General features: G+C 36.8%; 2 protein-coding genes and 1 pseudogene across 5 annotated transcripts; all 3 read right to left on the reverse strand.

Moving 5' to 3' along the window:
* Nucleotides 1-16162: 16162 nt before the first annotated feature.
* On the reverse strand, nt 16163-17732 carry LOC122305187 (annotated as a pseudogene).
* Nucleotides 17733-20865: 3133 nt separating this feature from the next.
* Nucleotides 20866-23933, reverse strand: LOC122305186 (heptahelical transmembrane protein 1-like). Its single transcript, XM_043117540.1, has 4 exons — nt 23503-23933; nt 23296-23388; nt 21925-21982; nt 20866-21797 (listed from the first exon to the last, which is right to left on the reverse strand). The coding sequence occupies exons 1-4, from the start codon at nt 23796-23798 to the stop codon at nt 21117-21119; spliced, it is 1128 nt and encodes a 375-aa protein (XP_042973474.1). The 5' UTR covers nt 23799-23933; the 3' UTR covers nt 20866-21116.
* A 1506-nt stretch (nt 23934-25439) lies between these two features.
* On the reverse strand, nt 25440-34166 carry LOC122305185 (probable sucrose-phosphate synthase 1). 4 transcript variants are annotated; one of them, XM_043117536.1, is made up of 13 exons: nt 33779-34166; nt 33570-33659; nt 31397-31638; nt 31032-31095; nt 30214-30912; nt 29348-29464; nt 29059-29190; nt 28800-28976; nt 28156-28209; nt 28007-28069; nt 26943-27887; nt 26603-26730; nt 25440-25986 (listed from the first exon to the last, which is right to left on the reverse strand). In XM_043117536.1, exons 1-13 carry the CDS (start codon nt 33959-33961, stop codon nt 25713-25715), a joined length of 3168 nt encoding a protein of 1055 aa, XP_042973470.1. In that variant the 5' UTR covers nt 33962-34166; the 3' UTR covers nt 25440-25712. The 4 variants fall into 4 exon arrangements, with proteins under 4 accessions (XP_042973470.1, XP_042973472.1, XP_042973473.1 ...); XM_043117538.1 differs by having other exon boundaries at nt 33570-33701; nt 33779-33921; XM_043117539.1 differs by having other exon boundaries at nt 31408-31638; nt 33779-33828.
* Between the last annotated feature and the right edge of the window lie 22648 nt (nt 34167-56814).

Here is a 56814-nt window from a genome sequence, read left to right on the forward strand (position 1 = left end):
AAAATATAAAATCATCAGAATATTACAAAATCTCTTAATAAAATCTGACGATCCTCAAAAATCTTCTGTGAGTAATCCACTATACTTAAGTAATCACCTTACCCATGCTCTATAATTCTAATCCTTAGTTGAAACATTCAAAATCATCTGACAAATATTGTAGAGATAAGTGGTGAGTTATCAACAACTCAATGAATATAAAACATATACTAGTATGTAACATAAGCATTTATAGAGTTTAGAATGTAGAACAAAATAGTTTTACTTTAAGAAGACAGAATCAAAACATGTTATCAAAAATATTAAAACGAAAATTTCAGAAAATATTCTCATTCAAAGTTCTTTTGGCACAACATAACTGAAACATCATATCAAAACATAATTCTATGTTTAACTCTCGTGGTAGGATTGTGCAAACCCCAGCAGCCAACCAAGCAAAAAAAGAATGTAAATCTTCCTCTTATTATTCTCAGAGCCCCAAGTGTACACACAGCAAAAACCATGCAAAAAACCACTTTGCTTCCTAAGTGGTTGCACCGAAAATAAAAAAGTAAGTACCAACCCAAACAGAGGCCATAGTTTTACACCTGTGGTAAGGTCAGAACGAAACAAAAACATAATGTTATGCTAGAGGTTTTCAAAAATCACATTATATCATATCAGAATACAGAATATCTTCAAAACATAATAGAATCATATCACAAAGACATAATTTATGCACAAAATTTCATATTTACTCTCATTTGCATAATTCAGAAATAAAATGCCAAAATAGCTCATATATACACCAGTCATGCCATAAAATACTTTATTCTTAAACAGAATCTCATGAGTAATGCAAAACAAAAAACTGAGGCAGTTCAAATTTCTTTTTATAACAAAACATGCATATTTTTCAAAAATAACCTTAGCCCATTTTATTTTTATGCAAAATCTAGTTTAAGAACTCTGCTTACATAGACTCTTAGCTTTTTAGGTTTCTTCCACATAACCGAACAAAAATGAATTGTCATCTATAAAATAATCATGTAACTCTCATAAACTTCTGGTCAAATGCATATTTTGATATTTAAACCCGAATGCTAAATTAACCTATTCTAAAATCCTCAAAATCTAAAATTCTCAAAATTCCTAAAATACTATCATTTTCCTAAACCATCAATTATCCACGTAATTTTTACTTAACCTAATTCCCACTTATTCACAAATTTATTTAAGAAAAATCAAAACCTAACCCATTTAAAAATGAAAAGTCGTTGAAATAAAAAAATAAAAAAGATCACCTGAGTCAAAATAATTTAGAACTCAAATTCAATCCAAAAATATTTTACTTTAAAATCACTTAACGTAACACACTAAAAAAATATATAAAACAAAACCAAGTAAAAAGAAACCCACAAAAATAAATCCTTAAAATACTATGTTTTAAAATTGAGGACAAAATTGTAATTTTGGAGAACTAATCCTCCTTACCACATGTAAAGGACTAACGTAAAACACACAACCAAAGCTTGTTTGTGGGGATAAACAGTTAGTCGTGCGAGGGAGGCTTACCACGAGGATAGCTGCGAAGTGGAGGAGATGAGGGCAGCTCTGGATGGCTAATTAGTGGGCTACGTGGAGGCAATGGCTGGACTGGGGTACACGGCACATGGTGGCAATGATTTGGGTGGCTTCCATGGTTGCCTAGGTGGTTTCCGACGAGAAACGATGGCTGCTCAAGGAGGGAACACAACTTGCTTTCTCTTGGTAAAAACTCTATTTTTGGGGAGCAAAAACAGATGTCACCCTTTTTGGTGATATCTAAGGGCAGCTACACGAGGTCCACGGCTAGGCTTTGGCGGTGGTATGGTTTGAGTAGGTTTTTCGTGCGAAGGATGAAGCCTGGTTGCGTTCCACAAGGGAGAGGCCGCACCCGAGTTGGTTCTAATGGAGCAACACCACGGGACGGCTATGTAAGTAAATGAAAAGTAGAGGAAGAAGGCACTGACGTGCAGAGAGCAGTGAAGGAAAATAGAAGAAGAAGGCAATGACGTGCAGAGAACAAGTGCACAGCAGAGGCTGAAAAGGCTTAGTGCTCTGTCATTTTCTGAAATAAAAAAAAAAAAAATGTACAGCAGGTTCTCATATACACGATTTTCCCTAACAACCTAACAGAATGTCCTTTTCCTAAAATGGAATACAACTCATTTATCTAAAAGTATTTACAAAGAATGAAATAAAAGGTAAGGGATACAAATGTAATCATCCCTTTTCTCTTTTATGTAATGTGTCTGGGTGATTTATTTTTGTTGAAACGTGGAGGCAGTTTGTAGCTTGATCATGGGCTTTGGTGTCTTGATCATGGGCTTTTGGAGCTGGGAGTTGGGCCTTGTGTACACTGTCTAATAGCCCCCCGCAAGATGGAGAGTAGAGATTGACTACTCCCATCTTGGACAAGTGCAGCTGAAGGATATGGGCTGGTAAAGCTTTGGTGAAGATGTCTGCCAATTGAGCTTGTGAGGGAACATGAGAGGTGATTATGCTGCCCTCTTGAATCTTGTCTCGGATGAGATGACAATCCAGCTCTATATGTTTTGTTCTTCGTGAAATACTGGATTGGCGGCGATATGTAAAGCTGCTTGATTGTCACAATAGAGCAAGGCACCTTGTGGATGTGAGACCTGCAAATCAGTTAGTAAAAATCTGATCCAAGTAAGTTCAGAACAAGTGGAAGCCATCGAACGATATTCAGCTTCAGCGGAAGAGCAGGCGACCCCTGTTTGTTTCTTGGTTTTCTAAGAAATAAGAGAGTTTCCAAGAAAAACACAATAACCCATGACGGATCGACGTGTGTTGGGGCATGAAGCCCAATCTGAATCACAATATGCTCTAAGTTGTAACTGAGATGTGGAGGGCAGTAGTATTCCCTGACCAGGAGCTATCTTGAGATATCGAAGGAGCTTGTGAGTTGTGGACAGGTGTACAGATGTGGGGTGATCCATAAATTGGCTCGAAAGCTGGACAGTGAAGCTTATATCGGGTCTTGTGATTGTGAGATACAACAAACGTCCAACAAGTCTACGATATGAACTGGGATCTGAAAGGGGCTGCCCAGAATCCTTACTCAGCTTCAAGTTTTGTTCAAGGGGCAGTTTGAGTGGCTTACATCCAAGAGAACCCGAATCTGAAAGTATGTCCAATGCATACTTTCTTTGACATAAATGTATTCCTTTAGAGGATTGTGCAACTTCTAAATCAAGAAAGTAGCATAAGCAACCAAGATCTTTTATCTTAAATTGGGTGTGCAGAAAATTTTTCAGAGATGTAATGGAATTTGAACAGTTTCCAGCCACAACAATGTCATCAACATACACTAATAAGGTAGTGAAAGAGGTACCATCTGCTTTAGTGAAGAGACTATAGTCAACCCGAGATTGCTTGAACCCAAAAGCAATGAGAGAAGATGAAAACTTGGAGTGCCATTGCCTTGAAGCCTGTTTAAGGCCATAAAGGCTTTTAACAAGTTTACAAACTTGATGAGGTTGACCTTTAGTGTAACCCGGGGGTTTTCTCATGTAAATCTCCTCATCTAAATCCCCATGGAGAAAAGCATTGTGTACATCAAATTGATGTAATGACCAGCCTTGTATTGCTGCCACAGAAAGTAGAACCCGGACAGTTACCAATTTGGCAACGGAAGAAAAATTTTCTGTGTAATCTATGCCTTCTAGTTGTGTAAAACCTTTGGCAACAAGTCTTGCTTTTAGCCTTTCAACCGACCCATCAGAGTTGAATTTAATTTTGTATACATACTTGCAATCAATGGCTTGTTTTCCAGGGGGTAAATCAGTGAGAAGCCAAGTTTGGTTTTGTTCTAAGGCATGTAATTCAGCTTCCATAGCTTGGCACCAACCAGGGTGTTTTAGTGCTTGTTTATAAGTGGCTGGTTCAGAAATAGTAGAAATGGAGGTTGAAAAAGCTCTAAAAGAAGAACTAAATTTCTAATAAGAGATATAGTGAGCTAGAGGATGAGATGTACCAGTTATGTTTATGTAGGAATTAAACAATGATTGGGCTGGCTCGTGGAGGGAGGCCTGCTTGCAGTGAAAATCTTGCAAGTATTGAGGTGCTGTCCTTAGTCTAGTGGACCTGCGAAGAAGAGGAGTGGAACCAGAAATTGGAGAAATAGGAATATGGGGGTCTTGGTGGGAGGGGGAATCCAATTGTAAAATGGAAGATGAAGGGGCATCATGATTTGCATGAGGTGTGAGGTTAGAGGTAGAATGTGAAGCTGGAAAATCTAGACAGTCAGATAGAGGCTTAGTAAAAACCAGATTTGAGGGGTCATTGGTGGAGGAAGTGAGTGAGGATAATGAATGGAAAGGGAAGATTGATTCATGAAACACAACATCTCTATAAATGAAGGTAGTTTTGGTTTCAAGGTCAAGGAGTTTGTAACCCTTAATACCAAATGGATAGCCAAGAAAAATACATATGTGACCACGGGGATCAAACGATCCATCATATGCAATTGTTGAGCAAGATCCCCATAAATCACAATGTATTATCTCAAAAGCATGAGATGTTTTATGTTGACTGGTAAGGAAAGGAAGACGATGCATTTTAGCCATTGGACAAATGTAACAAGGCTTAGTATTAAGAGAAGAGGCACTGTTCTTTACAATAGGATCAGTAATCAAACTAAGACAAGGAGAAGATAAATGACCTAGGCAACAATGCCAAAGGTCATGAACACCAACATTGTTCAGAACAGAAGCTGAAATAGTAGAAGGGCTGTTGGAAAACTGTGAAAGTGTGGTGGCTAGACTTGAAGGAGAGACTTGAGTTTGGAGCAAGTGGTAGAGGCCATCCCTTACTTCACCCTTCCCAATCGTTGTCCAAGAGAGAAGGTCCTGAATAAAGCAGAAATCAGAAAAGAAAATGAGGCAGCAAGTGTGAGAAGAGGCAAGTTTCTTTGTTAAAAGAAGATTAAAAGTGAAGGAAGGAATGCATAACACCTCAGTGAGGCAAATGGAATCTGTGACCTGAACCTGGCCAATGTGTGAGACAGGAACTTCGGTTCCATTAGGTAATTTCACAGATTGGGAAACAAGTGTTGTGGCATAAGTGAGCAAGGAGGGGCAACAAACCATGTGGTCTGTTGCACCCGTGTCTATTATCCAAGGGAAAGTCTTGGATGGCAGTGCATTGTGTGTGTATGTAGAGAGGGAAAAAGATATACCAGAGAAGTTGGAAGTAGGAGGTAACTTGGACTGAATCTGGTTAGCCGAATGCTGAGCAGCAATGGAAGACTTCCTTGGTTGAAGCAAAGCCATTAGTTGCTGAAATTGTGCCTTAGTGAAACCCACTTTGTCCTCACTGGTTTCCTCATGCTGTGGGAAAGGGGATATGGAGGATTGGGCAGAAAAAACAGCATTGGTGGAAGGTTTGTTGAAAAGTTTGTGGCCTTGGGGGTAGCCATGTAATTTGTAGCATTTGTCGGTTGTGTGACCAAACAAATGGCAGTGAGCACACAGAGGTGCTTCAGCATTGCCAACTTTAAAACAAGTTTCAAGTGTATGATCGGTAGTTTTGCAGTGAGTGCAAAATGGCCTTTCTCTTTTCTGGTTAGGCCGTGGTTGGGGTGGGAATTTTTTAGGGTAAAAGGGCTTCTTAATGGCGAGGGCCATTGAGTCAGAGGATGGAGCATGGTGGGTAAGTTGATGCTGTTTTTCTTGTTGTTGTATCAGTGAAAAAACCTTAGTAACAGGGGGTATGGGATTTAATAACATGATTTGGTCACGTACATTAGAATAACTATCATGCAAACCCATTAAGAATTGGAAAACACAATCACGTTGATAACGATCCAAAAGAGTTGACATTGTACCACAATTGTAAACGGGAATAGGATCATAAAGGGATAGCTCATCCCATAATGTTTTGAGTTTACTATAGTAAACACTTACAGATTCTTGTTCTTGGAGGAGGCTAGCAAGAGTCTTCTTGAGTTGAAATATGCGTGGTCCGTTCTGTTGAGAGAAGCGGTGCTGGAGATCGAGCCATATATCCCGTGCATCATCAACGAACACAACACTTGATTTAATTGAAGAACTGATAGAATTTTGTATCCAGGAAACGACCATGTCGTTACAACATTCCCAAAGGGCAAGCAAGGGGTCAGCTGGGTCGTGGGGTCGTGGGATATCACCGGTGATGAAACCCACCTTATTTTTGGCACGAAGACCGCGACACATGGCACGCGACCAGGTGGTGTAGTTGTCAGCGGTGAGCAGGACAGTCACAAGAATGACCGCAGGGTTATCGCCATTGTCAAGGCGGAAAGGGTTGCCATGGTCACTGAGATTCAAGAAATGAGCCATATTGTTGGCATGAAAGGTGTTTTTGTTTTCGTTTGAGTGAACTGAGTGAGTATCAGAGTGGTGGGAGGTAGTATCATCAGAGTGCTCAGGGGAGTTGGCCATGTAAATGTGCTCTCAGGCGACTGATACCATGTAAGTAAATGAAAAGTAGAGGAAGAAGGCACTGACGTGCAGAGAGCAGTGAAGGAAAATAGAAGAAGAAGGCACTAACGTGCAGAGAACAAGTGCACAGCAGAGGCTGAAAAGGCTTAGTGCTCTATCATTTTCTGAAATGAAAATAAAAATAATGTACAGCAAGTCCTCATATACACGATTTTCCCTAACAACCTAGCAGAATGTCCTTTTCCTAAAATGGAATACAACTCATTTATCTAAAAATATTTACAAAGAATGAAATAAAAGGTAAGGGATACAAATGTAATCATCCCTTTTCTCTTTTATGCAATGTGTCTGGGTGATTTATTTTTGTTGTAACGTGGAGGCAGTTTGTAGCTTGATCATGGGCTTTGGTGTCTTGATCATGGGCTTTTGGAGCTGGGAGTTGGGCCTTGTGTACACTGTCTAATAGGCTAGGCTCAACTGTGATGCCCAGTGGCTAGGTCAGTTTTAGAGGTCTCCGTGGTGTGGTGTGGGTTCACTGTAACGAGGCTGGCCACTTGTGGAGGGAGTCAAGGTGGTGAGGGTCTGTTGATGCTTACGATGGGGAAGAATGAGGGGGTGGGTGCTCTGTACGTAAAGGGAGGTTGTGGCTTGAGGCTTCTTCATGCAGGAAAAATCTAACCGTAGTATAAATAGGGAACCAAAAATAAACCCTAGGGGAAAGAGACATGTATGCAATGTAAACAGATGTGAAGTTGTGCATGAAGTGGAGTCTATAGGAATTAGGAACTGTGCGTGAACTTGTGCAATACTTGATAATAAAGTGATTAAATTATAAAATAAACAAATGTGCTCTTTCATGAAGTTTGGATCTCCACTCAAACTTAAAAAATAATCAAACTTGTTCAAAAATCATCTTGGCGTATAAAATATTTTTAATTAAAAAAAAAAGATAAAGAAAATCTTAATTTACTAAAAGAGAGATTTTAGGCCAGTAGTAGGGGTGCTACCCGCACCATACGGTGCAGGGTAGGCACCCCCCCGCCCCCCGCCCCCGCATGGGGCGGATGGGGAAAATCCCCCCCATCCCCCGCCTCCGGTGTGCGGGGGCGGGGTACCCCGTCCCGCATGACGGGGTACGGGGTGGGGGGCAGTCCGTCCGGCCCCCCGCACCCCCCTTCTGGGCGTGCGTCCGGCGTGGCAGAGAGAGGAGGGACGGCGTGGCAGAGGGAGGAGGGACGGCGTGCGTCCGGCGTGGCAGAGGGAGGAGGGGAGGGGAGGGACTCGGGAGAAACTTTCTGGGTATGGGTTTCGAAGTCGCAGAGCACGGCGAGTTCGCGAGTTCCACGTCGCAGAGCACGGCGAGTTCGCGAACCTTCTTCATCAGCCCGCCCTTCTGCTTCGAGAACGTCACTTGCCACACCGTTGCTCACGACGTCGAACGAAGCCACCGGTAAGTCCTCTCTACCCGCCTCTCTTTCTGTCCGTTTCCCTCTCTGTTTCTCACCCACTGCTTTGATCTTGCCATCAAGCCGAGCCACTACTTGCCCTCCATTCAAACCACTGTGATCCAACAAGTTTCACCGCATGGTGCCACTACTCACCACTCACCCCTTTCTGCCGTAGCCTACTTGGACTGATTCAACCCAAGGTAAGTGATGTTTTTCGCAACATTATGGTTTCTAGATTGTTAGGATTATGTTGTTTGGGTTACGGATTTGGTTTTATCTAAGATGGTTATATATTATATATATATTATATATGATACGTAACGGGGCGGGGGAAAAACGGACCGGGGGGGTCCGTCCCCGTCCCCCGCCCCTGCTGGGGTTACAGCTTACGGGTCGGGGGGCCCGCCCCGGCCCTGACGGTGCGGATGCCCCGCCCCGCACTATGCGGGGACGGGGCGAACGGGGCGGGGCAGCAGGTAACGGGGCCCCGCTGCCCACCCCTAGCCAGTAGGCTATAAAAAATATATAAAAAAAAAATATTTGAAAAATCAGATGAGCTTTTCACACATATAATAAAAATCTAAAAATTCTTTAAAACAACCTTGCACTAAACCTGGGTGTTACAAAAAGTGTAAAACTTAAACTTAAAAAATAATTTTTTCATGCGGATCTTCAACTTGCTCGCAATTTTTCTCAAAAAGCATGCGTGAGATTTACACATTTTAAAATTATAGAAATCATTTTATTCCATCTCTCCGTCTATCTCTTCGTGTATATGAGTTTTTATTTATAAGCTTCGTACACTACACACTATATAATTTTTAATTTTTTTTCTTCTTAAAATAATTGAATTCTTTTACTTACCATCCATATACCATGCATTTGGTAAGGAAAAAAAAAAAAAGAATAATGTATAGTATATATGTGACGCCTCCAAATTTCCGTTTGGGATCGGACGGACATTTGAAGCGTCGAGACATACAACACAAGGTTACCTGCCCCCGTTCATGACATATAAGATGCAATAATCCTAACATGCATCTAACATTATGCAATATTCACAGCGGATAATTTTTTTCTTTAGCAATACTATGCACCAAACACAAAAAATCCCAATACTTAAAACATACTTCATACATAAAGATCCATTGAATAACTAAGATCACAGCACTATTCCGAAATAGTTATGATCCAAAAGTACTGGAGATGCAACTCCATCGTACAAGTAGTAATTTAACTACTATATTAACATTAACGACGCACCGTCGTTCAGTCGACTGTGTCTAGTTAGTCAGCTCCGATCCTCCTTCAGGTCCTGTAACAAGATCTACCATTCGGGGGGAATGGTAGTTGGGACTACCACAGTGAGATTTGATTACAAATCTCAGCAAGTTAACAAAAAAACTTCCATACAGACTAATGATGCATGTATGACAGTAAAAGCATAAATGCATAATCAAATTTATAAGTAATTAAAGCATAACTTAGCGTACAACATAGTATAATTGACATAGCTTAAATTGAATCATGAACTGAACTTGACTTGACATGAACTTGATCTGAAACTTGACTTAGCATGAACTTGCTCTGAAACTTGTATTAACATGAAAAATACATACTCCACAGTTGTTGTGGCCCCATGTATTCTACGTGTAAATACATACTCCACAGTTGTTGTGGCCCCATGTATTCTACACAAACTTGACTTAACATTAAAAATACATACTTCACAGTTATTGTGGCCCCATGTATTCTATGTGTAAATACATACTCCACAGTTGTTGTGGCCCCATGTATTCTATACATTACTATGCAGTTAAATACATACTCCACAGTTGTTGTGGCCCCATGTATTCTACATAAACTGAATATACTCAATATGAAACGTGACTGGAATATGAAAGGACTGAAGCCCTGACGTAACATAACGTGACTTGAACATAATTTGAAATACATAACCAACTTGAGATAGTAACATTTCGTAACATGGCATAACATATAACAGACAACATATTTAGCATGACATATTTGTAATGTATAGTAATACATGACAGAATATATTGTGTAACAGATAAAAATTGATGACAGAATAAATTTTGTATAATAGACAATTACATGATAACTTGGCATGGCATGACATATATGATAACATACATACATACACTGTAATTCTTTTACTTAGCACACATATACAGTAGACTGCTAGTAAGTTAAAAGCTAACTTACCTCGATCTCCGCGTTTCTTATAAAACTTCAAGTGCGATCACGAGGAACTGTAATTAGTGATTCTAAAAGTTAGAACTAAATCACTAATAATTTGAAATATGGAAAATACTAACTTAAAGAGTAAAATTTTTATTTTACTCTCTACATGTGAGAAAATGACCATTTTACCCATAACTTAAGGATTTTGCATACTAACTCCAAAAGTTTCCAAAATTTACATTCCTCATGTAAATCTTGTCCTAAACTTAAATATCAACTCAGAAAAATTTAAAACAAAACACAACTATGAAGAACACACTATGGTCGAAACATCCATAGGCCATTTCCCTTTATTTTTGTTGCAATTCCTTCCAACTTCAAAACTCATGCTTAAACCAAAATTTTGCAACAAACATCTTCCAATCCTAAGTTCCAAACCATACTTAAAACATCCATTTAGAGAAAGCTAATAATCAACACCAAACTTTTTTGTAAAAAGATCCAAGCACTTGAATCACAAGTTGTGACCTTAAATCAAAACATCTCCAAGAATTTCAAAAATCAAATCTTACTTCTAACATATTCATAATATCATCCTAACATCAACCATGCTTTAAATCATCAAACTAAAGTCACCAAAATCACAAAATAACATTTGGAGTTTTTGGTTTTACACTTAGTCCAAAAACATAAACTTTTCCCTCAACTAATTTTGATAAATCTCTTGATCTATGACTTATAAATATATGATCTTCAAACCAAACCATCACATGGTTTAAAAAGATGTCCTAAAACATATATAAGCTTCTAATTCAAGATCATATGGTTAGAAATTAACCAAAACATAAATTTAGCCAAGAATATCCACACTTTGACTTATTTGAATATCTCTTTGCATAAAATTTCATATCTTTGAAACTAACATCAAATATCTTCAAAATAATAATAAAACATGTATATAAGATGTTTAGGATCCTCCAATAAAATTATCAAAGTCATTAGAATAGGTTTAGACCACCAAAGAGTTAAACTTTCTCAAAACAGAAACTGTTTTTCCTCTTCCAGTTTCTAAGTTTCTAAATCTAAGAACATCTTTCATCAAAACCTTTAATCATGCAAAAATCCTCAACCAATAGTCACATATAAATGTTAACAATACTCCATAAAAATTTCGGACCAATATCTATCCATTAGCTTGGTCAAAAACTCCAAACTATAACATATTCTCCAGTTTATCTCCCAGAATGACCTTTCTATAGTTTACATAATATTTGACTGACCAAATGATCTTCAAATGGGGCAAATAAGATATCCATGTAAACTAGACTCAAAAAGGAACAACTTATATGAAGGAGACTTTATGATAAAACACTTACAACAGCTTCGAAATGGGCATGCAAAAGATCTCCTAAAATCTGTCCGAGAGAGAGTGTTTGATAATCTTTTATTAGAAGGAGTAATTGAAGATAAGTTCATGGGTGCTGGCTGGACACATTTATGGACGAGATAAGGGAGGTGATAAGGCTGGAGTTGAGAGTTAAGTGTGGTTTTCTCCTACCCAAAATATCTATAAAAGATTATCTCATAATATTCTATTCAATAATATCTACAAAAATCAACTTAAAATATTTTTATCTAATAATATCTATAAAAATCAACTCAAAATATTTTTACCCAATAATATTCATGAAAATTACCTCAAGATATTTCTTTTTATCCAATAATATCTACAGTTTTGAACAGACGTTTTGTCCGAAAATATGAAAAAATGTTATTGCGCCATAAGACTTTAAATAACCCTCCGAGTCTAATGGCACAAACCATAATACATTTTGACACTTCTAACTATCTCCAATAATCAAAAATACACTTCTGATACCATAGTAAATAATAACACTAACTATGTAGTTAGACAAAAACCTATACGATTAATAGATTCGTGAAAACTTATGGGTTTTTCACGAGATTTCTAAAGTTAATAGAAATTTCACAATTGAATTTCTAGCGGGCTGTTACAATATAAGACTTATAAATAGAATTTTTCTATATATATTATTGAGTTTTGCTACATACAAGTAAAGTCGTGTACTAGTCTGCGTACCAGTACTGATTCCTTCATACTTAAAATTTAAATTAGCACTGTTTTTAATAAAATTTATTTTTTGACCAATCACAATAGATTGGTACACATATTAATATACAATTGTATTTATAACTAGATTTTTTCTATATTATTAATATTTCAATAATGTTTACATATGCATCATTCTTCCTCCGGAGAAGTAATTGACCTTTCCGGCCAATACTTTGTCGTGCTTTAGACTATTGGACCGCGTAATACTGTTCAAGTAAAGTTAAAATGTGTTACACATCATGAAAATAATCATATAATATTAAGTTTTCTAAACTCCAATAAAAGGGGATTTAGAAATTAAGAGTAGTGCTGCTGCCACAAGGGCGACCTGATGTGATCTCTCTCTCACCTTCACACACGTACCTGCGTGCACACATATAGAAACACGATATTAATAGATATTTTTTCGAGATATGATTTTTATATATAGTTGTAGTTAGAACATGCAAATTCCGTACTTTTAGTTTAAAATGTGAATAAATTTAATACTTATATATAAAAAAAATATACTTTTTAATTATAAATTCTACTACCTTTTAAAATGAATATATGGAATTTACGTACTTTAGAATTGCATTTAGAATTAATCTATTTTTTAAAAAAATTAAGACATAAGCACCATGGCTTATGATCACATTAATCTTCACATTAAAATGCATTTTGCTCATAGGAGTTCCTTAATTTCCCCTTTTGTCCATGTAATAAACGAGGCCTATGGTGTCTCTCTAGTCTAAACATTTAAATTGTGGAATATATAAGTATTGCATGTTCTAGTCTTTACCATGTGGTACAGTACTTCACCATCGCTGAGAATGAATTCGGATGAACAAAAATGGTAAAAAAGTCTGTAAAACAACCGCACCGATTCAAGATTTGTCATGTACGTACTACACATGCATGCACTAATTATTGGTTTGGGTTATGAAACGATCAAATTAACAATTTCTTTGATCTTCTTCTTCTTAATTTATTGATTTATTGTTGTAAGAAAACTATGATGATCAATAACTCACCTCATTAATGTTGTTTAATTTTCTCTAAATTAAGGAAGGTGTCGTACGTTGAACGTAAAACTAATTAAATATGAGATATATAAGATTAAATTACTAGTACAAGTACTGTCTCATGTAACCTCCCCTGTCCCCTGCTTGTAATTGCAAGCAATTAGCTAGCATGGCGCAGCTCTCCACGAAATGATGAGATTATGGCCCTTTTGCTCGAGGAGGAGGAGGATCGGAGATCATTAGGATCAAGAAATTAATATCATGATGATATATCCAGATTAATTATGGCACATACATGTGTCGAGACTCTATATCGATTAGCCTAGCTAGGAGGCCTTGATTTTTTTTTTCTTCCAATAATTGCATCGATAGAGATAAATACAATTGATGATCTCCTAAGTTGGAAACAATTATCAATTAAGGAAGTGATTTTTTTTTTAATTTGTTTTAATGGTTGTTAAGTATAAGATCAACTTATCTTAAAAACTATCCTAAAAGGACATCGATCTTGGCCATCACAATTATTAAATATCTTCAAAACCCATTAAAAAAATCCTCCCAACTTCTTATCCATGCTTGAGTTGAGTTGAGAGAGAGATTAAGATACATGATCTGTGTCCTATATATGTATAATATTTTGGATAATATTAAAAGAATAATATATATTCCAAAATCTCTTTAATATCATGTCTATCTTTCTTCTATTTGAGGAGACTTGATCCCCAAGAGGCAAGAACCAAGGTCATGTATATAGTACCAAAAAAAACACAATTTATCAAACAGTTTAAAGCCAGCGTATCTAACCTCCCTTGGTAAATCTGTTCAGCAGTAAAAAAAAATCCGGCCCTTTCCTGGTGCTCTTCTTTTCGTCAAGCGATCTCTGTTACTTATTGGTCAACCAAATGAGAAAGCAAATGACAGAAAAACTCTTTCGAAGTTCTTTTATCTCTTCCCTGCAATTAACGTCGCGGAGATACCAGGCGGCCGGCCAGGACACTTGCCATGTCCATGTTGTTGGGAATTTGGATCTTCTAAATTCACCCCCTAAGATCTACCTTTTACAGGCATAACAAGAAATATAGAGAAATAATAACAACACAAGATTTTACGTGGAAACTCCTAAACAGGAGAAAAACCACCAAACCCATAGAAAAAAATACATTATGTGAAAAATTATTACAATCACATAATTTCTCTCCTCACCCCAAACACACCCACAAAGCTTTTCCCACTAGAAAAACTTTAACTCACATTTCTTCCCATTTTACAAAAATGGACAACAGAGGAATTTAACTAGAGTCAAAAGTTACTAGCTAAGTATTTGACTGGTGCACTTAACCATGAGGCTAAACCTCATTTTTATATACTTGAGGATTTGCTCCTCCTTCACTTCCCACCCATGTGGGACTTAAGTTAAAAGAGCAAAATAGTCAACAATCTCCACCTTGTGACTTTGACTGGTCCTACAGCCAAACTCCATCTCAATAAAGATCTTTATAGCTTTCGCTATCATGCTTCACCATAAAAGTATACCCACTCAGAATAAACCAATTCCAAGTATTTCAGTTCGGCCCGTATCGAAAATAACATTGCTGAAAATTATGGTGTAACTTCTACGTTTGGCTCTTCTGGAAGTTCATCAACCATCAACATGAATTTCCACCACACACCTTGCATCAATGCCAAACCAATGTCTGTGTGCAAACTTGTGGACCCGCTAACATTAACACATCCTCTATTATGGCAACTTTGAGAATTAACGGCATGCCATGAGGATATATATGTCTCTTTTTCCATGGAGAGAGACACAACATTAGCATCAATACCAGTATCTTCATTAACTAACTTGGAGCCACTTGCCGAACCTGCTCCTTCTACTAGCCGTTTCACCAGTCGCTAGTATCACTGCTGACTTCAGGAGTTGATCTGTCTTTCAACGCCTTGTGTAAACTAATTTCTCCACCTCAAATCTAATAGGATTTGAAACTATACTTTCTGACATTGTTTTGATGAATTTACCGTAGAGATAAATAGTACTTCACTAAGTCAGTTCTCAGGAAAGATTGGAGGGTCATAATGGACACACTTAAAATTTCCAATCTCCTAAACAGAACCTCCTTAGACTGTACATATCCACACTACCACACCAAAACTCCACCCCACAAAAAGAACCTAGTGGCTTTGATACCAATTGTTGGGGATTTAGATCTTCCAAATTCACCCTCTTAGGATCTACCCATTGCAGGCATAACAAGAAATATAGAGAAATAATAACAACACAAGATTTTACGTGGAAACTCCTAAACAGGAGAAAAACCACCAGACCCAGAGAAGAAAATACACTATGTGAAAAATTATTACAATCACATAATTTTTCTCATCACCCCAAACACACCCACAAAGCTTTTTCCACTAGAAAAAGTTTAACTCACACCTCTTCCCATTTTACAAAAATGAATAACAGAAGAATTTAACTAGAGTCAAAAGTTACTAACTAAGCATATCATTGGTGTACTTAACCATGAGGCTAAACCTCATTTTTATATACTTGAAGATTTGCTCATCCTTCACTTTCCACCCACGTGGGACTTAAGTTAAAAGGAGTAAAATAATCAACACATGCATGCATCCAGTCTAGCTATCACCGCTTCTTATAGCGCAGCTGATGATCAGCTTGGCGTCATGCGCGTGCGCATGCATACAGTACAGTAAAAACGTCCCACATGTTTTGATCTCGATTTGAGGAGAACATATAATATGAATATATTTTTCACTTCAAAACTGTAGGAGTGCATGAATCTGATAATAATAAAAGTATCCACCTCCAATCCCAATGAACTAATTATACTTCGAACAAAATACTAGGCACAGCTCACTTATGCCAAACTGACGTACACGAAGAAATTAAAGGTAGCTAGCCAGCTTAATTATGGCTGAGATGTATATATATATGTGTGTGTGTGGGACAAAAATTACAACTTGTATAGCCATCTCATGAATTATAAATAGTGTGCTCAAGTTCATCATGTCAGGCTAGCTAAGCTAAGATTACAATGTGTCCTCAGCCTACAGTGAAGTAGGAAGTGCGAAATTAAGTCTCCTCAACCACACTGAGTGAAGCACCATGTGGATGACATCAAATGGCTTAGCAGGCCGATTTAGTACGAAATGCCTCTGCACTCTCACTACATTTTTTTGCATTTTCAAGTACTTCTCCTGGGGAATCCCTTGTAAGATAGTCTTGATTTCTGGTATATTCTCTGCGGGAATTTGTACAGAAAATTGGCTCCAATTAAGGACATCACTGAATGGTAAACAATAGCTGTCGGAGATAATCACTGGTACACATCCCGTGTAATTGCTTCCACAACTTTAGGGCTTGCCACTTCAAACCCACTAGGGCATAAACAATACTTCGTCTGCCCCATTATTTTGGTGTAGTTTGGGCCACTGGGGAGAAACTCATGGACCTGTACATCTCTATCTTTGTCCTTCCAATACTTGAGTAGCACTTTCCGAATCATGTGTCCGTGGTCCCGGCCGTCAAAGAAGGCGAGGATCCGGCGGTTGGTAGGGTCCTGGCCTTGAATTGGTTGGCGGAGCTTTCCAAAGGGTAAATAAATTTCAGGTAGTGAGACATCTCTTATTGGCTGGAATCCTTCAGAGGTGTTGGCATTGCAGAGAACCTTAATGAAGTTCTTGAAGATTTCGGGGTTAGCAGCTGAGACATCTGGTGCCTGAATTATGGAAATAGCAATATCAACGTCACTAGGAATACATGCATGCAACAATCAAGGGATCAATATGAGGAGCTAGGTTTGAACCTTTTTATGCTAAGTTGCTAAATATATAATCATATACCAATATGTCAGTATTTTACATCATTAATGCGTTACAAGTCATTAACCGGGCTTGTAAATATATATATTTTTTCTAAATAAACATGCACGATCGACATGAAATAGAGAGTCGAGCGTACCCAATCGTGACATGAAAGCATAAAATGGTCGGCATCTTTGCTTCTGTTTCAGAAAGGGTGCTTATCTGCTATGATCTTGATGTAGTCCATTACGATCCGTTGCGGACGACCACGATGGAAATCAGCTTTGGAGGTAATAGGCATATAAACAAAGGCAACAATCTTGGCTACACTAATAGGCAGGAAAAATACATGTGCCTCTTCAGGATGGCTAGCCCTGAAGGGGCTTTTATGGCTTTCTATTTCATCCATGAATTACCCTTTCATGGCGTAGATGTTGTTTACTGGCGCATCGTGGACTAAAGGTTGCTCTCCTTCTTCGTAGGTCCATACCTTGAACCTCTTCTGCATCTCTATGTGGCTCCTGATCATGATCTCGTGCGTAACAACAAATAGCTCATATCAGAGATGAAAGTTTGTTTTGCACAAAGATTTTATGATCATTCAAAGACTTAAATCTTTAATGGAAAAGACTAATTTAAAATGATTTCTGAATGTTATATACTTAACTGATGAAAAGCATAGGGGTTTCTGTAAATCGACCCTCTAGGTATAAAAGTCTCTTTCTTCTCGGATGTATAGTTCCTTGACTGAATTGCTTCACGTATGGCTGCTCTTGCTTTAGCTAATTCTCCTTCGACTCTCTTTAAACTTCTTTCCTTCTGTTTGTAGCAACATATTTAAAAGAAGAGTGAATGGTACAGAGAAATCAATGCATGGCAGTTCATGATCATTAAATTTCAAACAAATTAAGATGATGACTTCGCTCAGAAAATGGATGTTTCTTACTTTTGAGCTGCCAACCTTGTGTGTACTGCTTTTGTTCGTAGAATTTGAGAGAACCCCATCTAAGGAAACTCGTGGTGGAGTACTTCTGTCAGTTAAGTGGTTGGTTTTTCTAAGATGAATGGATGGGGTGAAAGAAGAATAAAGGAGATCAGTGGAATGTTCTTCATTTATGAAAGAGGAGAAGATGAAGATCATCGGGAAGGGGAGGCCGACGATAAGAAAAAATGGAAATATCACAAATGAAATAGAGCAGCTGAAGTACTTTGCCATGGATTCAGTTCTTTTTCTCACTTTTTTTGTGAGGGAGAGGAAGATCATATACTGGCTACAGGAGAAGTTGCAGACACTGCCAACTTTTTTCTGCGTGCAAATTTATATAGAAAAAGCCTTTGAAAGGCCTCGAGTATAATCTATGACTTTTACGTACAGTTAGATAAAGGAGTGGCACTGATGTCGATACGACTTGGAGTTGATAACTTGATATTGATGAAAATTGGGAGTTGCATGACTTAGTACTAAAAAATGGTCAAAACACTACCAACAGCCAGTTCGTGCTAGAACTTAGTCCACTTACCCATGCTAGGCTGAGAACAGTACTTAGAAGTCCCCATTTCCAATGTTTTTTATGTTTTGTTCACTTTTCGAAGAGTACATGGGGAGGTTATTTATCATCTAACTTGCGTATCAATCAAAATGCAGCAGCCTCAAGAAGTTGGTGAAATCAAAGAGCAGCCAGATCCAGAAGTTTCCTTCTGATCGATCCAAGACTCATTTCAAAGTTTAAATCCCGAATTTTTAATTCCCTAAACGTAAGCTTCACCCTAGCTAGATAGTTGCTCAGCTCAAAGTCATTTAGCAATTTATTTGTGAAAGCTAAGCCTTTGGACTGGAATAATGAAATGCTGTTTCCGCATTAATCCACAATGTGAAAATTCTGATTGTCTGAATTTTGCCAGGGGTGCCCATAATAATTTATTTATTTTTAAATAGTGAAAGTGTGCAATATGTCGATTTTAATGTTTTGGAATGGAAAGTCTAAAACTTTTGTTAGTTGAAAAATGAAAAGTGTTCTGAAAATCAAAAACTTTTTAAAGAAATACTTTAGTTACAAATAAATTTTATTAAAATAAATTTATAAATTGACTAGATTTGATATAATATATTAAATTTTAAAGTTAATTTTATTGTAAAATAAATCTAATATATCTCATAAAACTACATTAGTTTGTAAATTTATTTTTATAAAAAAAATTTGTAGTTGTAGTGCTTCTAAACTTTTTAATAGTTTAAACATACAAAATGTCAATATTAGCAATTTAGGATGCAAAATATAAAACGCCAATTACTTTGGAGTATGGACTTTACACGATCCACTTGAAAATATTCTTCAAGATTAATCGTTTCCAATGCATTTTTCATGTATCTGACAATAATTATATAGGTTTCTTGAAAATCTTTTTAAGAGCAGCTGCTTCTCAAACGAATTTGAGCAAGTAACATGGATCGAGCACAACGGTCTTTTGGGGTAGAGGATGAATGTGAGACTGAAATTCAAGTCCGGCCTTCTCTACAATTATGATCACAAGGGCATTGGGACGGGTCAGGGGCTCCACTCACTCTGAAATTCCTAATCCTTCGAAAACATACATTCACATCCCATTTGCTGATATCATATCTTGTTATCATCTCCGGCCACACTGATACATGAAATACATGCATGATATGTGTGTTTGGTTGTAAAACTCTGTTCTAACTAAGTAGAAACTCAAGTAAACAAACAGGAATCCTGAGCACAGGGCAGAGGGAACAGCTGACAGAAATTTACATATATAGGCTCTAAATTGAGAGAGGTAAGCGAGGAAGATCAACAATATCCTCAAGTTGCAATAACAGAAAATGTCGTGACAGGCTTGACTAAAAATCACATCTGAATTCTGAAATCCCCATTTATGGAAGAGAACAGAAAAAAGACTTTAAATAGGTGAAAGCTCCTGATCTCTACGTAAGTTATATTCTCAATAGAATTTTAACATGTCAATTCGCTTAACTAGTAAAGTTCTTCTTGTTGCCGAAAAAGGGATCTGGAATCAAATCCTAGGGAGATGGTTACCTGTGATACCCCATTCTGATTAGTGATAAGAGTAGATGGCATATGAGATCCCACGTTCCTTAGGAATGAGAAGTTCTTACTCTTTATAATATTCCAATGGGGCTCTAATTGTATAATTGATCAGTCCTTTTGAAATATAACTCATATGGCTTGGGCCTTCTATTAGAGCATTACAAATGGTCTTAGAGTCCATCCAAACTAGAAATATGAGACTTGAATTGTGTCACTTATGAAAGACTAGCCCAATGAGGACATCAGGTATAGAAGGGGTGAAGGGGGAGGGGGGGAGGGAGGGGGAGATTGTGATATCCCATTCTGATAAATGATAAGAGTAGGTAGTATATAGAATCCCACATTCCTTGAGAATGAGAAGTTCTTGATCTTTATAATATTCCAATTGAGCTCTAATTGTATCATTAACTAGACTCTTTGTAATATAAATCATGTAGCTTGGGACTTCCATTGAGAGGTTATATTACCTCTTAATTTCTAGCCTATAGCTTCTAGATTATAACATTTCTTGAAAGCATCATCAGATTTTCAACCAATTTTCTATCTTCCTTTTTTTTTTTTTTTTTTTTTTTAGCTATTTCTAGCTTTCTGATTTCATACAGCTCATAATTTTATTTGGAGATGGGGAGGAAATAAGGTATTTACTGAAAGTATAACATCATCATCCATATGATATGTTGAAACAAAGACCAAAGAAATGAAATAACAAATACCAAATTCAACAAATCAAATAATCAAATAAAAGAAAACAAGTTTTACACCTCTCCTCTAATCGGCATAATGGAATTACATGGCACAGCTACACTTTCTTTCTGTGAGTCTTTTCTAGGTTTTTCTTTCTTTTGGATGGAGTCTCTTATACAATAGTACCTAAACCTTAAATCCAACAAATGAAATTAATGAATAGCGTCCCTGTCTAAATGAATATTCAAGGCATAAACTGACCCTACTGGTAACACAAACATAGACTAAATCCTCCTTCCACAGGTGATAGCGTATTGAGCATCTAGTATATGGAGCGAGGCACCATAGTGGGCTAAAGCACCCATGACCACCAGAACATGAAATATTTGATGGCTGTGCCCTGCCAAATCGAACCACCCTGGCTTCCATCTCTCTGGAACCCGGCTAACATAAACCAATACTCCTGTCAGATAAGATACTGCCATGGCTGCCTCATATGCTAGGGTAGCATTGCGCTGGGGATTGCCCCAGTTCACAAAAACTGCATGGATTGCAGGGATGATTCCAAACAACCCCATGGATGAGAATAACAAGGCTCTAAATCCCCGGTATTTGCCGCTTGAAAGTGCAGGTGAAAGCATTGTGGCAATAGTGAAGATCCCCATTGCCGTGATACCACCAAGGTAGACAAATTGCCAGTGAGGGTCACACTGGAACATGTAGTAGATTGGAGGGAAAAAGGAGGTGATGATCATGATGGTGATTCCAACATAGTCTACTCGCAATAATAAGAGGCTTAAAGGGTGAGAGTGGCATGAAAAGAGGTGGCAAATGCTGCTTGAGAGGAGGCAAAACATAGAGCCACTCAAGAAGACAAAGAATGGCCACCTTGTGCCCATCTCATGCATGGTAATATCCATTTCTCGAGATGTTGCATGCTTCAAATCTATGAGTTTTGTAGTATCCTGCAAGAGTTTGATATTACTTTTTTTCCCTCAAATCATCCAAACTGAACAGATCGAAAATGGGATATGTTTTTGGTAAAATGACAGGAACAAGTGATTTGATCTGGTTAATGATAAGATTACTTACTGCAATGAAATCTTTGAAATAATGAGAAACATTTGTTTCTGCACTAATATGTATAGACCTGCAAGAACATAATGAAGCGAATGATGGCTGAACGATTTCAACTTGATATAAGGATTGAGTTCTACCTTAAGGAGATGTATGGATCATTGAACTGACATAAAATGAAGCTAGTCCTTACTCAGTTTTTTGTATTTTACTTAAACCAAATCTTTCATTTCTCGTAAGGTAAATTGGCATCTAAAGAGTGCAATGAATATAATGATAAGTTGGTTAAAATTTAGTGACAATTATCACGGCATCTTAAGATTTCATTCAGTTTTAAGTATATACCATAGGCAGACAACGATTAGCTCAAGAGAACCTTATAACATAAGTATATACCCAACTTCTGTGGACCATAGTGTAGCTAATCTAGTGACCAAAACAGAAGTTCCACTTAACATTAGCCTTACAGTTCCATCTACATTAAGGATAAATGCTTAGAAAACAAAATCAAGGGTTTCTTTTTAGTGAAAATAAAATTTCGGATTGGTTGCTTAAAAGAAATTATTAAGAATAAGTTGGGAAGGTTTCTGACTTGTAAAGCCTTAATATGTGATAGAAGATCTGCCAAATCTGTCATAGGTGGCAATCATATATTGATTAATGGGAACGTGTTCATTATTTCTGTCTATCGATTTAGTACCATATTATTCTTGGTGGTGTTGAGATCAAGTTATAGATCTAGTTTTGAGCGAACCCTTCTGGCCCCGATCGTCTAGGTCCCTCTTAAGAGACTACCCAACAAGTATAAGATATTACTATCATCACATCCACAGAAGGTATTAACCCCGGCCCTGATCTCCCAATCCTTACTCTCTTTACTCAGAACAAAGTAAGTGTGTGTGCATATACATAATATACATACACATATAAGATATTAATTAACAGAGTGGCATCACAGTGCATGAGATTATTCTAAGAGCTGGCTGTTCTGTCATCAGCCTATTAGTTTGTCAGCATATGTGAGGTATATTCCCATCAAAGATCCCTTTTTTTTTTCAATCCTTCTCATCAGAGATTCAGTTTAACCATTATTTAAAATTTATCTTTCAAATTAAATTACTTAGCAGGAAGGTGGGTAATGTAAGAGCTTCAAATAAAATTATTACATTTAGATACTTCGCCAAAATCGCAATCTTTATTTACTTTTTCCCAGGAAAATAAAATGCAGCATTATCTAAACTGTATTCTTTCTTATTTTTGCGACGAGGGTTTTTTATTCATATAATTTTACAAGTCTTCAAAAAGAAACCAAAACAAGAGCAAAATCGATCTAAATTTCACCTCAGAAAATTTTCCCAAACTCGATCAAAAGTATTTTCAACCAACCTGGTAAAGAAGCCAAGAAGATCCGCAACCTGAGGCACTTCCATCAAATTCGCCACAGTCAATCCCAAGAACAAAACAAACCCGATTAAATGCCTGCAAATACATCGATCGCAAATTAGAAAGTGAAGAAGCAATAAAATAAGTTAAAATTAGCAAGCAAACCCGTCAAATTTTAAAGCTTTTGAAGATAGAGAAACTTTGACATACGTCCAAACGTTGAGGGTTTCGTTATGCCAACGAAATAAGCTGAAGAGAGCTTCCTTGAGAGGCCAGTTGGCTCTGTAGTAATGCATTATGAACTCGTTGTCCTTCATGTGCTCCGGAGCCTCCCAGAACGACACCAGAGCGTATCGTTTCGTTTTTTCACGGTCCTCATGATGAACCATCTTCTTGTTCTTGTTTGTGACATGACCATCGGGAGATGAGGTCTGGCGCCGGCGGTGGGTCTGATCCATTTCCTCCTTTCCTTTTCTCTTCCAAACAGCTCCTTCACTGTAACTCATCTTCTGTACATTCGTCACAAATTTTGGGAGGGCAAGGGAGACTCTTTCAATCCCTTATAAGATGACAACTGGACGACACTCTCTCTCTCTCTCTCTCAATGTGGTTACCAAGATGCACAACCACCAACTGCCAAACATAATTAAAGAGTCTGTCTTAGGTTGGCCAACGTGCAGCTCTATCATAAGTGGTTGGATATAGCTTCTTTTAAAATCAATTAAAATGTGCTTGCATGGTCACACCTGCTAAAATAAGATTAAACAAGACAACCAGCTTGCATCATTACGACAACGTTAATCATCGATTAATTGAAAACCTGCTTTCAAAAGTTACAACATCTGCTATTATTGTCAAGTTTTTTCCTTCTGCTTTTTCATGGGGGGTGATTCATTTGTGGTGTGCTGTTGGTGTTGTTTATATGGTACGGATCAGCAAGGCTTACATCGTTCAAAACTTAAAAACTTTTGAGAATAGATAGATTTACTTTTAAATTATATCTTACCATAAAGCAATCTTCTTAATGTTGGTGTAGCTTATGGTTGGCAACAATTGATTTGATATCTTGTACACATTATACATTAGCTAAATAAAATGCCGAATTGACTCATTCCAACTTAACATATGTTTCCCAGCATGTGAAAGAATTAGTATTAAACTATAATTTTACGTACAATCGCTTGATGCGTAAATATCATATAATCGTTTTAAAAAAAAAAATAACGATGTTTATCATTAAAAAATTAATTAATTTTTTTATTTGAGTTCTATATATATATTTTTTTTAAATAACTGTATAACGCCTCAACATGCAATTATTTTTTTGGTCCAAATTGATGTTCCTTTTAAATTGGGGAAGTTCAGCTGTTTCTTATCTGTCTTTTTCTTTTCCCCCTCCTATAAATGATTGGTAGGGTAGGAAAGGCGGATTTTGGCAATCCGTTGAACCTTTTGATAGACGTTGAAGTAGCTAGACAGGTGGCCTACATGGGGACTGTCGATTCTTTATTGATCTTCTTTTGACAAGTGGTTGTGATAATTAAAGACACATCAAAGCGAGACATTGTAATTTCAAATTAACCCTGTTCATAATGTTGCACTGTCGTCGTGCTACATTAATGACCCTTCTTGAATTGACACTTGATTGCTAAAAAAATATCTTTCTATATACAGGCAATGTGTTTTCCGCATGCTCATATTCTGAAGTTTCAACCTCATGTGTGGTCCTACTTTTGCTACAAAGTCAACCTTCAGCTACTCTTTTTGAAAGTCTTCTATTTTCTATTTGAACATATATATATGTATATATATTAGTTTTTATACCTTGATCTACTCTCCCCTTCCTTTTCACCCTTTTTGGGAGATTCAAATGTGGAGACAGAGACCGAGACCAAGAGCGAGAGCTCTTTATATGGTGTTTTAAAGTAACCTTAACCATGATCAAGAGCAATAACTTCAGCCTCTTTAACTTCTTTAGAATTCAATAACGTTTTTATGAAACCATCGGTTAGAAAACTAAAAAAACATGTTAGAGAGAGGAAAAAAAAACTCTATTAATCTCTTCTTATTCTTCTAAATTTCTATATTAGTGATGTTAAACACACAGAGAGAGAGAGAGAGAGAGAGAGAGAGAGAGAGAGAGAGAGTTCTGTAGTATACTTCTGAGCAATATTTGACATATCACACGTTACAACAGCTATACAAACATAAGAAAAAGTAGGCTTCTTATACAGAAACTCACAGGCCCTTGAAAGCTTTTGATGTTTTATGAGGAAATTAAAAACAAGCACAAAAGACAAGGTCAAAAGAATAAGGGAATTATGCTTATGAGGAATTTGTAATAACGGCAAGATACAAAGGAAGCCTCCTTGGCCTAGTAGACAGGGCATCATTTGCTTATAGGTTTGCAACTACTCACCCTAGAGAAGTCCTAATTTTTCCAAGGAAGCCCTTATATCATCACTTCCACACTCTTCAGTTGTCTGAACGATGCTGGGGCTGTCGAATGGCAAGACATCCGAAAGTGGGTAGCTTCTATTGGCATGAAGTTGATTATTGGCACTGCTACAAATTCCCTTTAATATTACACTTTTGTGTAACCCACCAAGCAATCCTTCATAATCTGTATCCCCACTTTCCCCAACAAAAACAACCATCTTTGAAAGCTCCACACCCCACCGAATATACAGATACCTGAAGAAATTGTGTATGGCTTGGATATTATAGTTATGGATATTATGCATGGAAGTTTCAAGCTTGCCTATTGTGGTTAAGGACATTATGCAAGGAAGTCTCAGAGTTAATACTAAGGAATTGAAGAAAAAATGATAAAACCAGACCTCTGCAATCATGATGAAACATGCAAAGGACCAGTTCCACCAGTTAATAAGTGTCCCCAAAGACCTTTAAATATTGTTGACTCAATCACTCAACCATGAAGGAACAGCTCATGGTTACCAATTTAATTTATCAATTGAAGCAACCAGTTAGCTAAATTACCTTTTTTCTCTTTTGCAAATGAGACAAGTTCTGGAATTCTAAAAAACATGTATATGGTACACAGGAAACATGGATATGATTTACCGAAAGAATAGGAGATGGGCCTTTACTCCAAAATCTATGGTTTTTAACAACAAATTACAAGTCATGACTCCAATACATTATTCATGAAACTACTTAGCAATCAGTTCATTGGCATGGAAACTGATAAGACTCTGTAATTATAAGTTCCTCAATCATGGATATGAGAAGACAATTAATCGATTAAGTCATGATTCTTGAAACTATGCCATTAATATAAAAAATATACCTGAGAGCTTGGGAACGAGATGCCAGTACAGGAATCACATTGAGCCTGGTCCCGTTTTGACAATATATAACATGGCAACGGAGAGCCTGAATTCTCAGCAATTTTTTAAGCTCCTTAACAGGCGGTACCTACAAAGATAATATCAAAAGAAATTAGAGATGATTCGCATTATGTAGCCCCATCAGTACTGCACCCCATACATATGAAATCACTAGAGAATTTTATTTCAACTCAGCCTGAGTGGACAAATATTAATAATTTATTCTTATGGAAAAGTTAATATTATTATGTTAATCATTTCACCCAGCATTCCCTGTTTCAAAAAAAAAACAAAAAATACCATTCCAGGCTTTTGCACTTTAAAAGCATAACAGTAGTCGGTTGAAAGTTGTTCAGCAGCCGTAACTAGCTGTTCCGCATTCCCAGCATTCTTATCAGTTATCGATGCTGCCCAACGAACCAAAGTTTTCCTCAAACCTTCTCCACCCCAACGGTATTCAATATGTGAGTGGTAATAAAAGTCAACCACAAAATGACCATCCTCCCGGTTAAGAGATGAATAATACAGATCACTGCCACTGTTGCAAATAAAAGCATCAAAAACATTAGGGCTCAAGCCCCCTGAGACCAGAAATGAGTGTATCTCAGATATGGTCAAGGATGTTGACAGTATGAACCCTATAGAGCCTTCACTCCTCCCCTTTGCCACAGCTTCAAAAATCTTTCTGATGGTTTCAAGAAGACCTGTATCGGTATCGCAATCCACAGCAATGACGAAGAGATTTTTCCTCCTCCTCAATGCTGGAAACCTACCAGCAGTTTTATTTTGGTCTGCTTTCTCTGTGGACACAGCCTTTCGTGCATCCTTTGAAATGCCCCTTGACCATGTCAGGACGGCATTCTCTAATTTACTCATTCTATCAGCGCCATTTCCTTCAGATTCTAAAGAGTTATCATTTCCACTGGTTCCACTCTTTTCTCCATCCAATGAAAATCTTAGGTTCAAAGATAGATCCTGTATATCTCTTAAGGAATCTCCTGGTGATTCCGATTCTGAGTTTTCATCTCCATCATCACTTCTTTGCCACTGTGGATGCCTTGGTTTGCAACTTGCTATACGAGATAGGTAAGTCTTGCAATGCTCTGGCCATGAAAATAGATGAATATTTTTCAACCCATTCTGCTGACATCTTGCCCAAAGTTGCTTATCTGCAACAAGCTTTAGAAGAGCATCCGCAATGGACAGCTGATCATGGGGATCCACAAGAAGACCATTGTCAAGTACCTGTGACAGCATCTCCAATCAGTTTTGGAACACCTGTGGCCTCTTCCATTTATGTTTTACATTATATACTTATGATCTCCTTAAAAGCAACCAATAAGTAGGCTTTTTTAAAGGTTTACCCGATGTATATCAACAGGGCCACCATTTTTTGTGGCAACAATAGGCAAACCATAAGCTGTTGCCTGTTGCAGAAGAGCAGGAGTTCTATTAGATTTGAATTCCAACTAAGCTGAGAAAAATATACTATTCATAAGTACAAAATGAGCACCTCAATTAGAGTAAGCCCAAATGGCTCAATGAAAGCTGGATTAATAAAAACCCCCTGCATTAAAAGGGGTCAGAACGAAAGAAGCAACAAAAATTTCCGTGCACATAAATCTTCAAAGTGTGCATGCGTATGAGAGAGAGAGAGAGCATCCATCAACCATCTTGGCATGGGAAATTTGATTCCTAAAGCTATCCCGAAGGATGAATTTATACAATAAAAACAAATGTTATCATGAGAGCACTTATTAACAAAATTATTGAACTGGACCAAAGTGGTCATACCAAATTCTTATATTACCGGATACCAAAATAATCACAGTTGGGAAAATCAACATATGAAGTTCCAGAGATAGCAGCAAGTGATTGAGTTGAGTAGTTCCTCATATAAAATTATTGACTCTAGAGATATAGTAATATGGAGAAGACAAAATTGTTTCAAGCACCGACGAAAAATTAAAAAAAAGTACACTGCAGTCACCATAGGACTTATGACTCTGGTAAGTATTAAACAAATAAACAATAACTATAGTTAGCTAATTGCAAAGTGCATGGCTTCATATAAGATGGACTCTCTATAACAACATGCTAACTTTCCTAATTAAAGCTAATGGTCAAACTATTTCTTATCTCAATCTGATCCAACACCTTTGTCTTTGCTGCAAGACGATATATGTCAGGAACATCAGACTGTTTGTGGTGTTTGGGGTATGCCACTTGCCCATAGAGATCATATTTGTCAATAAGCTTGAGCACCGATAGGAGAACAGAAGCATTCGTGCTTGACATTTCATCAATTCCATCTCGATTACCCATAATTAGAGTCTGCATAATACAGAGAGAAGGGACAATAAATGAGAAGCACATCCAAGGTATAAAACAAGTGTCATCAGGTGATTCAACATACAAGGTTAGCAAGCTCTCTTAGTGGACGGCATTCTCCAAATGCAGTCACCAAAGTCGTAATGTTCTTTTTGGGATCTGGTCTAGCAAGGGCAAGTATCATAGGCTTACGAGGGTTTGTAAAGAAACGCATTATCTGTAGAACACTAAAATGGTATGTATTAGGCAATCAAATAAACTATAAACATATAACATCTGTCCCTAAGAACATTTTATGGAAGAGAATATCTTCAGACATCTATTGGCTTCCATCTAGGACACATTAAAGGAGATGCAAAAGGAATCATTTGAACCTCGGACCAGATATGTGGGTCTGGAGAAGCAGGATGTTCCTCATTTCCATCTGTCTCCCCATCCATATCACCATCTTGTGGAACAATATGATGGAACTCCATACCCGGAGGAATTACCTGCAAAGATTTTCAGAATGATAAAATATATTTATGTATAAGAAAGAAGTTTAACAAGGAAATGTCAATATTATAAGACAGGAATAGGTAGCCATTTATGCATAACAATTTAAATCAAGAAATGTTGTTCTTCATCATGGATTTTGTCAGAGTCACACTGGTTGATGTAGTGCATTTTAACTGGCTTTCAATTTAAGTAATTAACATTGGAAGCCACTTAAAATGCACTATATCAATGGATGTGACTACAAATATGATACTTCGAGGATGGCGTAGCATTGCTTTCTTAAATATAATTTAAATCAGGTTGGTAACCAAAACTTTGCATGTGCGGTTTGGCCCTCTACCCAACTCAATTGAGCAAGCATCTTAGTTCTCCCCAAGGGCATTTGTAATGCGGCAGAAAATGAAATAGTCTGGACTAGTCACATATATCCAACCTAGGTTCACATGAAGTACACAATTTAAAGCGTTTTTTCTTTTTCTTGAATTGAAACAAGAAATTCAAGGAAAAAAAAAATACCTCCTCCATGCATGCTCTAATTTAAATAAGGGGCAGTTTTCTGAGGGTTTGTAATTCAGTCAAAAGTAAATATAGCTCAGGATCTATTATTGGAACCTTGATAACAGGGAAATTATGATATTTGTATGACTGGAACTTGGATAACAAGAAATTTTGAGATTTCTTCGTAATAAAAGAAAAGCAACTACAGCTTTCACAAGGATATAAGAAGCATCCAATTCCTTACCGCCATACGAGGCATGAACCTGCCATAACAGCTAACATTACGCCTGATCCTTGCCCGTAGTTTACGCCCCAACACTGGATCAAAACCATCATACAAACGCCATTGCTCCTCTATCTCTTGTCTAGTGCTTGTTATGACTATTTCAGAGGCATCAAGGGATAACTCTTCAGCCTCTATCCGACGCATAATTTTGTATGTCATGTTTATTTCATCCTTGGATAGGCGGCCTTGCTGTAGAAGTTGTTCCAACTTGTCTCGACCAAGTGAGTGGCCAGTAAAAAGCATTGGTACATTTAGGGCACCAGCTAGGAGAGCAGCAGAGTCTCCTGCATCTGCATAATGGCCATGGATGGCAACAGGCCAGATTGGATGCCCACCACCTATTTGTTCACCCAAAGCTTTGGACATCTGTATGACATGGTTAAGTGCACCATCAACAAATTCCGGTATGTATGGCCACAGAAGTTCTTTGGGAATATATTTATCTTTTGGACCAAATGGTATTCGAATAATATAGGCACCACTGCTCTCCCCCATTTCATCCATGAAACCATCTGAATTTCTTGGAGTCAGCATCTCGGTGGGTTCGCCATAGCTCCAATCTACTTCTGGTGCAGATACTTGTCTAGTCAACAAATCAACCCGATACACCCCTGGCATTGAGCCCAAGGCCCTTGCAAGTTCCACAACATACTTAACCTACAGAAAAAAACCAAGATTATTCAAGTATCAACATATGCAATGAGTATAGTTTACAATGTAACCTCAAATGCATGATCAGGTGGATTTTGACTAGTAATTGAACACTTAAATATTACCTGACCACCAGTATCAGAATCACGACCGAGTTCCATATTTTCAGCCCGTATAAGACCATGAAGGCTGCACAGATAGTAGTTGTTAAAACTCGTTGAAGACCATCATGCATATAACAGAGGGATCAAAGTTCGTACACCCCAGAATTGAGCAATAAAATTACATAGATTAACTACGCCATCTTTAGCATCCTATAGTTTATCTTCGGCAGAAACTCAATTCAGGATTAGGAATGGTTAGGTTTCTTTCATTGGGTAATAAAACAGAAGTTGTAAGCAGTTTTATTGAATACAATGTGATATAGAAAACCATCTATTCCATGCCTTATCTTTTGCAAAGAAAATGAGCACCAAAGTTCAGTTCATGCCTTATCAGTACCATATACAACTTTTTTCCTTTCTGTTGATTAGCCCATGTCTCCATTGCATCAACAGAGCTGATTCTTGGCAATCTGACTTTGTTGCTCCCCCCATGAGTTGATACGTCACTGACTGCATCTCCTTTCTCTCCCTCTGATAAGTCTTCTGACATATCAGCAGCTGCTTCTCTGCGGCCCCGCTCACGTTCAAGACGACGTTTAGCCTTCCTTTGGGCCTCTTCTCCCTCATGCTACAAAAAGAAAAGAATAGATGAGGCCACCATAACACAATGTCTTCTCTCGTTATAATCAAGAAATCAAGAATTTCTAATGAATAGTTGTACAATACATTGTTTTTTTTTTATAAACTAGTTGTACAATACATTGTTGAGAACAAGTTTGGAGTTTCCTTGGGACTAAATTGATGAATTCCTAAAACTTCTCACACTTTCCCTGGATTAAGATCTCCTAAGATCTTTGCTTGACTTCTATGGTACATTCAAAGACAAAGACAAAGACAGCAAGTGGGCCCTACCGAATTATTGCTACCTAGAACAAGGGTAGCTATGAATGCAACAGGGCCACACGTTGTATCTCTCTCTCTAAATTACAACCAAGAATTTGGGTATGGAATTTTATGGGATCATGATTAATTTTTCATCTATCACCAAATTGACACATTATCTTGGACATTAGACATTCTAATGTAGTGTTAAAGTATATTCGATTTGTGATGAAGAAATTCATGGGCCTAACTCATATCATAAAACCGGTTCAAATAGATAGGTTTGGTCCTTGTCACAGGATAAGTAGTGTGGGCCCCCATTCGTCCTGTGGCAGGCTCTGATACCATGAAAAAATTCATAGGCCTAACTCTCTCAAAAAACTAGTTCAAAGAGAGGTTTTCTCCAGCCTTATAAATATACCCAAGACCTTGTTCACAAGCCATGTGAGATTTATTCCTCAACACCCTCTCTCACGTGCAGGGCAGTATTTTTTCTGATCCTTGTCACGGGATACGTAGTGTGGGCCCCCATTCGTCCTGTGGCAGGGTCTGATACTATGAAGAAATTATTGAGCCTAACTCATCTTATAAAACTAGTTCAAAGATAGAGATTTGGTCCAACCTTATAAACATGTCCAAGACCTTGTCCACATATTCCTCAACTTGTGAAGGATTGTCAAAGTAATTTATAAGATGAAAACCTAAATGGATTAAGATCCTCTACAATTTTTTTCTCAAACACTTCTTACAATTTGGAGAAAGATAAAGTCCGTGAACCCAACACTGTCCACAAATGGTGCGGAGCCCAACATTAATTACAATGGCGTCCACATGTTGTGTCTATATCTCTCCAAGTCATACTTACAAAAAAAAAAGTTCTCTCTCCAAGTCATAGAAAGTATTTGGGTTAAAAAATTGTAGGGCCTCGTTTGTTTTCACAAAATTTCTCAACTCATCTTATCTAATTATTCCAACTTTCTCAAATTCTCACATAAAATAAAATAAACAATTCAACTTTTTCAAATTCTAAAATAATAATAATATTAAAAAAATATATTCTAACAATATTTTATTCTGTTGGTATTTGGCAACTAACAGAATTCAAATGCAATTGGTTGCCAATACTTTGTTTTCTGTGACAGACCCGATATCTCCAATTTCCAAACAGAAACTGGCATTCCATCTTCTCCTAGATTTTTTTGATAAGGAAAGTTCCTCTACAAAACTTAAAGAAAAAAAATACCAAGTTCTTCTAAACGAGTATCCGTATCTGTTTCCAGCAGGGGTCAGAGCACTTTCAGATTATAAAATGGAGAACGTAAGTTCAAAAAAACCAAAATAATGAAATTATGAAATGAAACTCCTTTTGACTATAGAAACCAACCGGTTGATCAGAACCAATAGCAGGGCAAAAACATTTACATCAAACACTCTATCACCCGCAAACTCTTCAAACTACAAAAAACAATAAATTACAGAGATGGACAAAAATCCAACCAGCACCTACACCTCCATTTCACGTATAAATACTTTTCGTTACAATAAAGCACATGGTCGCACTTGAACTCTGGAAAAGCCAATCGCAAGCCAGCAACTAGAGTTACACAACTTGCATAAATGGAGAAGACCAAAAAAAAAAAACGAAATTACTATCTTAAAGAAAACAAAAGGAGGAACCTGTTTCTTCTGGCGAGCCAAGTTCCAAATCCTCCAGCTCATATTCTCCAACCTCGTGTTTCTCTCCTGCGGGCTCCTCGTCGCCGCAGCCTACATCACACGCCTCATCATGAATGGTATATCCCAGAGGCACTTAGTCACCGAGAGAGAAAGAATCATAAGTATGTGTGAATCATATAATAGAACAAAGAACGGATGTGGGTACCGACCCGAACCCAGGAGCGATGGAGATCGGTCTCATCGTAGCCTGTAATGACCTCCTCGACGAAGTAGCGGGTGGGACTGAAGTGGCCTCGCTCTCTGAGCAGCAGAGAGGACTTGACGTCATCTAGGCCTGGACCCACGTCAAGAATTGCTTCCAGGTAGCTGTTTATCCAATCATTCCCGGCCATTCTGCACCCTTTCCTCTGGACCTCCCTTCCGATTTCCTCTCCTCTGCAGTCTAGGAAAACTTCAAAAACAGAAAAGACTCGGAAAGAAGAAGAGTATCGCACACAGACAAGGTCCGACTTGAGAGTTTTTCCTCAATGCTGTTGCTGACACGTCAAGGACACGGTGATCAGACGAGAGACAGGCACTTCCACAGTGTGCTGGGATCTTCCAATTACTCTTTAAAGTATGACTTTTTATGGGCACAGCGTAAACGAAAGAAACGGAATTTTGGGTTTTTAAACCGAGAATATTCGGGAGCTATTAATACATGAATAATACTGGTGTCATCGCACCAAGCTATCGTTATTGGTATTTTTTTTTTTTTTTTAACTATGTAATTAATAAATATTTAATTAATAAAAAATATTAATAACAGCTTCTTGTTGACAAAATAATGGTGCGACTGCCTACAACCTTGTACATCATTTACCGACCGTTGTATCCCATGTCGCGTCACTTTCTACTACTCTCTCTACAAAGCAAAGCTTACATTTTTTGTCATTTTAGAATCTTGTGTAACTTTTTTTATTTTTAAGCAATAATTTGCATATAATTTTTTTTAATTATTTTCTTAAATTTGGGATTTAAATAAAAATAGAAAAACAAAATTCTTTTACGCAGTACTAGAAATATAGATACTCGAGTATTTTGAAGAAAGTTTCCAAATATACAAATATAAGATCTTAATAAAATTTAAGTTAAAGTAAAACAGTTTATGATTTATTTTTAATCTTTCAAAGAGAGTAGATACAGTTTTAAAATGTGTAAGTCTCGCACACTTTTTATAAAAAAATATTTATTATTAAAAAAATAATTTTTTTATATACATTTCAGATTTAACTACTTTTTTTAAAAGACTATGTAAAACTTTTAATACTCTAAAATTCTATATAACATTACTCATATATAGATTACCTTGAAGGCTTTACCTTTTTGCATTTCATATGAAAGCATAAATTCAAGAATCTTAAGAGAATTTTTTCATGACAAAGATAATTTCTTTGTGATAGGAAAGATTAGCATTAAAAAGTAGTAACATCATGAATTGTTTCCTCTTTACATAGTAATCACATACGTTTTTTGCACTCTCAATCGAGATTCAAGCTATTTTAACGAATTAAAGACATTCAAAGTAGAGATTAATTTTTTTGTCAACATTTTTATGTAGACTATCATAAATCGATTACGTGATCAAGAGTCTAAGAAGTCTCCAAATTTCCATATAAATATAATAATTAACAATAATAAAAGATAATATAAATAAATTCAGTATTTATAAAAACAAAACCTACAAGCAAAGAAGTAATACATTAAATGAAATTGATTATCAAAAGTATTTTTAATAAATCATATAAAACAAATAAAAAAAATAAAAGACTGCAAAAAAATGACAAAAATAAAGAATATCAAAAATGCTAATTTATTTTTTTTACTTTTCGTTATAATGTTTGTATTGATCAAGAATTGTTTATAAAACTTTCCAAAATTTTCAAACAAATTTTGAAAACAATAAGACTAAATATTGGACCAATGCACACAAATCTACAAACCATAAATTTCAAGTCATAATTAGTTTTATCATTTTTATTTATTTATATAGTTCTCTTGTTCCATCATCTCAATAGCCACCTTGTTAATTAGTTTCTTTAATCTCAATGAATACGATCAATTGTTTTTATTTAATCTCAATGGAAGAGTGATCGATACAATTCAAGAAATTTATAACACTACTGCACAACAAACTTGAATCTACTCTTATACTTAAGGATATATAGTCAAACAAGTGTTGATATAAAGTTTATGATTGTTTTGCTCTTACAAAAATGGTTATTATTTTTACTTAGTAATTAATTTATATAAACCTTATATTTTGGCAATATAATATATTGTCAAAAGCATGTAGCTCGGATGGTATGAGACATAATCTCCATAAGAAAGGTCTTAGGTTCGATCCCTCTCTCCAAATCCCCTAATTAAAAAAAAAAAAAAAACTTATATTTTGTTTAGAAATAATAATAACTGTAACATTAATAACCAAAAAAAAAAAAAAGCAAATGACAATAATATAAAAAAAATACAACATGCATATCAATCAAAGACATTTAAATTAGAAATTAGTTTTGCTAACAATGTTCCCATTCAAGTTATTGTGAATCGATTATGTGATCAGAAGTTCAATTTTATCATATTTTTTTATTTCTACTTTTATTATATAAAAAATATATATATAGTAAAAATATTTATTATATATATAAATGCAAATATTAGAAGAACAATATTTTTGTTTAACGTTTTTGTATGCGCTCATTATTTATAATAATATTTAATGTTCCAAAATTTTTTAAAATTAATATTTTTTTATTTTCTTCTATTTTTCAATTTAGCCCATTTTCGAAATTTTTTTTCCATTTTCTCCTATTGCACAGCGAGCCCCAACTCACACGTTGTTTTTAATATTTTTTCATAAGACATCAGTAAATTGAAATTTTTTTATAAACATTAATATTAAATTTGCAATAATTATTATTGTATAAATTAAAACAAATAAATTTTTACAACATTTAATTTTTTTTTATATTTTAAATTATCAATACAATTTTATGTATAACTCATATATTAAGCAAAAAAATTTAAATGAATTGTGTGCTAATAGCTACATAACGAAAATCTTTTATAAAGATTATTATTAAATTTTGAATTATTATTAATGTATAAATTAAAACAAATAAAATTTTACAGCATTTTAAATTTTATTTTTTTATATTTTTAATTCTTAATATAATTTTATATAAAATTCATATATGAATTGAAAAAAATTTAAATGAACTATTTGCTAATAGCTAAATAATGAAAATTTTTATAAACATTATCATTAAATTTGCAATAATTATTAATGAATAAATTAAAACAAATAAAATTTTACAAAATTTCAAATTTTATTTTTTTACATTTTAAATTATTAATATAATTTTATGTAGAATTCATATTGTTGAACCCAAGATTTTAAGTTTTGTGTAATTATATATCTACACATAGATTTTGATGATAACAAATGAATTCAAAGAATAAAGAAGTTTCAAACTCAAGTTGTCTACACAATGGAGTCAAGCACATCAAGAAAACAAGTATGAACAAGAACGGAGCAAATTCACATTAAAGTCATAAAGTAATATTGTAAATCTCTTAAAAATTTGAAATTAGGATTAAGTCTCAAAATTAATATTTTATCATAAAGCATTAAAATACATTTTCCACATGTGCATGAATATTTTGAAAAATAAATTTGAAAATTTTGAAAGATGATTGATTGTCATATTTCACATGTGCATACCTTGATTAAAGGATTGAACTTTGAAAATATTAAAGATGATTGATTGTCATCTTTCACATGTGCATGTTTTATTTGAATATTTTCAAAAGTGATTGATTTTTTTGTTTTACTTATGCAAAAGGTAGATGATTTTGTTTGAAAAATTTGAAAAGTAAAGTGTGCTCCTTTTGTCATATACAAAAAGTAAAAAATTAAGTTTAAATTTTTTGAAAAGTAAAGTGTGCTCATTTTGTCATATGCCAAAAGTAAAAGATTAGATTTGAAATATTTGAAAAATTAATGATGTTGTCTTTGACAATTGAAAAAGAAGAACTTTTTATTTGAATTTTTTGAAAAAGTGAATGATATTATCTTTGACATGTGAATCTTTTTAAATTTGAATATGAAGTCTTATATGCTTATAAATAGATCATTTGAGAGCATCACATTCACAACACCAAGAGCATACAACATTCATTCAAAACTTTCATTATCTCTTCTCTAAGCATTGAACCTTAATTCTTGTTCATTTTGAGAGATATAGTTTACGCTGTATTGTTCTTATTTCACTCATTAAGGAGTGTTTTCTGATAACCTACCCACTATCAGCTCTTGTATCAGTAAAAGGATGTGTATAACCTTTGTGCATGTAGAAAGTATTCTACACAGGGAATAGTTGAATCACCACGTGTAAGGCGATTGCAAGTGTAGAGAGTGTTCTACACGGATCCTTTGTAGCGGTGTTGTTTAAAGATGTAATAGGTTTCTATCTCCACCTAAAGGAGGTTGAATAGTGAATTTGGGAATTCTCACGGGGTAGCTTGAGGCGAGGACGTAGGCAGTAGGGCCGAACCTCGTTAACATACTGAGTTTGTTTCTCTCTTACCCTTACTCTTTATATTTATTACTATTTCATATTTTGTTTATATTTTATATTGTATATTTGATTTATAATTGTTATTTTTTTTAATACAACTCAATTCACCTCTCTCTTGTGTTAGTTATCTGGGCAACACATATATTAATTGGAAAAGTTTTAAATTTAAATTTAAGAAAAAAAACATTTCATTTTTTTTTATATTTTAAATTGTTAATAAAATTTTATGCAAAATTCACACATTAAGTGAAAAAAGTTAAGTGAACTATATACTAATACGGAAGTAGTGAAATTTTTTATAAACATTATTATTAAATTCTTAATAAAAAAACTAATTCATCTAGGCCCGAAATCAATCATTAAGCCCAATAACCCAATAATCAAAACGACACCGTTTTAGGTATGCACCTGCCCCTTCCCAGAACGAAAAACGATGTCGTTTTCAGCATACCCTTCAACCCACCCCATTCCAAACCAAAACGGTACCGTTTTGATATAAAAAAACCCTACTCTTTTCCTCATTACTCGCCCTTCCCTCATTTCGCCTCCTCTTTCTTCTTCCATCCTCTCTCTCTCTTTCTCTCTCAACTTTCTTTTTCTTGTTTCGTCTTTGTGTCTCAATTTTCTTCTTCTCCTTTTGATCTTTTGCATTTTCATCTACACTACTTCTCTTCTCTCATCTTATTTTTCTCATCTCTTGCATTTATTTTGTTTATTTTTTCTGCATTTAGATCTACATTGTTGTTTACGGGGTTTTTTTTGTTTTGTTTTGTTATTTTCATGGTGGCCCATGTTGTTATTTGTTATATACATGGAGATTTCTTTTAAAGTGTTTTTAGATCTGTATAGGAAAAAAAAAAAATCTTGCATGCAAGTTCATCTCATTTTCATATCTGTAGAATTTTTTTTTCCTTGCGTTTCTTCTATTTTTTTTTTTTCTTGTTGTTTGGTGTTTGATGTATATTAGTTTTGTATCTTTCAAATCTGTAGTATAATTTTTTTTTTTAATTTTTTGCAATTTATCTTCCTAGGATTTTTCTATTTTCAATTGAAAATTTTTTTCCTTGCGTTTCATTTCTAGCACTTTTTTTTTGCTTGTTGTTTTGCGATTGATTTATATTAGCTTTGAATTTTTCACATCTATAGTACATTTTTTTTTTTTCTCTATTTGTGTTCTTATGCTTTTTCTCTTTTCAATTCAAGTTTTTTTTTTCTTGGGTTTGATTTCTTCTGCCTTTTTTCTTGTTCTTCGGCATTTGATATTATATTAGTATTGTATTTTTTAGATCTATAGAACAATTTTTTTTTTTTTTTTGCCATCTATTTTCCTATGCGTTTTTTCACAGCACCTCACATGCCCTCTCTTTCACAGTTTCTCCACCCTCTTGGCAAATCAAAATGACAGCAAGGACAACAAACTGAACAATAAAATTAAGAAGTAAAAGTGGAAACAAAACAGGAAAAAAATCAAGCAGTCTAAATATAGAAAGACCAAAATGTCTGTCGGCAAAAGAAAAGTAAAATTAAACCAATGTAATTTTCAAATAAAATTAAGGGCAAAATGGAAAAAATTTTAGACAAAAATATTGTAAAAAGTGGATTTGCACTTTATATATAAGTATAGATATAGATATAGATATATATATATATGTATATGAAAAATGATCCTCCCACATATGGTACAGACAAAGTGTACTAATAAGTGGTTTTTTTTTTTTTAAAGCATTTGTGTGTATTTATCTTTCCTTTTTGTTCTTAACACAAATGATTTAAAAGAAATCAACACTATCAGTACACAATTCGATATCCTTTATTAGTGGATGTAAAACTGTGTATATGAATATATATTAGTAATGTTAGATATAGTTTTAACGCGTACAAGTCTGTAAGTTCTTTTGAAAAAAAAAATGAATCAACTATTAAAAAAATAATATTTTCATATAAATCTCATATTTATCTATTCCTTTTAGAATAACGATAGTCCACTAACTTGTATATAATCTCTTCACAACTTACCTAATAAATAATTTAAAAAATTGAAAAGGAGGACAAAACAGTATTATAAAAAATTATTTTATAATTATGAAATGTAGTTTTTATTTGTGAGTAGTTAGGGCTGTAAATGAACCAGTCTGTTTGATAGCTCGCTCGGTACTCGCTCGATTAAACTCGAATCGAACTCGACTCGTGAAAAAAAAAAAAAACTCGTTCGTTAAATGTGACGCCCCCAAAATCCCCACGCCCGAACACGGGAAAATTGAGACGTCCGGATGGTGACAACCCGGGTCACCATCCCATCGACGGGTGCCGAGTGTGTGCAAGGCAACAGATGTGTACAGAGAAACACGTAGCGGATAACGAAAGTCATAACTAAGTACCAGAATTTTTCTTAACGTAATACAAGCTGTTTAAAACATACATAGATGAAATATTACAAAACACAAATACAGTTTTAACAAATAAAAAGATAGCATCAGCAACCCGGCGGAGCCGCATCCTCGGGCTCAGCCTCCTCCTCTTCGTCCTCTAACTCTACACCGAAAGCTACGGAACCACGAATGGTACCGCAGGTAAGTAAAACCCAAACACTACCAGATAAAAACACATAAAACTCAAACAAGATGCATGAACCATGCCCAATGCACAAAGCCCAAAAACACCAGTTTTCCACACACGCCAAAAACCCTTTTGGTTCAAAAACACATCCTTTCCGAAAAACACGCCAAAAGTCACATTTGGCCGCCAAAAGTCCATTTGGCCCCATATCTCGCCAGAAGTCCATCCGGCCCAATATCTCGCCAGAAGTCCATCTGGCCCACGCCAAAAGTCTCATTTGGCCTCATAAACCATTATCCAATTTTAACCGCGTGCACCATGACCTCCCCTAGGGGTCATCCGCACACCCTGGCTCCAGTGTCACACCGTAGAGTACCATCACGCATGTGACACCTAACGAGCGATGCCCAGTTCCGCGCCCCGCGCGTGCGTAGCCAAGCATCCTCTAGCCCTCGCCAGCGAAGGGCCACGGAGTCGGTGAGTAGGGCGATTCCCGGTTCCGCGCCCAGCGCGTTCGTAGCCAAGCATCCCCTAGCCCCGCTCCCGTCATCTCTCTCGACAACTCAGGGGACATCACTGAGTTTATTCCGCTCCCGAGTGACCAGAGGAGCTCCACCGAGATAATAACTCATCCCGGCTTGGGCTCGTGATACACACGCAGCCGTAAAACCACTCACGCCAATACACAGGCTTTTCACACATAAACAAAAACACACGTGCATGCACCATGAAATGCCATATCAATGCATAATAAAATAACCAACCAACATAAATCAATTAAACAGACAACTCCGTCCTCCATCCATCCGACCCCCGAACTCCTCGGACTCAGTCCGGAATCAGCCAACCAACAGATAAATAATTGAATGAGCAATATATATTAAAATCTGAAAATAGGGTTTGGAAAATACTTACAGCGCTATACGGCAATTTTAGAAAACAAGCGGCGTTGCAAACGGCGGAAAAACAGCAACGTCAAAGTGAAAATTCACTGTGGCCGTGGGTTTGAAAAACCCACTTTTGAACGGGGACAAACTAGGACACGAGATTGATAGGGAATGGTCTAGGGATGGTTGTGAAGCTATTGGAAGTGGCGAACGGCCGTGGGTGGCGGCGGAATGGCCGAAAATGGCCGGATTACCCAAAACGGAAACTAAGCTCGTAGGAGCTGTTCCGGTGGTCGTTGGAGGCCAGAAATGGGTGGGTTAGGACGGCAAGGAGTCGGTGATGAAGTGGTGAAGAAATGGTGGCCGGAGGTGGAGCGACGGCGGCGGATCGGAGCAAAATCCGTGCGCCCTTCTTGGAGCTTTTCCGGCCAAACGGCCGGCCGGTTGGGGGTGGGTTTTGGAGGGGTGGTGCACCGGAGGGAGAGGAAGAGAATGGGACCGGTGGGAGGCCGAACGGTGGCGGTAGGGGCTGGAGAAGGTGACGCCGGCGTGAGGGAGAGGGAGGAGAGAGAGAGAGCACGGGGGGGTCCAGATCGGGGAGAGAGAAAGAAAGAAAGAAAAAAAAAAGAAAAAGAAGAAAAAGAAAAAGAAAGGAAAAAGAAAAGAAGGGAAAAAGAAAAAGAAAAAAGAGAAAAAGGAAAAAAAGATGTGAAAAGAGATGAGGTCCAGTCCTCACTCCGGGAAAACGAAACAAACCGCCGAAAAGATTAAAACCACAAAACAACTAAAAGAAATAAAACACAACCTCAAATAAATTAAATTAAATTAAAACCCAATTTTTAAAACGCAAATAAATTAAAATAAATAACTGATATATTAATTAAAATAAAAACAATTATTTCAGCAAAAATACACTCAAAAGCGGGTCATCACATCCTCCCCTCCTTAAAAACAATTTCGTCCTCGAAATTGCAAATCAACCACCAACTTAAAGCAAGCCACATAAACGCTCATAAACCAACTGAGATCAAGATTAAAATACATACCTTCATCATTCGAACAAATACGGGTACTGCTCCCTCATGTCCGCTGCTCGCTCCCAAGAGAAGTCTTGAGCTAACGGATCTCCCCAAGCCACTTTAACTAAAGGTATCGTCTTGGACCTCAACTGTTGTTCCTTCCAATCCAAAATCTGCGACGGAACAACTTCGTAAGTGAGATCTGGTTGCAACTGAATACCTGCTGGGTCGACGAAACGTGGCTCTTGCTGCCCAAAGCTCTTCTTCAGGGATGAGACGTGGAAGACATCATGAACGTCCCCAAAATAATCTGGCAAAGCAACTCTATAGGCGACGGAGCCTACTCTCTCCAGAATCTGAAAAGGGCCGACGTACCTCGGATCTAGTTTCTTTTTCTTACCAAAACGCTTAACACCTCTCATGGGAGAGACTTTAAGATAAACCCAATCACCAACTTCAAATGACAATTCTCTCCTCCTGGTATCAGCGTAGCTTTTCTGGCGACTCTGAGCTGCCGCCATTTTGTCTCTGATGATCCGGACTTGGCTTTGCATTTCTTGAATTATTTCGGGTCCAATTACCCTACTCTCCCCAACTTCATCCCAACACAAGGGCGACCTACACTTTCTCCCATAAAGAGCTTCATAGGAAGCCATCTGAATGGTCGCATGGTAGCTGTTATTGTAGGCAAACTCAATGAGCGGCAAATGATTTTTCCAACTTCCTTGAAATTCCAGGACACATGCTCGCAGCATGTCTTCCAGGGTCTGTATGGTGCGCTCTGACTGGCCGTCTGTCTGCGGGTGATAAGCAGTACTGAACTTCAACTTAGTACCCAAAGCTGCCTGCAAACTCTTCCAGAACTGCGACGTAAACCTCGGGTCTCGATCCGACACTATACTCTTTGGTACGCCGTGTAGTCGCACTATCTCTTTGACATACAAACGGGTCAACTTACCCAAAGAGTCGGTGTTGTTAACAGGCAGAAAATGAGCACTCTTTGTTAACCGGTCCACAATCACCCAAACAGAATTCTTCCCACTAGGTGTTCTCGGCAAACCCACTACGAAGTCCATCGTGATGTCATCCCACTTCCACTCAGGAATAGGGAGGGGTTGGAGCATACCTGCAGGTCTCTGATGCTCGGCCTTTACCTGACGGCACGTGTGGCATTTCTCCACATATAAGGCAACGTCCTTATTCATTCCATCCCACCAGTAAGTTTTCTTCAAGTCTCGATACATCTTTGTACTGCCGGGATGAACTGAATACGGGGCGGCATGAGCTTCCGCCAAGATCCGTTCTTTGAAATCTGAGTCCTTCGGGACCACTCTGCGATCTCGGAACCGAAGTATCCCATCACTATCCATGCTATAGTGCAACGGCCCTCGAGATTTTCGGACACTTTTCCTGATGTTCAGTAGCTTCGGATCCTTTCTTTGGAGAGCTTTCAATTCTTCAAAATCTGTTACCCGAATATCAAGAACTGAAGACAAAATCTCTACTTGCTGCGAACTCTCTATAAGGAGTCTTCTCATCCCATAAAGTAACGAATCCATTTCTGACGGTTCGGCTTCATCCTCCAAATGAGACTACCGGCTCAAAGCATCAGCAACTATATTAGCCTTCCCCGGGTGGTACTTGATCTCACACTGATAGTCACTGATTAGCTCCAGCCAATGCCTCTGCCTCATATTCAGATTTTTCTGGGAAAACAAATGCTTCAAGCTCTTATGATCGGTAAATACCTCGCAAGCTTCCCCATACAAGAAATGCCGCCAGATCTTGAGTGCAAAAACAATCGCAGCCAATTCTAGATCATGCGTCGGATAATTCTTCTCATGGTCCTTAAGCTGACGAGATGCATAGGCTACAACTCGTCCTTCCTGCATAAGGACACAACCCAAACCGAACTTAGACGCATCACTGAAGACTACGAATGGCTTATGCGGTTCTGGGAGTGCTAACACTGGTGCCGTTGTCAACCTGTTCTTCAATTCCTGGAAGCTTCTCTCACATTTCTCTGACCACACAAATTCTGTATTCTTCTGAGTCAAAGCTGTGAGAGGTCCGGATAGGCGAGCAAAACCCTCTACAAATCTTCGGTAATAACCGGCGAGCCCCAAGAAACTCCTGATCTCACGTACTGTAGTTGGGCGTGGCCATGACAAAATGGCTTCTACCTTACTAGGATCAACTGCCACTCCGCCCCGGGAAATTACATGCCCAAGAAATTTAACTTCTTCCAACCAGAACTCACACTTGCTAAGCTTGGCGTATAGCTGGTGTTCTCTCAATCTCTCAAGTACCAGACTAAGATGATACACATGCTCTTCAACATCTCGGGAATAAATCAGTATATCATCGATAAATACTACCACAAAGGAATCCAGGTAAGGTTGAAACACCCTATTCATCAAATCCATGAACGCTGCAGGGGCATTAGCTAACCCAAACGGCATCACCTTAAATTCATAATGCCCATACCTCGACCTGAAAGCAGTTTTAGGCACATCCTGGTCTCTGATTCTCAGCTAGTAGTATTCCGACCTCAGATCAATCTTAGAGAACACGGCTGCTCCTTGAAGCTGGTCAAACAAATCATCAATCCGCGGGAGAGGGTATTTATTTTTGATGGTTACCTTGTTCAATTCCCGATAGTCAATGCACATACGGAGGGTTCCATCTTTCTTTTTAACAAATAAAACTGGTGCACCCCACGGTGACGTACTAGGCTGAATAAATCCCTTCTCTACCAGTTCTTGCAACTGAGTCTTCAACTCTTTTAATTCAGTCGGTGCCATGCGATAAGGAGCTTTATGCACAGGAGCCGCTCCAGGTTCCAAATCTATAACAAACTCCATCTCCCGAACAGGGGGTAGTCCGGGCAAGTCATCCACAAACACATCGGGGAACTCTTCTACAACTGGAATGTCTGCCAAAGACTTCTTCTCAGACGGCGTGGACACCATCTGCACCAAGAATGCGTCCGCTCCCCATGCAATCTCTCGTCTTGCCTGAATCGCCGATATAATTATCGGTTTCTCTTTTAACCTACTCCCCACAAATTCCAGACAATCACCATCTGGAAGCTGAAAACTAATTATCCGACTTCTGCAATTAATACTCGCAGAATATCAGTATAGCCAATCCATTCCGAGGATAATATCAAAACCCAACAGCTTGAACACCACCAAATCCGCATCCAAGAATCTTCCCTCAAAATTTAACGGGCATCCCAAAGCAACCTTGGAACACCACACCATCTCGCCATCGGGTAGGGCTACTACCATAGCCTTCGGCAACGGTTCCGTGACCAAATTACACACCCGAGCAAACGTGGAAGACACAAACGATCGCGAAGCACCGAAATCAAACAAAGTACAAGCATAAAACTCATACAAACGGACTCTTCCTGAACCAAACACACAACCCATGAAATCCAAAAAAACAACGAAGAAACCAAATGCACCAAAAATTAAATCCAACTTAAAAATTAAATTAATCCATACTTGTGATTACTCCAGCATCATGGGTCGCTGGTGCCTCATCATCCACCTCTCCGGATGTGACAGCATAAACCCGGGCTTGCACTGCTTGTCTCGGGTTGGTTCTTCCACCGTGTCTACCTCCACGGCTTCCTTGAGCTCTAACGGGGCAATCCCGAGCAATATGTCCCACTTGGCCGCACCGATAACACTGGGGTCCGTTACTCGTCCGACACTCGCCCTCATGAGCTTTATTACAAACTCCACAAACAGGCATACGTCCTCCCATGCGAACACTGGAGGATGCTTGAGATCGGGTTTCGGTCCGCTGAACAAACTTCTGAGGCGAACCCGAGCTGCTTCCTTCACCAGAAAAACTCCGCCTCTTTTGCCCTGAAGGGGAGCCCATACTCAGATTATTTTCCCGCTCTATAAGGGTGGCCACATCCACTAACTCCTGAAAAGTGGATATCCGATGACTGACCACCATACGGCATATGTCATGACGCAGCCCCTCCTGGAAACGATCTGCTCGCATCTCCTCAGTGGCGACAAGGTGAGGAGCAAACCGCTCCAGTTCTATGAACCTCCGGGCGTACAGCTCCACTGTCGCGCCCCCTTGGACCAGATTGGAGAACTCTCTTGCCTTTTGCTTCCTTACCGATACGGGAAAGAAGCGGTCATTGAACTCTTTCTTGAAACGCTGCCAGGTCACCGCAGCGAAAGATCCCAGTTCAGATTCCAACAGCACTCTCTTGGTATCCCACCAATCAGAAGCAGTGCCTTGCAAGAGGTAGCTGGCGTAAAGTACTTGCTGTGCCTCAATGCACCCACACACCTCAAAAGTCTTCTCCAGATCTTTGATCCATTTTCCAGCCTGAATTAGATCCTCATTTCCAGTGAAGTGTGGAGTCCGATGCGCTAGGAAGCGCTCATAGGTGCATCCGGCTTGCACCATGCTGCTAGACCCTCCTGGATACATCCAAGGCCCTCCCTGATATGGCCAAGGACCTCCTGGTTGTGGCCAATACCCTCCTTGTTGCGGACAAGGTTCTCCTGACGGTGGATAAGGCCCTCCTGATGGTGGACAAGGCCCTCCTGATGGTGGCCAAGGACCCCCTTGTGGTGGCCAAGGTCCTTGTGGTGGCCAAGGCCCTGCCTGTTGGGACCTCGCACTCTGTTGCATAAACTCCGTCATCTGCCGAATTGCTTCGGCTATGGAGTCATCTCTGGAGGTATTTTCTTGCGGTTCCTGAGTATTTTTCCTTGGTCTCCCTGGTCTCCCCATATTCCTGTCACAACACTACTCTTGACCCTCCTTTAAGAAAATAAATAAAACCATCAAAACAAAACAACACTACACAGCAAGAAACGAAAGAAACCAGCATGCCAAAACATAACTAAATAAGTAAAAACAAACAAACAAGCTCACACAAATAAAACAAATAAAACAACTATACTTAACATAATTTTCAAAACACAACTTTAAAAACATTCTGGTACTACTTACGGGACATGTGGTTTTACCCAGAGCCAAACCGCTTTGATACCACCTGTGACGCCCCCAAAATCCCCACGCCCGAACACGGGGAAATTGAAACGTCCGGATGGTGACAACCCGGGTCACCATCCCATCGACGGGTGCCGAGTGTGTGCAAGGCAACAGATGTGTACAGAGAAACACGCAGCGGATAACGAAAGTCATAACTAAGTACCAGAATTTTTCTTAACGTAATACAAGCTGTTTAAAACATACATAGATGAAATATTACAAAACACAAATACAGTTTTAACAAATAAAAAGATAGCATCAGCAACCCGGCGGAGCCGCATCCTCGGGCTCAGCCTCCTCCTCTTCGTCCTCTAACTCTGCACCAAAAGCTACGGAACCACGAATGGTACCGCAGGTAAGTAAAACCCAAACACTACCAGATAAAAACACATAAAACTCAAACAAGATGCATGAACCATGCCCAATGCCCAAAGCCCAAAAACACCAATTTTCCACACACGCCAAAAACCCTTTTGGCCCAAAAACACATCCTTTCCGAAAAACACGCCAAAAGTCACATTTGGCCGCCAAAAGTCCATTTGGCCCCATATCTCGCCAGAAGTCCATCCGGCCCAATATCTCGCCAGAAGTCCATCTGGCCCACGCCAAAAGTCCCATTTGGCCTCATAAACCATTATCCAATTTTAACCGCGTGCACCATGACCTCCCCTAGGGGTCATCCGCACACCCTGGCTCCAGTGTCACACCGTAGAGTACCACCACGCATGTGACACCTAACGAGCGATGCCCAGTTCCGCGCCCCGCGCGTGCGTAGCCAAGCATCCTCTAGCCCTCGCCAGCGAAGGGCCACGGAGTCGGTGAGTAGGGCGATGCCCGGTTCCGCGCCCGGCGCGTTCGTAGCCAAGCATCCCCTAGCCCCGCTCCCGTCATCTCTCTCGACAACTCAGGGGACATCACTCAGTTTATTCCGCTCCCGAGTGACCAGAGGAGCTCCACCGAGATAATAACCCATCCCGGCTTGGGCTCGTGATACACACGCAGCCGTAAAACCACTCACGCCAATACACAGGCTTTTCACACATAAACAAAAACACACGTGCATGCACCATGAAATGCCATATCAATGCATAATAAAATAACCAACCAACATAAATCAATTAAACAGACAACTTCGTCCTCCATCCATCTGACCTCCGAACTCCTCGGACTCAGTCCGGAATCAGCCAACCAACAGATAAATAATTGAATGAGCAATATATATTAAAATCTGAAAATAGGGTTTGGAAAATACTTACAGCGCTATACGGCAATTTTAGAAAACAAGCGGCGTTGCAAACGGCGGAAAAACAGCAACGTCACAGTGAAAATTCACTGTGGCCGTGGGTTTGAAAAACCCACTTTTGAACGGAGACAAACTAGGACACGAGATTGATAGGGAATGGTCTAGGGATGGTTGTGAAGCTATTGGAAGTGGCGAACGGCCGTGGGTGGCGGCGGAATGGCCGAAAATGGCCGGATTACCCAAAACGGAAACTAAGCTCATAGGAGCTGTTCCGGTGGTCGTTGGAGGCCGGAAATGGGTGGGTTAGGACGGCAAGGAGTCGGTGATGAAGTGGTGAAGAAATGGTGGCCGGAGGTGGAGCGACGGCGGCGGATCGGAGCAAAATCCGTGCGCCCTTCTTGGAGCTTTTTCAGCCAAACGGCCGGCCGGTTGGGGGTGGGTTTTGGAGGGGTGGTGCACCGGAGGGAGAGGAAGAGAATGAGACCGGTGGGAGGCCGAACGGTGGCCGGACGGCTGCGGTAGGGGCTGGAGAAGGTGACGCCGGCGTGAGGGAGAGGGAGGAGAGAGAGAGAGAGAGAGAGAGAGAGAGAGAGAGAGAGAGAGAGAGAGAGAGAGAGAGAGAGAGAGAGAGAGAGAGAGAGAGAGAGAGAGAGAGAGAGAGAGAGAGAGAGAGAGAGAGCACGGGGGGGTCCGGATCGGGGAGAGAGAAAGAAAGAAAGAAAAAAAAAAGAAAAAGAAAGGAAAAAGAAAAGAAGGGAAAAAGAAAAAGAAAAAAGAGAAAAAGGAAAAAAAGATATGAAAAGAGATGAGATCCAGTCCTCACTCCGGGAAAACGAAACAAACCGCCGAAAAGATTAAAACCACAAAACAACTAAAAGAAATAAAACACAACCTCAAATAAATTAAATTAAATTAAAACCCAATTTTTAAAACGCAAATAAATTAAAATAAATAACTGATATATTAATTAAAATAAAAACAATTATTTCAGCGAAAATACACTCAAAAGCGGGTCATCACATTAAAGCAGATGCTCGCTCGATTTGTAAATGATACATATTCGACAAAACTCGATTCGACTCGACTAAGGCTCGTTTAGGCTCGCTTGTTTATGCTCGAGTCGACTCGTTAGCTCGACTCGATTAAAATTTATTCATATATTAATAAATATATACATACACCTATGCATGTATACATGTATTAGCTAATAATATAAGTATACCACTTTTATAATTAAATATATAATATGTATTCTAATTACTTATATCTATATAGTAAATATACTTTATAGGTATATTTTATCATTTGTATAATAATTAGTTGATAAAATTTAATAATTTCATATACTAGTATGTGGAAACCATATATGAAATAGATATATTCTATCATATTAAGTATATGTATTAATAATATATGTAGGCATATAATATATTGTTATTTTGAAAAAATATCAACTAATTAGATATTAATTATTTATAAATTTTTTAAAATTTTATAATTTAATAGATGTTCTACTTGTTAATTATATAAATTCAATATTAATTCTTTTTTATTTATTTAATTTATTAATTATTAAATCTTATTAAAAATAATAATTCAAGTTCGAGCTCGAGCTCGACTCGACTCGAACTCGTTTGTGGGACGAACTCGAGCTCGAGCTCGAGTTGAGATTTCAACTTATCGAGTCGAGTTCGAACAAAGAATTAAAAAAAATCTCGAGTTCGGGCTCGAGCTCGAGTTCGAGTATTTTGAGTCGAGCTCGAGTTCGACAAGTCAAAGCTCGGCTCGACTCGGCTCGATTACAGCCCTATGAGTAGTAAACTGCATGGAGCTCTTTATAAGCACTACAAATATCATATATATATATATATATATATATATAACTCTTAAATTTTTTTTCCTTATTTTACCCTTTCAGTTTTAAAAATAGAGTTTTTAAATCCAAGACACACATTACAAACTACTCATTAATGTTTCTTTACTTCCACTTTAGCAAAGGTTAAGGAGAATCCTACGTACCAAGCTGGATTTATTGAGTGGAAGTGTGGAAAGTGGTCGACAATTATAAGGGTGAAGAGTAATTGCGTGTTTTCTTTTAAAAAACAAGTGGCCGGCGAGGATGAGGGTGGATTGGAAATTCAGGTTGGCGTGCCAGCGTCAGCTCCTTTATTTGGCTTTCATGATTGGAGTAGCTTAACCAAGTACTGTGGGGATTATTCTCTTCTACTGTGCTGCCTTTTGAGGTTTGATGAATATCCATTCACTCCATACATACAACTTTCTTTAATATTTTTTTAGAATTTTATATATAATTGTAAAGTACGTAAACGTCATGTATAATCATTTTATATAGATCTTATATTTTATTTTTTTTTTTTAAAATAATTATATAATAATTACACAATTCACGATTACAAATATCTTTTCTCAATACATAATGAGTTACGTCAATGTTACTTTAAACTATAGATCATGACCTTATTTGTTTAACACTGACGGTCCTCTTAAAAAAACGACATATTTAATTTATTATTCCATAAATAACTTTGTTTATCGCATACTATTAAGAAAGATGATATTTTAAAGTTTGAATTAAAAACAAAAAACAACTGTGAGACAGACGCGAGTCTTATAATATTTAAAAAAATAATAATATATTTTATAATATATATAAAATGGAGGTATTTAGACCAACTTTGGAATGCATTTTGTCCATAAAAAGAGTGGGGAGGGACAATCAGTGTTGCTTCTTCCATTGAGTTTGAGCCATAGTTATTGATCTGGATGAAGCAGTCAGTCCATCACCGCAACCCCATCACGATAGCAATATAATAATTTGTTGTTTTATATGTAGTATATACATATCTTTAATTAGTTTGAAAGAAACGACGGGCCTTTCGATTCATAAGTTGGCTTCTTGCATCTCTGGCCTAAAATCTAACCCACGTGATCTTAGAATTTTGGGTCAAGGGGAATTGGATGGGTTGAAATGGATATTATTGAATCACTCTGTGGTCCATATATCTAGAAATCACGTGAAAACCCATCAACCCTCACAACTCAGCTATCTTCAATTTCTTTTAGGGGAAAATGAAAAGAAAAGAGAGATCAGGAGATAATAGTGGATGGATGATATATTCTTCTATTCATAATGGTAATAGGAGAAGTTTCTTGGCACGTTGGTTGGTAAATTAGTTGTTATGCTGCTATTTCTTGATTTCATGAAACAAGAACATATGATTGCGGTTCTGTCCTTTGATGTTTTCTAAGACTGTCTCGACTCAAGAATGCTCAATGTATTATGATTGAAATTCGAATGTTTTAACTAAATTGCTAATTTTTTTTAACTTAAAAAAGGAAGAACAATACTACTCTTAATCTTAATCATTGTTTTCATCAATCCCACGTAGTGATACGACTCATTTCAAATGGCTTACTGATTCTATCAACCACATTAATAATACTCATTAAAAATGTGTCACATCATCAACTCAAATGTGTAGATACACGATTTTGGCCAGGAGTTGGTGACTTAGCTTGTAACTTTGGATAGGATTAGATAATTAAAATTATAAGATTTATCCGATCTTTGTGTTTGTAATTTTAGATGAATGTAAAATAAGAATTGATTTTATCTAAAATAATATTGAGTTTATCTAAAAGTCTTAGAAGTTATTTATATAAGTCATTTATATGAAATTTGAGTCCATGATTAATATCTGTATTTATCCAAAATAGAAGTTGAACAGAAATCAGTTACTACAGATAAGAGTTGTCGATCCGTCAAGAGACGTCTTGCGACAGACTTGCCTCATCAATAGAATCTTATTGAAACTAAAACTCTTTTCAGACTATTTATTTAAAGGATCCTATTGGTTAGGATTTGTAGAAATTCATATTTACATATTTTTTAGAGCACTTTCTAGTATAAATTTTGTTGAGAAAATTCTTTAGAGAATTTTTATATTTTTTTTATCTCTCTTTGAATGTGATTGTATTTCAAGTTTGGAGGATCGTTGATTGGATTTTAGCAATTGAAGTTTCAGTAGGAAATGCAATATTTGAAAATCACCAGAAATTTTGACTTCTACTGCTGTAGAAGACAAATAGGTCTTTTGTCTAGGCAAATAAAAGAGTCAAGTTATAAAAATTTTGTAATTGATGATTATTTATAATTGATTTTTAAATAATAAGATTGACTTTCCTGAGTTTAGTTGCCCATAGAGTTTTACCTTTAAATAGTTCTTTAAAGGGTTTCCCTTCGTTATCAATCGTTGTGTCATCCAATTTATTTATTTACTTTGTATGCATTTGATTGATTAAATAATTGCAAGATTGAAATCTAACCAATTTGTTCAAGTAAATTTGTAGACAATTTTTGTAAATCCATAGGGATAATAGCGTGGTTCACTCATCCGAGTGTGATCCGTACCCCTGTAGATTATGTCGTCGCTGTTATATATTCCGCCACACCTCAATGGAGAAAATTATGCTTATTGGAAAGTTCGTATAAAGGCTTTCTTCAAGTGTTTAGATAAACGTGTATGGAATTTGATTGAACAAGATAAAACCCTTTAAAGAATTTTTTAAAGGTAAAACCCTATAGGGCAGCCAAATTTAGGATAGTCAATTTTATTATTTGAAAATCAATTATAAATAATCATCAATTACAAAACATTTACAACTTGACTCTCTTACTTACCCAGATAAATAATTCGTTTGTCTTCTACCGCAGTAACAACTAAAGCCTCTAATGATTTTCAAATATTATCTTTTCTACTGGAACTCCAGTGGCTAAAATCTAATCAATTATCTTCCAAATTTGAAGTACGATCACACTCAAAGAGATTAAAAAAAAATCTGAAAATTCTTTAGACCAAAATATGTACTAGAAAGTGCTCTAAAAAATATGTAGATCTGAATCTCTATAGATCCTAACTAGTAGGATCCCTTAAATAAACAATCTGGACAGAGTTCTAATTTCAGTAGGATTCTGCTGACGAGGTGAGTCTATCACGAGTAGGGGTGTAACTAGTTTGGTCTAGTCCAATTTTAGAGAAAATTTAGAACCGAACCGATATGTACCAGTTTATCATTTTTAAAAACCGATTATACATCGGTTATCCCCCTAAACCGCCATTTCGGTCAGGTTCGTTCTTGTTTTTCAATTTTAATAAAATGTAAATTTGTAAAAAAAAAATACAATATACCATGATGTTTACATTAATATAGTATATTATATATATATATATATAATATTATATTAACATATAAATATTATTAATACTAATGATACTAATGCTATTAAATTACTAATACTTAAGACTAACATATTATGATAGTTAACTATACTATCATCCTCACTATATATCATACTATTATAGTGATATCACTATAGTATTATATTACTATAGTATCATCTAGTGATATAGCATTAATATAACTATTAATACTATAATGATTTATATAGTTGTTTTATGTTTATATATAGACTTAAAGTGGATTAGTAGATTACTAATCCTATTATGTATTTATCAAAGATTTAAAAGAATATGTTGAGAATTTATTATGCCATAAAATGTAATTAATATATTTTTTGTTATTAACAACATACGACCAAACAAATTATAAATATTTATATTTAAGGTTAAGATCTTATGTTGTAAAAATTATTTCATATATGATATATAGTATATCAAAAATCCATATATAATTATATATATAAATTATATATATAATATTTTATATAATATTCAAAACTATATAAAATTAATTTTTATATATTAATTTTTCTACAATTGGTCTAGTCTTGTCCCGAAAAATAAGAAACTGAAATCGGACCGGTTACGACCGGTTTACACAACATATGAACCGATTTTGAAATCAAAGCGGTTATAAACTGGTCAAAGCGAGGCTAGTTAGGGCCTGTTCACCGGTTTGCGGGTCCAAAATTACACCCCTAGTCGTGAGAGGTCTCCTGACGGATTGCTAAAACTTCGCGATTACTCTTCTTTGCAGTCATTGGTTTCTGTTTAGCTTTTGTTTTAGATAAATGTAGATCCTCGTGGACTCGAATTTTACATAAATAACTTATCTATACAACCTTTAAAATTTCTAGATAAATTCAATATTGTTCTAGATAAAGTCAATAATTGTTTTGCATTTATTCAAAATTACAAACACAATGATAGGATAAACCTTGTCATTTTAGTCACATAATCTTATCCAAACTTATCAGCCAAGTCATTAAGTCCTAGTCAAAATCTTGCACCTACAATCTTCACCTTTAGCATATTGGTGACAAATTCTTGCACCTACAAAATGTAATTAGAGATAGCAATAATTAGGATAAAAATGAAAGGTATTATTAAAACAAAGGGATGCTTTTACGCTTAATTAAAGATCGCATTTTAAAATAAGAGAAGCAATAATCTTTGTTTGGTTAAATGGAAAACAATTGAAGCAGACCAGTCTAACTTTTTGGCCACTTTCTTTTCTTTCTTTATTTGTTCATGACTTCCCCATCACCACCTTATCCCTCTTTTGGCCTCTTTTCTTTTCTTTCTTTCTTTCTTTCTCTGTTCATGACTTCCCCATCACCACCTTATCCCTTTTTGAATGTTTTGGATCACAAAATGACGAAATCAATACCCCAAACAATAAAATCTTTTCCACGTTAAACTAATGTAAAGACTAAAGAGTAATAAACAGGGCAATGTCACCTTCAGCTGCATCTCCTCATCCTCCACTATTCACACTTATAATTAATGTTTTTTCATTCTCATAGTCATTGCCTCTGAACTTCCCATTTTTAGGCCCTTCATCTTCTTCTCCTTCTTCTTCGATCTATCATTTTCCTTTGTAGAATTTATGGTTCATTTCTTCCTGATAATGTGGATGCCGCAAGTCAAATCTTAGACTAATAAATACATGAAAAGTTTACCCACATCCTTATCTTTCCTATAGGAGAAACGTTTAGTATACAGAGATTTTATAAAAAGAACCTTACACATTAATGTAATTTGATATAGTACTATATATGATACAACTTTTTATTATTATTATAAAATAGATCTAGCATATCATATTAAGATATGTTCGTTTGTAAATTTTATATTATAAAGTGCTTTTGTAGACCTAACACAGTCTTCTCTTATGATATTATTGAGTGAATATACATTTTTTCATTGTTTAAGATCAGAACTAGTTTTACTTTATAAGTCTATCATCATTTGGATCTTACAATTTTATATATTTTATAAAAAAAACCAATGAAACTATTACAGGCTAACTAATAACTTATAAAAATAAAATCAGCAAACCTTATAACTTCTATGTTCTGGGTAAAAATTGTAAAGCCTAATAAAAAACAATAAAATCAAAAATAAAAAAAATAAAAAGATAAAACACAATAACTATTTTAATAGAAAAAATCTATTAATAATCATTTTTATCATAATTTTTTTTAATATTTTACGATGTGGTATTAATTGATTAGTTTATAAATAAAATATAATAAATAATTTTTAATTATTTAATATTATATTATGAGATAATATGAATAAAAAAAAAAAAAGGACATATAGCATTACTTTTTTTAATACCTAGTCCTTAGTAATATAATTTTCTAATTTGTTCGCCAATTCTTTTTTATTTCGAAAGGTCGGGGGACACGCTGACACATTAAAGCTGACATGCAGCACTTTAGGGTAAGGTTTGAGTTCTGAACGGACAGACTGTATATACAATAATAAAATTTGGACGTACATTTGTTGATTAGAAAATTCAGAATAATTATATATAATAATTGGAGTACGGCTGACTTAAACAAATAAATAAATATTTATTTATTTAAAATTCGGAATGTTAATTCAAGATGAT

Source organism: Carya illinoinensis, chromosome 3 (assembly GCF_018687715.1).
Source record: "Carya illinoinensis cultivar Pawnee chromosome 3, C.illinoinensisPawnee_v1, whole genome shotgun sequence".
Classification (NCBI taxonomy): domain Eukaryota; kingdom Viridiplantae; phylum Streptophyta; class Magnoliopsida; order Fagales; family Juglandaceae; genus Carya; species Carya illinoinensis.

Excerpts from the sequence above, each read along its gene's own strand:
- LOC122305186 (XM_043117540.1), bottom strand. The coding sequence starts at position 23,798 with ATGAGTTACAGTGAAGGAGCTGTTTGGAAGAGAAAAGGAAAGGAGGAA. Across the intron at positions 23,389-23,502 it reads GAAACCCTCAACGTTTGGAC|GCATTTAATCGGGTTTGTTT; the intron begins GTATGTCAAAGT and ends ATGTATTTGCAG. Across the intron at positions 21,983-23,295 it reads CTTCTTGGCTTCTTTACCAG|GTCTATACATATTAGTGCAG; the intron begins GTTGGTTGAAAA and ends ATGTTCTTGCAG.
- LOC122305185 (XM_043117536.1), bottom strand. The coding sequence starts at position 33,961 with ATGGCCGGGAATGATTGGATAAACAGCTACCTGGAAGCAATTCTTGAC. Across the intron at positions 33,660-33,778 it reads TCCATCGCTCCTGGGTTCGG|GCTGCGGCGACGAGGAGCCC; the intron begins GTCGGTACCCAC and ends CGTGTGATGTAG. Across the intron at positions 31,096-31,396 it reads TTGTATATGGTACTGATAAG|CCTTCATGGTCTTATACGGG; the intron begins GCATGAACTGAA and ends CTATCTGTGCAG.